The 71,526-nt window shown below is 39.5% G+C and overlaps 3 protein-coding genes, 4 long non-coding RNA genes and 1 pseudogene across 13 annotated transcripts; 3 read left to right on the top strand and 5 right to left on the bottom strand.

Annotated features, from left to right (window-relative positions):
* Positions 1–7,108: 7,108 nt before the first annotated feature.
* On the bottom strand, positions 7,109–7,380 carry LOC123470237. The gene is made up of 2 exons (XR_006643873.1): positions 7,234–7,380; positions 7,109–7,172 (listed from the first exon to the last, which is right to left on the bottom strand). It is a non-coding gene; the product is annotated as an uncharacterized LOC123470237 (long non-coding RNA).
* A 1,798-nt stretch (positions 7,381–9,178) lies between these two features.
* On the top strand, positions 9,179–9,884 carry LOC123470276 (putative nuclease HARBI1). Its single transcript, XM_045170401.1, has 3 exons — positions 9,179–9,419; positions 9,480–9,709; positions 9,768–9,884. The coding sequence occupies exons 1-3, from the start codon at positions 9,179–9,181 to the stop codon at positions 9,882–9,884; spliced, it is 588 nt and encodes a 195-aa protein (XP_045026336.1).
* Positions 9,885–10,513: 629 nt separating this feature from the next.
* LOC123469658 lies at positions 10,514–12,005 on the bottom strand (annotated as a pseudogene).
* Positions 12,006–20,265: 8,260 nt separating this feature from the next.
* LOC116919582 lies at positions 20,266–22,258 on the bottom strand. The gene is given in 5 exon segments (XM_045169642.1): positions 20,266–20,601; positions 20,603–21,123; positions 21,198–21,668; positions 21,734–21,859; positions 21,942–22,258. Coding segments are annotated over 5 exon segments (1,659 nt in total). The 5' UTR covers positions 22,147–22,258.
* A 10,988-nt stretch (positions 22,259–33,246) lies between these two features.
* LOC116917154 lies at positions 33,247–35,790 on the bottom strand. 2 transcript variants are annotated; one of them, XR_006643259.1, is made up of 8 exons: positions 35,645–35,790; positions 35,238–35,570; positions 34,969–35,171; positions 34,258–34,875; positions 34,109–34,194; positions 33,882–34,049; positions 33,708–33,815; positions 33,247–33,641 (listed from the first exon to the last, which is right to left on the bottom strand). It is a non-coding gene; the product is annotated as an uncharacterized LOC116917154 (long non-coding RNA). The 2 variants fall into 2 exon arrangements; XR_006643260.1 differs by having other exon boundaries at positions 34,109–34,191.
* On the top strand, positions 35,785–37,926 carry LOC123469970. Of its 2 annotated transcripts, XR_006643262.1 has the most exons (6): positions 35,785–35,921; positions 36,042–36,202; positions 36,264–36,448; positions 36,532–37,300; positions 37,358–37,465; positions 37,527–37,926. It is a non-coding gene; the product is annotated as an uncharacterized LOC123469970 (long non-coding RNA). The 2 variants fall into 2 exon arrangements; XR_006643261.1 differs by having other exon boundaries at positions 35,846–36,202.
* A 1,563-nt stretch (positions 37,927–39,489) lies between these two features.
* LOC116917156 lies at positions 39,490–41,893 on the bottom strand. Of its 4 annotated transcripts, none has more exons than XR_006643877.1 (4): positions 41,050–41,377; positions 40,849–40,976; positions 39,756–39,975; positions 39,490–39,688 (listed from the first exon to the last, which is right to left on the bottom strand). It is a non-coding gene; the product is annotated as an uncharacterized LOC116917156 (long non-coding RNA). The 4 variants fall into 4 exon arrangements; XR_006643876.1 differs by having other exon boundaries at positions 39,817–39,975; positions 41,050–41,376; XR_006643878.1 differs by lacking the exons at positions 39,490–39,688; positions 41,050–41,377 and adding an exon at positions 41,767–41,893 and having other exon boundaries at positions 39,730–39,975.
* Positions 41,894–42,000: 107 nt separating this feature from the next.
* LOC116917155 (death-associated protein kinase related) lies at positions 42,001–52,011 on the top strand. 2 transcript variants are annotated; one of them, XM_032922524.2, is made up of 8 exons: positions 46,658–47,699; positions 47,762–47,837; positions 48,483–48,695; positions 48,818–48,956; positions 49,026–49,152; positions 49,221–49,269; positions 49,489–49,668; positions 50,105–52,011. In XM_032922524.2, the coding sequence occupies exons 1-8, from the start codon at positions 47,576–47,578 to the stop codon at positions 51,135–51,137; spliced, it is 1,941 nt and encodes a 646-aa protein (XP_032778415.2). In that variant the 5' UTR covers positions 46,658–47,575; the 3' UTR covers positions 51,138–52,011. The 2 variants fall into 2 exon arrangements, with proteins under 2 accessions (XP_032778416.2, XP_032778415.2); XM_032922525.2 differs by lacking the exons at positions 46,658–47,699; positions 47,762–47,837 and adding an exon at positions 42,001–42,600.
* Positions 52,012–71,526: the final 19,515 nt, after the last annotated feature.

Below are 71,526 nucleotides of genomic sequence, written 5' to 3'. Positions count from 1 at the left end.
AGAGAGCCAAAAGAAAAGAAATGGGATGGGCTAGGGATATCGACGGGGAACAAACGAAATATAGCGGAAAAACGGAAGTACTTCATTTTTCAAGGGATTGGATTGGTTCATCTAATGCATGAACTCGTCGCAGCGGTGCAATTGGTACGGCTTTGGAGCCACTATTGGACAACAATTCCTATCTGGGATATCAGTCCGTCTTTGCTGCCAATCAGTTGGCGAGCATGTAATACGTTTGAAATGAGAAGAAAGTGTTTTGTGAAGTTTTGTGGCAATAAAACTTACGGTGATTTCCAGAAGAAAGTACGTTTCCACACGTGGAAAAAAGACGAAAATCTCATTAATCATTAGGTTCAAAACTTGGTTACTAAAAGTACCTTTACTGGCTTTTCAAAGGTCTCTGATATAATATAAATAAATAAATAAAGTTACATCTGTATTGACTACTTCGAGGAGAACTGTTTCTGAAACCCTGAGGAAACCCCTGTTTCTGGTTTTTCGGGAAAATCCTACTCTTCTTCTCCTTAAGTATACCAAATGATATTAAATATTACACACGCAGATGTGTAACAGCTACTTTTTATTATTCAGAATTATGCCACAAATATAGTACCTATTTGGTTCGAGAGTCATCGTAAGAGGTTAGGGCTGGTAAACAAGAGACCATGGAAGGGTAAGACACCTGAAACTCATGAGTTACATGATATCATCGATGGGCCTAATCATTGTAAGATAAGTTGTCTAGTTGTAGTAGAACCAATGTCACGTTTTAATTCTTCACATGACGTAATATTTAAACAATTTCTGTAAAATAAAGTACAGTAGCCTGCACACAAAAAACAAAAATCCGAACAACAATTTAATTTTTCAAAGCCACCTATTGGCAAAGTATTGCGTCTTCTGTTTCAAATATTAAACTCTTCCTCAGAATTTGAACACCGATCTCCAACATCACAGTCAGAACTGCTAAACATATGCCATTGGTAACGACGGACAGGGTTTTTTCTATGGCAATTCTATGCACAGGCAGCTAGAGGTAAAGCTTAATTGTTAAAAGGCCAAGTCCACGTTTCCAAAAATCGCTTTAAAAAACACAACACCCTGGGGGGTTGAAAAAATGACCTGAACTGTTACTTGTCTTGAAGCGTAGTCCCTTAAGGCATATAAAAAACAAAGTCTAGACTTACCCAACCCTGTCCTGACTTGTCCATAACCCAGCCTACGCTACCTCTTAAAAAACAAATAATAATAATTCCTTAATAATATTTCTTCGTATTATAATGTTGAATTGTAACAACTATCCAGCTGAATGTGTTGCTGCTAGATTAATAACAATACACACCTTTTCAAGAAAATGATGCCTAAATGACAATAAAACCCCATTAACGAATTTAAAATATTTTGATTTCTTGTTGATTGATATGCATTTTCCTAAAATCCTGCCAAAGCCTGCTGATTTCTGCACGTTTTTTGCACCTTCTAGCACACTAGCGCCCCTAGTGACTGGAAGTGAAGCTTAGATTTTCGCTCAACAACTACAAGGGATAGGAAAGAGTTCAAAATAAAACATTATTATTAAATAAATAAATAATGCTATTAAATAAAGAACACTGCATTTTTTGGTGCAAAATATAATAATTTCTCATAGTTCACAATATTTTATTTTCATTGGTGGAAAACGTGGTTTTAAATATGGAAGAAAAAGCTCGTGTTCTTAATCGATGAACGAGTATGCAGGGGCATGGGGTTTACTCCAAAGAAAAAGTCAAGTGTCAGTGATTTGAAGATCTATTCTTCTTCTGATCTGCAAAAATTTAAATAAAATAATATAACTAGCCATTAAATGGTTATTTGAGTTTTACTGACACATGTAGCGCCATAAGAATACACGGAAATATAGGGGTTGTGTTCTTAATCATTTGCTGGGGCCGTAGTCTGAACTTGGCTTGAGCCTCAATCCGGATTGGGATTGGGGGTCCAATCCGGATTGGGATTGGGGGTCCAATCCGGATTGGGATTGGGGGTCCAATCCGGATTGGGATTGGGGGTCCAATCCGGATTGGGATTGGGGGTCCAATCCGGATTGGGCTCCAAGCCGAAGTCTGAACACAAGAAGTCCAATCCAAAAGTTGTCTTGGAGGCCAATCTGGATTTGGATTGGGGTCCAAGCCCAATCCAGAAAAACGTTGGTTTGCAGGTCCCCAATCTGGATTGAAAGTAATGTTTTTGTACTTAAAGATGCGCTAATTTGTTTTTTTTTTGTTATTGTTGACAGTTCACTTGTCAAAATGGCAGACAGTTTCCATACCTTATTTGAAGAATTAAACGATTTACTAGGTGTGTTTAGTGATTATGAAGGTGAATCAAGTGAAAGTGATAGTGACGATGAAAAGAGTGAACGTAGAAAGCAACGTAAAATTAGAATGCAGCCATTTTATGCACATCGAAGGGATATATTTTCCATATTCGATGACGCTCAAGTAATGCGCACTTTTCGATTTGACAAATCTTCTTTAAGTTACATAGCAGGTACGTATTTTCATCTATTTCTTAACTATATAATCACTATTTGTTTTGTTAATAATAGGGTTGATTGAAGAGTTGCTACCTACTAGAACGTCAAGGGCAAAAAGGTGTTTAACTCCTCTTGATCAGCTTCTGGTAGCATTGCAGTTTTTTGCTACTAGCACATTCCAAACCGTAGTTGGAAATGTGCTAAAAGTGAGCCAACGTTCTTTCAATCAACCTCTTAATGAAAGTGTGCTACGCCAACAAGTTTTTGAACGACGCCAAAGATTGGCATATTCCCATTTCAAAAATTTAATCATCGAAAGTGTTTGTTTTTTATTTTTTTATGTTTGTATTATTTTAGTTTTGTTGGCTATTTTTGCCTACTGCACTGGCAATCTTGCTAGAAACTATCATAGAAAAATACAAGTTTTTAATTAGAAAAAATATTCATTTATTAAAAATTCTGGGTTAAATATACAAACATTGACAAGAAAACACAAACACAACACACAAACACAGGCATTAAATTACTATTTGTGGTTCCAGGGGTCGACCAGAACCTTTTTCAACTCTTCCGGAAATTCATCCGGAGTCATTGGGTTCCCCATCGCAGCGCGCAACTCCACTACCGACTGCACAAATTTGATTTTCTCGCGAAGCAACCGCTTGCGAGTGATTTCATCGCTTACTTCGCAAAGAAATCGCTTCGATGCAGCGGTAGCAGTATTGCAGTAGTAAACATGCTGCCAGAACGGAGACTATGAAGAAGAAAGTTACACAGCGGCGACAAGATAACTAATTTTAGATGCTATATTTACACGTATGTGTGTTATAGCTCAGCGGTAAGGTGTTGGGATCATAACACCAAGATCAATGGATCAATACTCTTTAAAACGCAAAATTTATTTAGTTTTTTCCTTTTTATGCGTATGTTTTGTTAAATTTTTAAGTCGCTTAGTATGTCTTAAACTTAAACTATCCTAAGTAATATTTATATGGTTACATTCCCTGAAATTGCTTTTACAAGACAATTCAATTTGTTGTCTTTTTTGAGGAAAAATCTTCATCTAATTCACGATTGCATTCTCATTTTTTTTTACATAAGTCCCCGTGTTGCTAATTCCGGACAGTATACTGCTGCACATGATGTAAAATTAAACTGCTATTCATGCTAGTCGCATTATGTCAATAACAGCGTAGTGGTAAGGTGTTGCGCTGGCATCATTAAGTTTAATTGTTCAATACTCATGCGGAAATAAAACATTTTTTCTTCAAATGTCATTGTTTTTCTAATTTTTGGAAAATTTTTTAAAGTCGCTTAATAGGTCTTAAACTTACATTATCCTAGCCAATATTGATATGGTTGGATTCCCAGAAGTGTATAAAAAAAACTATTGCATTCGGTAGTAATATTTTTGTATAAAATTCTTCAAATTCGTTATTGCATTTTAATTTTTTTACATAAGCTCCCGTGTTGCTAATTCCGGACAATAATTTTTTTTTAAAAAAAAAAAAAAAAAATTTTTTTTTTTTTTTTTTTAAAAAAAAAAATAAAATATTTTTTTTTTTTTTTTTTTTTTTTTTTTTTTTTTTTTTTTTTTTTTTTTTTTTTTTTTTCCCCTTTTTTTTTTTTTTTTTTCCCCTTTTTTTTCCGGGGCGGCAGATAACAGTGCTATTAATGGTGTCCTGGAAGAAATAAGACCACGAAATTGAAAGTCAATAGCTTTTTTTTGCAAAATTTGGTGATGATTCCTTACCTTACGAAGGATAAACTGATCCACAATTATATCAGTTTCTTTTGCAGACCATGTTTTTTTTTTTATTTTTTCCTTTAAACTCCATAATAAATAATTAAACTGACGCTTTATTATATTTGTTTATTTACTAAATGCACATGTACACTTTTTTCAATATGAAAATTTTTCGTCTGCTTTGTTGTTCTTGAAAAACGCTGTCATTGGTCGAAAATCGCTCCGCCCTTCACTTCACCCTCCATCCCCACACACAATCCAAATTGGACCAAGCCAGTCTTAGCCAACGTCCATTCTCGGTTCGGACTCTGGCTTGGCTTGAGCATTTGGATTCGGCTCCGAGTGGATTCTGCAATCCAGGGGTCGAATTTTGAACACCGTACTTTTACTTAGCCAATACTTAACTTAGAGATAAGTCGCAATTTTGAACAAAAATGAAAAAGTTAAGTAAAATACTTCAGCCAAAAAAGAGTTAAGTTAAGCAAGAAAATGGAGATAAGTCCAAGGTACCTCCGGAGGTACCTTATCTCTGTAAGTTTGTACTTTCAACGCATTTCATCACTAAATTTAGCAAAATATTTGTGGTTGAGCTATAAGAAAAATTAAAAATGCGTCTGCTAGACTATTTGTTTTGAAATTGACAGTTCAGCAAAAAAAAAGTGTTAAAAAAGTTACAAAAATGCACGAAATAGCAGATTTCTTTGCAGATTTGGCTGCTTTCGGTGACGAAAGTGATTATTTGTCGTCATCCAGCGATGAAGATAATGCGAGACACAAAAAGCAAGAGAGACATCGGCGTAAAAGCCGACTTGTCCCGTTTTACCAGACGAGGAAGGATGTCCTTACTTACTTTGAAGATGACAGAATATTCCGGACGTTTCATTTTGATCGTGAGTCGATTCAGTACATCACTGGTATGCTTTTTATATTGTCCACAACTTATTTGCACTATTACTATAGTTTACTTCATCTTTTTGTACAGAGTTGGTCACCCCGTTGCTCCCAAAAAGGAAAACCAAAGCTAAGCGTAACCTGGAACCACTGGACATGGTCCTCATTTCTCTACAGTATTATGCAACTGGAACTTTCCAAGCCGCAGTGGGAAACATTTTACGCTACAGCCAGTCATCAGTCTCATGTTCAATTGCTGCTGTTTCACTTTCACTGTCACTTGTTTCCGAGCAATTCATCAAATTCCCCCAAGATTTGAACCAAGTATTACTGTCACAAAGCTTAAAAGTATGTTGATTGATAGCTAAATATTATAATCATGCAGGTGAAACGTGACTTTGCTCAAATTGCTCGAATGCGGGGAGTTGTGGCTTATTGCCTTTATTTGTGCAATTTTTTTTTTAAAGGTAATCTGTGGTCCAGATTACAAATTTTACAGCGTTTGTGCTACAAAACCTGGGTCCTGCCACGATAGCTCCATTTTCAAAACCAGCACAATTGGGAAAAAATTTTCAGCGGGTGAATTTGGTCACGGAGTTTTGCTTGGAGACAGTGGGTATGCGAATACCACGTACCTTTTCACCCCATACAGCGAGCCAAGAAACCCAATTGAGGTAATTATTGTCGATATTTACGGTCAAGTGACTGTTCCGCTTTATATGGTTTCTATTAAATTCATGAATTTTAGGAGAGATTCAACAAATCACACAAGACAACTAGATGTATGGTGAAGAGATCTTTTGGAATATTGAAAAAAAGGTTTTCCTGCGCTTCACTATAAGATTAGGATGACTCCCACCAAAGCATCTTGGTAGGCTATATCTATTTCTACATTTCTTTGTTTTTAGTTTTCTTTATTTTAATTTCAATAGGTTCATCGTGGCATGTAGTGTGCTTCACAACATCGCCATCGATCGCAATCAACCTCTCGATAACGACTGGGGAGAAGATGATGACGAAGAAGATAATGAAGATCCTCTCCCGATTGATGGTGTTGGTCGTTCAGCTGCAGTCGAACGCCGCTTAGGAAAGGAAAAAAGGGACAGAGTAGCCAGGGAGACTTTTGGATATGAAAACTTTTGACGATGACTTTTGACATATGAAAATGTATTGACTGGAATACAATAATGGAAGGCAAACTGTGTGGTTAGAGCCAAACTTAAATTAAATAAACACAAATTATTATTTTTACAAGTTGGCCTTAGTATTGTAAAGTATTTCGAATAAATCACAGGGAATTTCTTCCTTTTGCAATGCATCACCCAACAGTAAACGAACTTCCATGATGGATTTCAATGTGTTGAGGCGTTGCTCAACCACACGACTCTTGGCAGCGGCCTCAGACGAAACGCAAACACCGTATTTTGCCTTCTTGACGGTCTGTCGCAAAGTCAAAGTTGACGTGGGAGATTTGAGCCGCTTTCCTTTGTAGGCAGCAGCCGCAGCAGTTGAAGCCGATGGAACAGCAGCAGCATCAGAAGTAGAAGGAACCACGAGCGACTCATTGATGTGCAACGGACTTGATGTGTGGCGGTAGATATCGTCGTCATCGTTTGAAAAACTAACGCGCCTGTTTTCACTATTGAAAAAATGTGTACATAATTATTTCAAGATAAAGAAAAGACAAAAAAAAAGATTGGCCTTACATGGTTGACAATTCGTAATTTTCCAGGCTGCTTGAACTGCTATTGTCGTACTCCGTGGTAGTCCTTACTTGTCTCTGCAAAATTTGAGCAACCATTTCACTGTTCGCCAAATCGCCTTGGTCCTCTGTATCAATGCTTTCCTAGGGACATAATGAGCCATGAAATGTGTAAATAAATTTCAAATACAAGGGAATAATGTTGTGTTAGTTTACGCGAATCTTTTCTCCAGCAATTGATGGATTTTTTTTGCCTAGAATGTGTTGCCAAAATTTTTCATAGAGTGGCTTCAGCGGTCCTGTAGATGGGCCTCCTCCTGTTATACAATTGGAACTAATAGTGAAATGTTTTTGAGGTTAACGTAATCAGCCATTTACCTGTTTCAGTCAACCCTGCCTTGTGGTTGGCAATAGCAGCCTTAGCAGATTGGCTGAAATTGTTCCACTTCTTCTTAATAATTTCCACGGTCCTCACCTTGGAATCTGGAAATTCCACGATCATCGACATAGTTATTTTCTTCCATGTTTCATTCTTCAATTCCTTCGTAATTAGGGTATTGAAGTCTCCTTCCATCACCTCCTGTGGAACAAATTACATGATTTATTGAGCACATCTAGTAAAAATTGCTGCTGATGACTAAGATATTAATATCGTATATATTACTTACCTTTTCTTCAATGTATAAATCCAACAGCCAATCCGGTTCGCGATCGGACCAAACATCACGTTTCACTTTCTCCTTCAATCCGTCAGTTTTCGGCCCCATTTCATCCAAATATCACCTGTGCAACAACAACACTGCAAACACATCAAAATAATTTTTAAATACTTATGTCATGCTTGTTTCGTGTAAATTCGTCTGCTTTGTTTTCAGAAAACGTTTGCAAGCTTTAACGTCATTGGCCAAAATTTGCCCCGCCTTACTTTTGAGAAGTTAAGCGAAAAAATGCTAAGCCGACATAAGTATCAACATTTTTTTTTCAAAATCACGTCTTAAGTGAAAAACGATAAGTTTCACTTATCGAGCCGAACTTGGCTTATGTCGGCTTGGCAAAAGTTGGCTTAAGTCGACTTTTGCTTAGCCAATACTTAACTTAGAGATAAGTCTGACTTATCGATAAGTCGCAATTTTGAACAAAAATGAAAAAGTTAAGTAAAACACTTCAGCTAAAAAAGAGTTAAGTTAAGCAAGAAAATGGAGATAAGTCCAAGGTACCTCCGGAGGTACCATATCTCTGTAAATTTGTACTTTCGACCCATTTCATCACTAAATTTAGCAAAATATTTGTGGTTGTGCTATAAGAAAAAATTTAAAACGCGTCTGCTAGACTATTTGTTTTAAAATTGACAGCTCAGCAAATAAATAAGTGTTAAAAAAGTTACAAAAGTGCACAAAATGGAATCTAGAAATTCCACGTCCATCGACATAGTTATCTTCTTCCATGTTTCATTCTTCAATTCCTTACTAATTAGGGTATTGAAGTCTCCTTCCATCACCTCCTGTGGAACGAATTATATGATTTATTGAGCACATCTAGTAAAAATTGCTGCTGACGACTAAGATATTAATATCGTATATATTACTTAACTTTTCTTCAATGTATAAAGCCAACAGATAATCCATCTCGCGATCGTACCAAATATCGCGTTTCACTTTCTCCTTCATTCCGTCAGTTTTCGGCCCCATTTCATCCAAATATCACCTGTGTAAAAACAACACTGCAAACACATCAAAATAATTTTTAAATACTTATGTCATGCTTGTTTCGTGTAAATTCGTCTGCTTTGTTTTCAGAAAACGTTTGCAAGCTTTAACGTCATTGGCCAAAATTTGCCCCGCCTTACTTTTGACAAGTTAAGCGAAAAAATGCTAAGCCGGCATAAGTATCAACATTTTTTTTTTCAAAATCACGTCTTAAGTGAAGAACGATAAGTTTCACTTATCGAGCCGAACTTGGCTTATGTCGGCTTGGCAAAAGTTGGCTTAAGTCGACTTTTGGCTAAGCAAAAGTACGGTGTTCAAAATTCGACCCCAGGGGTGGAATTCTATCTGTGGCTTAAAGTAGAAGTATGTACTTTAAGTGCAAAGTTTTGTACTTATTTCTGTACTTTACTTAAATATTGAATTCTAAGTCCTACTCAAAAGTTTTCAAGGAGACAAAGGACTCTTATGTTTAAGCAAAAGTAGTCAATTTTTTAAGCCAACTATTTCTTGGCTTAAACGCAATAAAGTACACTTAAAAACTAAACCCGATTAATGTTCTCCATATTAAGGTGGCGCTATTTAACATACGTTATTGTTGATTGACAGTTTCAATTAAAATGAATGACGATAGAGGTTTCAACGAAGAGCTAGAGTTCTTTTTAAACGACTTAGACGAAATGAACTACGAATTGACAAGTAGTGATGACGAAGAAGGTCGGCGTGAAAGGCGCATTGAAGTACGCAGAAGAATGGTTCCTTTCTATTCTAGACGAACCGATATGTACGACGAGTTTTTTAATGACGATCAATTAAACAAAACCTTTCGTTTTGATAGAGCTTCACTCCAATTTATTGAAGGTATACAAATTGGACCACACTAATGTTAATGAGCGTACAAAATATTTCTAATTAATACAGGATTGATAAATGATAAACTCGAACGAAAATTAAATGGTCGAAAGTTTCTTACACCGATGCAGCAAATTCTTGCTGCACTAAATTTTGATGCCACTGGATCTTTTCAAAAAGAGGTTGGACATGTTCTTAGAATGAGTCAATCATCGGTGTGTCGCAGCGTACATGACGTTTCAAGTGCATTATGCTCTATAGCACGAGAATGGATTTCTTTCCCAGAAAATTTAAATATGGTACATATGAAATAATTATATGGTTTCTCATTCTAATCTCATTGACATTAATTTATAGGTATGTCTTGAGTTCTCAGAATTTGCTGGTTTTCGTGGTATAATTGGTGCAATTGATGGAGGTCATATAAAAATAGCAAGGCCATGGGTTGACGAGAAAATCTATGTTAACCGTTAAAATTTTCATTCTATCAACGTACAGGTTAGTCCAACGCTTTTCAAAAATATGATTCGGAAACCACGTTACATTTCAAATGATTATTTAGGCTATTTGTGATGCCAATGGTAGGGCGTTAAGCGTCTATGCAAAGAAACCCGGAAGCACTAATGATGCAGCAATGTTTGTTGAAAGTATAATTGGTCAACGGTTAGCAAGAGGAGATTTTTCTCCTTTTCATTTAATCGGGGACAGTGGCTATGCATGTACACCTTATTTACTTACGCCATATGCAGTGCCGAGCAATGAACCAGAACGAAGATTTAACGTTGCTCACAAAAAGTCTAGGTGCGTAATCGAACGGTTTTTTGGTATGGTAAAGCGTAGGTTTCCGGCTCTTTTCTATGGAATACGCATGCAACCCGGTCGTGCTTGTCGCGTGATAATGGCATGCTTCATCCTTCACAATATAGCCCTATCACGAAGACAACCAGATTTCGACGACGATATAGCAGTTAATCATTTTGAGGAACAAGATTATGACAATCAACCCGATAGACAAGAAAATTTGGCTCAAGCAGCTCTACGTCTACGAAGACAAGGTTTCGAAAAGCGAAATCGAATGACATTGAATGATTTCACTCGTTAAATAAGTTGCTTTCAAGTTTGTATTGCACATATTGATTAAACAGAATCAAACGAAACTTGTAACATAGCTCTTTCAAATTAATTGAGACGGGTTGTTCATCATTTCTAAAAGGTCTACCGGAATGTCTTTTTCGGCATCAATTGGTTTTCCTATAAGCTGTCTTACTGCAATGACAGAGTGCAGCAAATCAAAGCGATCGCGCATCAACCTCTTAGAAACAGAAACGTTTGATTTTTCAGCATGTGCTCTTTTGGCGCGATTGACAATATCACGAAGAGCTAAAGGATTTTTATTTAAAGATTCTCCATTCGTCGCAGAAAATGAAGTTACTGCAACTAGTGGAGCATCTTTTTCAACCGGTGCCAAAGTTGCTTGAGAGCGTTTCGCAAACACGATATTTGCAGAACTATGATCTGTTGTTTTAGTGGACAATACCGGAGTTGATGTGCGTTTGGGGAGCAAAGCTACAACTCGGGATGTGGATGGTACACCGTCAGCAAAGTCAGCGTTACTAAATGTTTGACATAAAGATGATTGGTTTGATTGGCTATCATCAAACTCAAATGTAGATAAGTCGTCTTCCTCGTTTTCAAGAAAAGACGATTGAACCGTTTTAGCCCTGTGAATAAAAATGGGATTAGTGTATGGCTAAGAAGAAAGAAATATTATGGCTTACAAGACTGCACAACTAGAGGCATTCATTGTATGGAGAGAAGCACTAGAGGCACTATTATTAATACGTAGAGTATCATTAGCGTTTTCCATCACGTCTGTCTCTACTCCGCCCTAATTGATAAATTTCATTGAAATAATGTTATTTGTGGAATGTAGTTTAATATAATATACGGATATGCTGTTTCCCGGCAAAGCTGCGCTACTTTCTCCCCAAATCATGTTGACAATCTTCTCGTTTAAAGGTTTCATTGGGAAAGCTTTTCCTTTTCCTATTAATCACAGTATTTTCTTTTATTAGAAAAATGTTTTCAAATGGCACATAAATGAAATAGTACAATACCGGTTTGCTCTACAGAGTTCTTGTGTTCTTTTAGATTTTTTCTTGCATCTGACGACAAATTATTCCATTTTTTCTTAGTCTCTTCCCTATCACGGGGATGCTGGCTTGGAAATTGCTGATTAATTGTAGCCACAATCTCATCCCAATGCTGTTGTTTGCTTTTGTTCGTAACAGTACTTGATTGTGCACCAAATATTATATCCTTATGGAAAAAACAAATGTCATTGAGTCAAAAATATTTTCAATAGAATCATTGTAAAACACACTGAAACGAGATGTAAGTCTCGTTCGGACTATGGGACTAAACAACTATAAGAAACGGTAAAATATAAACACAACAATACCTTTCGTGCGATGAGCTCGTCAACTAAAATTTCTGTTTCACTACTACTCCATGTAGCCGATGCGTTACGTACCATTATTATCAATTAATCCGTTCAATGAAGAAAAATCGAATGGAAAACTAGAAGAAATTTCGTAATCAAAAATCATTTGTTAATTTAGTCTGCTATTTGGAACTTCTTGTGTGCTTGTAACGACGTTTTCCATTGGCTTATACAAATTTAAATAAGCTCCTCCCGACTGAAGTCTAAGTCGACTTTTGCTACCTAGTACTTAACTAAGTAAAGGCAAAAACTGTACTTAAGCACGTGTTGGAATTCGAGTTTGTCTTAAAAAAAAGTAATACTTAGTTAAGTATAAAATTTTCTTACTTTAACTTAAAACTTATACTTGACTTTAAGCCAAAGATAGAATTCCACCCCAGGATTGGAGGCCAATCTGGCTTGACGCTCAAGCCAAGTTCAGACTACGGCCCCTGGTTACTGTAGATACACTCGACCTAATAGACATAATAAAAAAATATCAATCTTTTCCAAAATTTTTGTCTGTGTACATTTTTTGTTTAAATTTTACGGAAATGGATATCAAGAGCTATCGATTTCTGCGAAAAAAAAACTTTTTCCGCAAAAAACTATTTAAAGTTTTTGGGGGATGGGGATTACCCGATTCCCCCTTCGAACCGCACCGTTCCACAAAACAAATTGTGAATCGGTTAAGAACTCAAGTAACTGTTTTTATAGAAAAATTTTTGCAAAAATATATCAAGAGCTATCCATTCCTGTTATTTCTTTAAATTTTGAACTTATAGTTTGCCGATTTTAATTAATTTAATTTAACGACCCGTCAAACCAAACCGACCAAATATATCTAATCTGATTACTATTTGAGTAGGTACTTTTCGAGCAAAAATTTTACAGAAACCGATATCCCATGATGAGGGCTAACAAATTCTGTAAAATTCGTTTATTTCAGACAAATTTTTTTACCAATAGAAGCTATTTTAATTTCATGTAATCGGATGTGGGAAATACCCGAGACACGTTAAACCGACCCGACCTACCAACCTAAAAAATGACCGAGAGATCTCCCGCGTCGCCGATGGAAACGTATCCGATAAGCTAATAAAAATTTGCTAGTTGATAGCTAGCATACTGATAAAAAGAATTTTGTGTTTCCATATGCTACCCGATTACCCGACCCGATAATGACAATAACGAGTAATGGAAAGACTCTATTTTGTATTGCAAAAATAGTTCTACTTAGCCGGGGGGTAGGGGAGTCTACCGATGAAACAGTCTACACTTTTTTCCAGACATTTAAAACCTAGGGCAAAAAAAGGTGTCGGAGTCACGACTGACATTACTCAACCCTCCTTATGATGATTTTGCGCCAAAAATCGCCCTAGCTCTCCTTAAAAAGGTGAACTATTAATATTTTCTACCCACAGATGGCTTTTTCAAAATTAATCGATGTTCAACTTTTTGTGCAGGATACTGTACGTGATACCCGGTCTCGTTCTTCTTCCCGCATTGGCAGCAACTCGTATCTTGCTCCTGTGAGCAAAACCACGAGTGCCCCCATGTCCATGTCCTTTGACTTGTGTGGGGGGAGGGGAGAGAGAGACCAGTTGTTATTACTCCCTGGTGGCTCTTGTCGGACCCCATTAGACCCCAGGTATAGCGCTGCTGAGCTACTTTCCAAAGTCCGTGGACTGGCTTGAGTGGGCTTGCAGAGACGTAATCGGCGACAATTCTTAAATTTTTTTTCCAGATACATCAATCCACATTCCCAGTCGTTTGGCAGCTTGTCGGGCAAGGATCCAAAGGTTAGACCCTGCCTCCGCGTACCTCAGTCAGTAGATCCCCCCATTCAAGCTCCCGAAAGATATTCCCCAACTGGTAACACTCCTGGATGCTCGATTCTGAACCCTCGACGGCTGGTGTCATGGAGCGGCTCTCAGCATATGTTCTTCACTATAGATACTCTAAAAGTGAGGAGCTGACCAGCCCTGACGATGGTGCAGATATCGGAATCATTAGTAAGGAAGCATGTTCCTAGGCCCCAAACCCACCTGTCCGCGTAGAAAAGGGGAGCGTAGCGTGATTGGGTAAGTTGTAGATAAGGTCTAGAAAATTCCTACACTCAGTGTCCAGTTGGGTAAGACAGTTTTTCAGGACCCGACCCGAAACGAGGTGGTGGGAAAGGGAGAGAAGAAGGTGAGTACGAAGAATTTTTGCCATGGTGTGAGGGCAGAAGTGCCAATCTTGTCAAGGTTAGGGATAAGGTCGGTGGGAGAACGGAACCGGAATTTTCCGCCGATCGATGTATCAAGATAAGTCTCTTGGTCGTCTGGTCCCAAGCAACGAATTGGTTGAGTACTAATTCGTAGCAGGGCTTCAGACGGCTTGCCTTTTCCAATGACCAAGCAAGCACACTTCCCGACGTTGAATTTCAGCCCTAAGGTGTGAGGCAGTGAGGGATAATATGTGTAAAATTTTTTGGAGCTCATCACAAGAATTTGTAACCACGGCAATATCGTCAGCATATTCCGTGGTCTTGACGAGCAAATCATGTAATACAAATCCGGGGTTGACTTTCCGGCCCTGGCAAGGGGCTCGGAAGCCAGGTTGAAAATAGGGGCGCTAAGAGCGTTACTTTGACGCACACCTGCTGTTGGGGAAATGTGGCCAGATTCTTTCCCTAAGTCAAAATCCATCCGATTCCCCAAGTAGATGTCCGCCAAGATGCGCTGGAGGTCTTCTGGTATCTGGAGAGTAGCGAACAGCTCTTCAAGAACGGTGTGATGCAAAGAACCAAACGCCGTGCTATAGACACCTACGTCTGGTCCTTGTCTCCTCGACAATGGTCTGCAAGAGCTGTGTGTGCTCCTGAATACCATGGAACCCCTGCAGGAAACCCTTTTGCTCAAGAGATAACCAGCAAAGATCTGAGGCGACCTTCGTAAGTCTCTTGCTGATCCATCCCGAGAACAGTTTGTAAATGGTAGGAAAGAAGGAAAATTGTCCTTAAGTTGGAATAATTACTAGTGCCCCATTTCTTAAAGATTGGGACAGTTCGCGATGTTTTTCAACAGTTAGGAATTCCAACCTTTAAACCCATTTTACCAACTGTGTCCAGCAGAATAAAGTCGGGGTCGAGTGCTCTAAGATGTTGGCATTCTAAGCCATCGACTCCTGGAGATGTATTTGTAGCCAGGCAAAGTTTAGATTCAAGCTCTTTTTGGCTAGGCCCACGATTGTGGAAGTCCATCTGGTCCTCTGATGGTTGCAAACAGTCGCAGTAGTCGTAGAGTTCCCTTACACTTTGGCACTGCTTCGGGGGTGGACTCGAGCGGTAGTAAATCCCCTCGAGGTATTCCTCCGTAGCTTCAACAGTGCCATCGTACGAGAATGAACGGTCTCCGAGCACCTCTCGAACGGCTCTTCTTGGTTAGATCTTGAAGAGTCACTGAATCTTCCTCGTTTCGTACGCCTTGAGCTTGATCCGTCGCAGGGCTTTCTGCATCTGCTGGATTTGGTTTCTTTTTCTACCATCAGGGTTTCCTCTGGGTTTTTCAGTGCTGGAGTCTTCTAAAATCTCTGTTTTTTGACGTTCGAGGTCGAGGCTGTCGTAATCGAGAAGAGTCTCGCAGCTCAGAAAGGCAGGTACCAAGAGACGGAGGAAATCCCCGCCCCTTTTACAACCTTCTGAGCTGTTTTGACTGCATCCTCGAACATTTTGCTGACTGGGGGAAATGAGTAGGTTCTCGTGACAGGCATGGGGCGGCAAACCTTTTGGAGTTAAGATTTGCGGATTGGGGAGTTATTGTAGAGGGAGTTCGAAAAGAAAACAAAAATTTTTTGTGCTAAAAGAAGTCTCGAACTCCCTCTCAAGGTTTAAAATTTGGTTTGGAGTAAAATTTGCTTGAGATAGGATATTACCAGGTCCCTCTTACTCGATCGTTGGCATTTCAACCACGGATAACTCCTCACGGCAATCTTCTGTGGCAGCAATCTCCTCTTGGAAAATACCTGCCACAGAAAAATTCCGAATAGAGGTATCCGTGTTAGAAATCCCTGACAATCGAATAGAGGGTGATGTATGTATGGTTGAGTGTAATCTCTGGTAATGTCTTTTTAGTGCCCGGCCATCTTCAGCAAATCCACACACTCCGCATTTCCAGTATTTTAAAAGTAGGAGTGTGTGGGCTGTCTCTAGGTGTCATTGGATACTTCCCATGGCTCTGGTGTTCTTAGCCAGGGTAGTCCATTCACACCTAGAACATTTAGTGGGTTCTCCAGGGTGTGTTAAAATAATTTTGTCCCCTGTATTCTGCAAGGGGGGAGGGAGTGGGAGAGGTTTGTTAGCGGGATTTGGAGACCCCTGCGAACCACCAATTTCAGAAGAAATGTTAAGTTCGAGGGATTGGTGGAGAATGCAGGAAGAAAGGGACTCAGTGCAGGGCCTGAGTTACCTAAAAGGATACCCCATGATGAGGGCTATCCATTTCTGTAAAATTGATTTATTTCGGACTAATGTTTTTACTGATAGAAGCTATTTGAATTTCGTTTACTGGGACAAGGGAAATACCCGATACACGTAAAACCACCCCGACCTACCAACCTGAAAAATTACCGATCGGTTTTAACTCGGATAGGTACTTATCAAGCGGTTCCCTTCAGTTCAAAATACCCAATGTAAACGATAAGGCCTAGCGTGAAAAAGTGGAAAAAGTTTGAGAAATTGAAGGGAAATCAATAAAAATAGTGAAATACAATGTAATACACAAAACAGGAGAAAACAGGGTGCAAAATAATTTAATCGGGTTGTGGAACCGGTTACACCCCATCGGTGTCAAATGACAATTAACATTATTTTAAATGAAAGCCTACCGTTAAGTCATCCGTTAAGTGAAAACAAAATTACAACGATAAAAGGCGTTGTATTGCACGAATAAAAATACAACAAAAAACAATGAATATAAGTAAACATTAATTACTAATAACATTAATAACGTAAATTTTTATTTAGAAACTACCTCTAGTTTATTTTAAAAATTAATTAAAGTACAGTTTTCTAAACAGCTAACCAGAGTGTTGGCAGAGTCATGTTGATGATATTCAAACTAACAGAAACTTGTGGTTGCTGAACCCAAGTGTTGCTGGAACCAATTTTTTTCGTTTTTTGGGGAGGGTTTTCCTACTTTTTAGCCTCAATCTCTGTAGTCTACTCGTGGTTCAGTAGACTTTGAAGTGTAAAAAAATCACTCTTACTATCCTAAACAATTCTACTGGTAACTAATATATACAACTGTATATTTTTGTGTAAAACTGTGGAGGTATAAGCTAACTGTTAAGGCAATACAGTATATTTCTCAAACTGAGTGAAAGACAAGCAATTACTTCAACAGGTTTCTGAAAGCCACCAAACCATAAGAGATGACTTGCTCTGGCTCAAAGGATGTGAGCCACATCATGAAATTTAATGGAACCAACTTTCCACTGTGGAAACTGGGGTTATTTGTCTCCTTGGAAGAACTAGAAGTCTTATCCATTGTAGATGGTACAAGCCGTATACCAGATGAGGTGTTTCGGCTCATACCACACAATAATGATCAAGAAGCAGGTGATCTAGAACTCACCAATGCTACTGAAATCAACTTATGCAAGAAGAAAGATGTGTTAGCAAGAAGAATACTTCTATCAACTATAGATCCCAACTTGCAGAATAGAGCAAACCAATGACGCGTACCCCAGCCATGGCAACGACGCGGCGGCCATCATTCACCTACTTTCACTTTTGGGACGATGTGGAGCTCTAATGGGTTTTGGGAGGGTCTCTTGGAATATAGTGTGTAGTTTCTTCCTAGTGTATCTTTGATCAAATTTATAGCAGTGATTAAATTGGTAAATGAATAGGGAATATTTTGATGTATTTTTTTTTTTTGAATTCACGTTTTTTTTAAATAAATTAATGAAACGTGTTGTTTACGTTTTCAGAGTGTTTTTGTTGTCACAGTCCCGATATGCAAGAAATAGATTTGTCTGCATATGCGTTGGGATTACCCCTGGAAGAGAAGTTATCTTATATTGAAAAGTTGCTAGGTGTTGGTCTGATACAGTGTCCTTTCAAAACCCAGCCACAATTTTGGACTAAAAAGATGGAAGACTTCAAGAGTCTTGTGAAACAGACGGATAGAAACGATCTCATTTACTTTCTCATATACAAACCAAACAGTGCAAAGAGTCCAAGTGCAACAGAAAAACCAATAGAAAGTGTCAAAAGTTTGGAATCCTACAAAAAATATATCGATGGATACTTAAGGGACACCTGTGCAATGAAGTTATCAAATGGAAAAAGTGTTGTGAAAGGAATGGTGTGTAGGCCTATTTTACCCACCCGTGTATGATGTAATATTTTATTGTTAACCGCTATTAAAATTGTTACAGGTTACCCATTCCATGGCTTTTAGTAAACCACCACTTAATTGTTGGGTGGTTTTACATAGCCATGGTGGTGTTGCTTGTGGACATTGTGACTGTATTGGTGGGTATGTTTAAAAATTTTAAGGTACTACACAACATTCAGTAATATTTAATTGAAATGTAGATTGGGAGGGACATATTCCCACGTTGGAGTTCTCTTGTGGGGAGTTGTTAATATTTCAGAAGAAACGTGCACCAGCACAATCCAAAGGTGGCATAACAAAAGTGCTACCAAACATCCAGTTAGTGTTGCTTTTACCTTTTACACAATGAAGCATGTAAAACATGATCTAAATTCTATATATTTTCAGGAGCTTCCAACACCAATTTCCCAGTTGAAAACTTCACAGAAAACTAAACGAAGAGACGATGAATACTAGTTGTGTACAAAAGACACATTTGTGAAAATTCTTAGTAATCTGGATAACGAGAAGAATACTCCAGTTTGTTTACACCTCATAATTGATCCTTTCAGTGACAAATATGTTCCCGTACAAGTGAGGACTCCATTACCGAAAAGACTGACTTCAATTTTCGACAAAACATTGGTTAATCTCCCGATAGAAGAAATTCAAGGTAAATGCCTGGATTATTTGGGTGTCTATTCAATCACCAAAGAACAAGCATTGGCACTTGAGATTGTTACAAAACAACAAACCCATTGCAAACAGTGGAACCATGGTCGTGAGGGTAGAGTAACTGCAAGTAAGATTTATCAAGTCACGCGTACCAGCTTAACAGCACCTTCAAAATCTTTGGTGCAACAAATCGTGTACCCTATGGATTGTTCATTCACATCAGAAGCTACAGAGTACTACCAATTAAATTACAATTTAATTGTTAATTTAATTGTTAATTTAGCATGCTAAACACTTTGTTAATTTCTTTAGTTGGGGAATTAAGCATGAGCAGATCGCTTTAAACACTTTGAAAGCTCACATGAAAGAAGGAAATAATCATTCTGCCTTCGAAATGGAAAACGCTGGATTGCATGTTTCAACCTCACATGGATATATTGCAGCCTCACCTGACGAAATCTTTAAATTTCCTTGTCATGGATCATCGGTTGTTGAAATTAAATGTCCATTTTCACATCGGAACAAAATGTTATTTGATGCTGCCAAAGAAGATTTTGGGTTTTGTCTCAGTGTTGGTGAGAACGGTGTTTTGTATTTGAAAAAAATCACGCTTACTACTACCAAGTATGTTTATTCATAGTTATATTCAATAATGAAATTTCTAAAGTGTTTCTTTATATAGGTTCAGCAGCAAATGTTTGCTTGCGAATTGAAGAAAGCCTATTTCTGTGTTTACACGACAAAACATTTTGCGTGTATCGAAGTACCTTATGATGAAACATTGGTAACTGAGCAAATGGTACCGAAAGCAAAGTTATGTGTGTTACAAGTGGCATTGCCTGAATTACTAACTCGATATTGGACAGCAGTAAGATACGAAAAAAAAACCCTGCTGAAGAAAGTGGAACGAATGTTCAAGATGGTTGTCAAACGCAAACAAGTATAAATTAACCACTCTGTCATTGCAACGGACTAGTCAATATTCCAAATGATAATTCGTCTATTGTTGAATGCGCAAATCTGTCTTGCCTTGTGAAACGTTATCATAAATTTTGCTTGGAGTCTTTAGGAAAGAAACGGTTCTCTTCAAAATGGGAATGCGATGACTGTAAATATGTTTAAGAAGTTCAGAACAAAGAAAACAAACGTCCAAAAACTACCAACAATCTTACAAGCATTTCGAAAACATCTAAGTCAAATCAAAATTCGTAAAAAGAAAAAATGTGATAAACATGTAATATTTCCAAATGTTATAAAATTACAAAATGTTATAACCCCAAAAACAAATACAACCTCAGTATAAGCAAATAAATGTTACATACATTGATTCAATTCAGTCAAGGGGAACCACACTTGGTAAGAAGTTAGTAAGAATACAACATACTTTTACTATTTTGCCGACAAAACTCATTGACTCATTAACTAAATTCAGAAAATTCCTGTCAATAGGACCTTTCAACATTTTAAATCTACCTCTCGTTACACCAATGACTCTTTCTACATGAATCCTATCTTTCATGAACGCAGGAACCATGAATTTTGCGCCCCGTGATGCAACTACTTCTTCTAAAGGAAAACCCTTGTCTGCCAAAATTAGGTCACCGTGTTTTAAGTTATTTAAAATGCCACTATCAATTTCAACTTGTTTATCACTCACTCTCCAACAAAAATCCATCTGAAACAAAATTAACAGAACCTTGAGGAGTGACAGATATTAAATACTTCGCAGTTGTCCTTTGTTTGTACGAGGAAAAAGAAGCCACTTGGTCAGTAGGAGTATGAGGAGTATCTATTTGTATCTCGAAACAGTCCCATATTGCAGTTGTGTTTAAAAAATCCATCCTAAAGCACATTGGCATAGTTTTTTTCAATGATTCTGAAGATGGCCAAAAAACCGCTCTAGAGAAAAAACGATCGTGGTGTAGTCCTACCCATTTATGAAAGTAGTTCGATACAGTTTGTCGACAAACGTTAAGCCGAACAGACAAGTCAAGGAAACCAAAGTTATGTGCTAGTTTTGTCAATGTTAAGAAAAACTGACTACGGTAATCTAAAGTTGAGTTGTTGTTATGTTTTAGAGGCATTACTCCTTGAAAAATTGATTCAAATGCTGTGGGAGTAAAGCGGGTATAGTAAACCATTAACTCTTCGTCTTCAATGCAATGGCTGTATAAATCTTTCTGTTTTTCGACTTCCCATTCGCAATTTCAAGTTTTAGTTGTGATGATTCTACCTTTGAGGACTGCAGTTCAGATTGTAGTTCACCTATGTTAGCATTCAGTATTTTCACTTTACTAACAAGTTCCGAATTTCTGTTCTGTAACTCCATGATAACTTTCTTTAATTCAACAAAGTCCAGTTGTTGTAAGTTTGACTCTTCAAAATGATGTGATGAGATTTCTACAGCAAAGATAAAGTAAGAAATTAAACTCAATTTGAATAATTTGAAAAATACTCTACCTAGGTTTGGAACAAGTCTAATGTTATCATGAATTTCATAAACACCTTCTGATTGAGATGTAATGTTACATTCACTGTTGTTTTCACCAGGAAAAGTAACAAGTTCTACTAAAGTAGTATTTGTTTCTGAACAATTCATGTCTTTTTCATTGGTTGACATATTTGGATTCATGCTATTGTCACCACCATCAGCTACCATGTCTTCTACATTTGGCTCTTCGACAACATCTTTATTTTCAATAGTTGACATAGTCTGATTTCTCCTTCTTCCTTTAACTGGTGTAAAAATTTGATTTTGTTAAAAGAATTTCTTTTGGCATAAAATTTAACAGAAATATTACATGTGGGTACAAATTTTACTCTTCTTCTAGTCCTATCACAAGCAGAATTGGTTACGTATGTGTTCTCCAGAAGCAAACAAGGTGCCCAATCAGGGCTGTTTACATCACGTTCATAGCTTGGGCGACCTTATGAAAGAGCCAGAATAAACAAACATTGTTACACATTTGTTAACTTATCTTTACTTTACGAAGAAATAAAATATGTTACCCAAGACAAAGTGTTTGTCACAAACAAGGAAATTTTTATTAAATTCAGCATCCGGAATATAAACTCTTTTTCGCCAACGAAAAAGTCTGGACTCAGTTAACTCTTGTTCTTCCTGTCTTACTTTTGGAAATCGAAAAAAACTTGCTTCTTTGTTCTTCCGTTCGTTCCTACCACAGCCTTTTACACAGCACTTTCGATATGGCATTTTTGACAACAAAAACACTCTGAAAACGTAACAACACGTTTCATCAATTTATTTAAAAAAAACGTGAATTCAAAAAAAAAATACATCAAAATATTCCCTATTCATTTACCAATTTAATCACAGCTATAGATTTGTTCAAAGATACACTAGGAAGAAACTACACACTATATTCCAAGACACCCTCCCAAAACCCATTAGAGCTCCACATCGTCCCAAAAGTCAAAGTAGGTGAATGATGGCCGCCGCGACGTTCCCATGGCTTGGGTACGCGTCATTGGTTTGCTCTATACTTTGATCGGCTGCAAAACTGCAAATGAAATATGGGTTATACTGACATCCCAACATTTGAAGAACACTGCTGAGAACAAATATGTAGTCATGCAACGTTTTTACCCCTACAAGTTTCAAGCAGGCCATGATGCTATGAGTCACATATATGCAATTGAAAATCTCGCTGAACAACTCAGTAACATGTGTAATACATCCTCATGTGGGGAAGAGTATTACAAAGATTGAAATGTGTATCTGAGAGTTGGAAATAGACTGAATTCGGCGGCGAATTACCCACAATGATTGGTGTGTATTTACTTGACTAAGGCCATAAGGATTACACGGGAAAGGACATACAACAGGACAAGATATGGGATTACGAGCCATATCATAATGAAAAACATATAAGGGAAGTTGGAAGCTTACCGATGTAGCGCGAGCGTTACGGGAGCGCACGGCAGTAAAAACGATAAGACGCGGCTCGTGGGAGCGAGAGTGAAACACGAGTGCACAGACAGTTCAAGAAGGGAGAAAAGCACGAAAAGTGCTCACAAAATGCAAAGTTCGAGAACAAAAGAAAAGACAAGTGTACGAACAAACTCACGGTTTTAACACTCAACAATTCGACTTCTAAACGTTTTGGGAACTACAGGAAAACTCTAGCGAATTCAAGAATTGCACTGTTAGAGTTGTGCATCGAAACGTTGTGGAAGCTGCGGAACGACTCTGTTTGTCAGAAATGTGGGTTCACCACGAAACCTCGCATTTCGGGAGTGGTCACAGACGCTGATTGCATGTTGCAACTCGGCGCGGGAAACCAATCAAAAGATGTTTTGTTAAGAGATTGATTGTGACGTGTATGCAACCAATCAACCAGTGGTTTAATTATTGGTCGATATGTGCATCGCCCATACATAAAGAATCGGGTCCTATCAAGAACTTCCCAACTCACTCCCTATGATTACTGGAACGAAAGGAAACCCGACATGACTCATATCAGGATATTTGGATCAAGAGCTTTTGTCAGAAACCCAACCGTCTCATCAAAACTGGAACCCCATAGTCAAGAAGGTTTCTTGGTCGGACGATGCTCAACTCAAAACGCATCTAGAATCTATATTCCCACAACAGGAAAAATCGTCGTAAGCAAAGACGTCAAAATCGACGAAACCGTTCTTCACCGTGACCATATAACAAAGGACCTGCTACCATCGAAGGAGCAATTACAGCTCGCTGAAAGCAACGAAGAAGCATCAATGGACACAAGAGAAACTCACGTTCCAATCACCCAAAAAACTCCTAAAGAAGACGAAGCTTGCCCAGTAGCTGCAATCGAAGACGAAATTCCCCTCGTCACAGACGAAACACTTCGCGAAGGATCAAACCTTCCAACTGACCCCCTGATTCACAACGAAGTTACTCAAGAAACCGAATTGATCATAGATCAAGATGCCCACGATGCTACTCCACTTGCAGCAGAAGTTCTTCAAGTCAACAGCATCGATCAACCACGCCGGTCAACGCGCATTAGAGCAAGACAGATCCAGTCAGTTGCCAAACAAGCCGTTCTTTCTAATGACCCAGCCAATCAAGATTCAACACTCAATCCAACGGAGCCTGAAACCTATCGTGAGGCAATTAACTGTCCCGAGGCTGAATTTTGGATTGAAGTGATAAATGAAGAATACAACTCTCTAATTCAGAACAACACCTGGACACTATGCCAACTGCCATGCGACCGAAAAGCAATCGAAGGCAAATGGGTCTTAAAGTACAAGCCCGGTTTCAAGACGACTTCCCCAAGATACAAGGCAAGGTTCGTGATCAAAGGATTCTCTCAAATTAACGGCCTCGACTACACTGAGACTTATGCACCAGTTGCCAAGACCTTCTCCTTCCGAATGATTATGTCCATTGCAGCAGAAAACGATCTTGAAATGATCCAACTAGACATAAAAACCACATTTCTCTATGGAACACTGGAAGAAGAAATTTATATGAAACATCCCGAAGGCTTCATAATTCCTGGAAAAGAAGAAGAGGTGTGTCGTCTTGTCAAAAGTCTCTATGGCTTAAAGCAGGCCTCCCGCGTTTGGAACGTAAAATTTAATGAATTCATTGTAGCTTTCGGCCTTGAAAGATCTAAATGTGATCCTTGCATTTACTACCGCTACCTCCGTCCGGGGGAGCCAGATGAGGAAATAACCTTCTTCATCCTGTACGTAGATGACGGCCTGATCGTGAAGTGTTCAGTTACAAAACTCAACAAGTCTTAATACCAGAAACACAAACAGTACCAATTGCCCGTGACATTATATTTGACGAGTACGATGAGGAGGATAAAAACGAGCAAATTGTAGTGCCGATTGCTGAATCCCTAACATCCCTCTCTAATTCAGAAACACCTGGACACTATGCCAACTGCCATGCGACCGAAAAGCAATCGAAGGCAAATGGGTCTTAAAGTACAAGCCCGGTTTCAAGACGACTTCCCCACGATACAAGGCAAGGTTCGTGATCAAAGGATTCTCTCAAATTCATGGCCTCGACTACACTGAGACTTATGCACCAGTTGCCAAGACCTTCTCCTTCCGAATGATTATGGCCATTGCAGCAGAAAAAGATCTTGAAATGATCCAACTAGACATAAAAACCACATTTCTCTATGGAACACTGGAAGAAGAAATTTATATGAAACAACCCGAAGGCTTCATAATTCCTGGAAAAGAAGAAGAGGTGTGTCGTCTTGTCAAAAGTCTCTATGGCTTAAAGCAGGCCTCCCGCGTTTGGAACGTAAAATTTAATGAATTCATTGTAGGTTTCGGCCTTGAAAGTTCTAAATGTGATCCTTGCATTTACTACCGCTACCTCCGTCCGGGGGATCCAGATGAGGAAATAACCTTCTTCATCCTGTACGTAGATGACGGCCTGATCGTGAAATGTTCAGTTACAAAACTCAACAAGTCTTAATACCAGAAACACAAACAGTACCAATTGCCCGTGACATCATATTTGACGAGTACGATGAGGAGGATAAAAACGAGCAAATTGTAGTGCCGATTGCTGAATCCCTAACACCTATTCACTTGCCAACTCAGCCACAAGATCATGGTATTCAAATTTATGACGTGACAGCAGAGCCTGTAATTGGTGGAGACAGTGAACCATTGATTTATCTTAACAATGCCGATGGAATTGAACAAGCCAGTTGTTCAACAAGAACAAACAGCATGTTGTTCCAACATGTGTTAACCGGCCCTATCCATTACGAATTCACGCACCAAAACAGTGGATCAGTATGAAAGCTACTGAAATTATTGACTTTTTTTAACCAAAAACATTCAAAATGGCGGTGCAGTCGGATGACTGGAGACCAGCAATCCTTGAAGAATATCAATCACTCATGGAAAATGACACCTGGGAGGTGGTGCCACTTCCTCTGAATCGGAAAGCAATCAAATGCATATGGATTTTCTCAATAAAAACCCGGATACAAAGAAACTCCACTACGCAGGAAAGCCCGTTTGGTGGCAAAAGGATACTCCCAACAACCAGGGATAGATTATGAAGAGACGTATGCCCCTGTAGTCAAGTATGACTCTCTGCGGATCTTATTATCCACTGTCGCTGCACTTAATCTCAACATGATCCAGCTGGATGTGAAAACAGCCTTTTTGTATGGAGTAGTAAAAGAAAAGCTCTATCTTGAGCAACCGGAAGGGTTTGTGCTAGCTGGGAGAGAAGGAGAGGTCTGTAGGCTGAAGAAATGCATTTATGGCCTTAAACAGGCACCTCGAGTATGGAACAATAAGTTTAATAAATTCTTGTTGAAGTTTGGACTCAATCGGAGCATTGCTGACCCCTGCATATGTTGAGAATTGTCAAACATGTCATAACCTAACGGCCGCCAAACGGCGCTGGTTGGAAGAACTCAGTGGGCTTTCTCCATTACTTTTCCTCTATTGCTGTTTAGAAACACCCTCTCTCTCTTCTACTGTCAGTCACGCTGAGTCGACGTCCTTTGACAGCCGTCAAGTATTTCTGTATTTCGCTTACTCACATTCATTCTATTCTGTTATCAGGCTATTGTCTTTCATCAACTTGTGTGCTTTGGTAATTATATAATGTGTCAAGTTATGTTAATGCCAAGTATATTCCACAAGTTGGAACTATCTCATATCCTGTATTAAAGAATACAGAAGCCTCGCTCATACCTTTCCTTGTATATTTTAACAGCATATACTTCCGTCGCCAAGAGGAGGAATTTACCATCATGGCCATTTGGGTTGATGATGGACTGGTATGCAGTACAAGCAACGATGTTATCTCTGACGTCCCAAATTTTTTGAAAACTTCTTTGCCATGCGATCACTTCCTGCTGAATGTTTTGTTGGGATGGAAATCAAAAGAGATCGGCCCAGACGGCAACTATATGTCAATCAAGCTACATTTATTGACTCCATCCTAAATCAGTTCAACATGGACTCTGCTCACCCAAGACTTACACCAGCGGATCTATGCTCCCGTCTTACCATCTCTATGTCACCAACAACGGAAGCTGGAACTCTTTCCATGGGAAGAATCCCATACTGAGAAGCGGTAGGGTGCTTAATGTACCTTATGATTGTATCCAGACCTGATATTGCCTTCGCAGTTGGCCAAGTATCTCGCTATTGTGAAAAACCTGGACCAGCACACTGGGAAGCTGTAAAGCGGATACTTGCATATCTATCTGGAACACGCAATCATGGACTCTTTTTCAGTGGGAGTTCCCAACTACTAAATGCATACAGTGACGCAGACTTTGCTGGGGACCTAGATCGTAGCCGCTCAACAACCGGATATGTTTTCCTCCATAGTGGGGGGCCAGTGGCCTGGTGTAGTAGACGCCAATTGTGCACCACACTGTCAACAACTGAAGCAGAATGTCTCACTGCCAGCGAGACATAAAGAGAAGCTGTGTGGCTTCAGCATAACGGCATGTCGGAACAAAGTTACAACTTGCAGACATCTTTACAAAACCACTAGCCACAAATCGGTTCCAATCATTACATGATCAACTTGGAATCATCCCAGCCCCAATCTAAAAGTCTTTATAGTTTGAGTGGGAGTGTTGATGATATTCAAACTAATAGAAACTTGTGGTTGCTGAACCCAAGGGTTGCTGGAACCAATTTTTTTCGTTTTTGTTTTTTGTTTTCCTATTGTTTAGCCTCCATCTCTGTAGAACTCGTGGTTGAGTAGACTTTGAAGTGTAAAAAAATCACTCTGACTATCCTCAACAATTCTACTGGTAACTAATATATAAAACTGTATATTTTTGTGTAAAACTGTGGAGGTATAAGCTAACTGTTAAGGCAATACAGTATATTTCTCAAAATGAGTGAAAGATAAGCATTTACTTGAACAAGTCATGGTAGTCAAAGGTAAAAAATGTCAGCAAATCAGATGTTTCAAATAACCCAGTGCCAAGTTCGGACATTTTCACTAAGCTACTATCATGAATCTCCCAAAACTCATCAAAATAAATGTAAACAACTGGTCAGCTGATTGGAAAACTGTACTTTAATTAATTATAGTAAATCAAGTAGAGATTATTTCCAAAAGAAAATTTTTGAACTAAATTTGTATTACTATGGGGCATATTTTTGTTGAAGATTTCGTTTTTTTACTTGCTACAAGTATATATAATAATTAAAAAACCACTTCTCTTCCGTAGTAGCGTAGGTAGCGCTCGGCTTTACGCCAATGTGGGAGTTTTTTAGTCGATCCGGTGCGGGAATAATCTTAATCGGGAAAGAGATTTCGGTGCTCGGGGCGCTGACATCGGTGATCGGTGCCTTCCCCGATTATCAATGAATAGTGATCTAAATTGGCAGTTGCCCTACGGCCAACAAGAAAAAAATGTGACCCTAGTCACGTGATTCTCGTTGGCCTATCAGAACTCAAGGTCACTAGTAAGACTAAACCCCTATGTCTGTAGCGGTGCTATCGGTGCAGCACCGATTATAGCACCGTTCCGCACCGAAAAAAGAAATCCCCGCACTGAACTTCCCCGATTCATTTTAATCGGGGAAGCTTACCGGTGTCCCCGATTAGAATGTGATCGGGGCCGAGCCCTACCTATAGGGCTGTTCGACATCTTTTTTCGCATTTGATTTTATCGCGCAACGCAGCATTCGATGGCCGATTCTGTCTGCTATAACTAACTCATTGCTTGTTTTCTTTCTACAATTTCCCGATAGGGATTCTATCAAAAGTGAGGTCCTATAGGGACACATTTTTCTGAGATTTTTGGCACTAGATGGATGACGTTTTCTGAGATTTTTGCCACTAGATGGATTTTTCTCGACTTGAGCCGCTTTTTCAAGATTCATTTATTTCCTTCCACATTATAGTATTTATATATATTTTTTTAATTGAATTGCGTATTTGGGCTCCCTTCTTTTCTTTGGCCCCGTTTCCCCTTGACTTGTGATAAGCCTGTAGGGGGTCATGCCCCTACTGTGATCAGCAGCAAAGGTTGTGAGTGCGCTGTCCGGAAAGGGGACGTGGGGGTCCTCAAGTTCTATGATATCATTGGAGGGCGAAGAGGCTACCCACAAATCTGAATTAACGGTTAATCGCTCACGTAAAAACTTGTCCGAAACCTTCCGTCCTTTTCCGGCTTCTCTTAGCCACACCCCGGGTAATCTCCCCGGGGGTTTGGTTCAATTAAGGCAGGGTTTACCCCAACCTTGGTTTACCTTAAGGGTTATATAATATATACCAATACAAAATGCTGAAAAATTTTTTTTCAAAAAGGTTGTCCTTTTTTCTGATATTTTGATAAGTATTTCGTATTTTGGTTAGTACTTTTACCTATTTCAATAAACTTGTCTTACCATTATTTATCTGGACTATATTCCTCATTTTATTGAAATTCTGTTTAAGTGCGTAGTTTTACAAGTTTACCCTTCACAGACAAAGTCAATTGCGATTTACTTTCATTTAAATCTCAACTTTCTGTTGAGTATTGACTAGGCTTATTCATATGTACACTGTTTGAAAGTGCTGTATTGACGTACGATTATAACTGAATAATTTATATAATGTTTCAACTAGAATCTGTAAGGAATCGAACCTTTACTTTACAGCATACCTTGCCGATGCTCAACCACAGAGCCGCGAGTTACAATCATAAGCTTACTGTTTCACTTATTCATTTGAGGTATGTGTACATTTAGGTGTAAATATACACAGGCTATATACACTTAGAATTATATTGTTAAATGGAAACTTCCAAGGTAACTGGATGAAATATTGTTCCCTTTGCAGACTGTTTCAGTAGCGTGTGAAGAGCTGCCATTTTACTAAACTAAACATCACATGTAAATGGTATATATCAACCAAAAGCAAGAACAAACAGTGGAATCAAATTTATCTACTGCGACTCAACTACTAATCTTACTTTATTCAATTAATCACCCCTAATCTTAAATTCAAGGATACACAGGTTTGCAATTTGTTGTTTCATAATGCTTGTATTAATTTTATTTTCACAGACTACAAATACAACTAGATGCTGTCAAACATGGCATGGCCGCCATTGGCAGCCACAAGACAACTATGATATAACTACAAGAGCCTAATGAAGAGTTTTTGCAAGGAAAAGGTTCGGAAAATTTTACAAGTGCAATCTCTTTCATGCAGATTACATCTGGGAAACATGTAGTAAGATTTGAAAACAAAACTATGATCAATCACAAGAGAACTTCATGTGTTTAGTAGACATGTACCTGTCCAGTAAAGTCTCTTTCCATTTGAGAAAAGGATCTTGGTTTCTCGTAAAGCAACACAAAGTTTTGTTTCACTACCAACATTTTGAAACATAAGTCAATAAAGGGGGCCGCGGTATATCGTGTACGCGTACCCTGTACCGTGTACTGGTATATCGTGGAAAACCATCGTGGAATGGCTTGCTCCGCCCTGAAAGGGGAGGGGCCTAACCAACGTGTTCCACGAAGTACGCCTAGCAGACGACTGTCGTTGGATGGTATATCGTGTACTGGCAGCAGGTACTTATATATAGTATTTGTATAAAGTACTATATATACAAAACACAACGTTAATACAACGTTAATATGCTTTTATTGTACAATGTGTTATTGTTAATACATAAACCTTATTGAAGTGAATTTGTTTTTTAATCATGGAAAATATATAATAAAAATCAACGGGCTTCTTTATTGCTGATTAATACATGCCACGTTTATCCCTAGACAACAAGTGAATTATCCAGAGGCATATTGAAGTACAGCAAGAGGTCCCTAGGGACCACCGGGCGTGGGAAGGTTTCCTTGCTCTGGTAAATCGTGTACTGGCAGCGTGTACTTATATACAGTATTTGTATATAGTAATAATTTAATATGCTTTTATTGTACAATGTGTTATTGTTAATACATAAACATTATGGAAGTGAATTTGTTTTGATTTACTGCTGATTAATACATGCCACGTTAATCCCTTACTGACAAATTATCCGCCTAATGCATTTGCTATTGTCTTTTTTTTTATTTAAGTTTTATATAGTACTACACTATATACAGTACGTATATATAGTACTACATAGTATTGTATATACTTTTCAACTAGATGATACTTATGGACCATATGGAAGGCTTAATGCATGTACATGTATTTTCCCACCATTATGCCAGCAATTAAGTAAATATACGGGTTCTAACTTCTAAGATACACAAAAATAATCCACTTATTAAAAATATATAGCTAATAAAATTTTCTATGAAATGCTAGCAAACGAGCATCATTTATGTTGATCTTAGACCAAAATATTTCAAAAATTCTAAATTTTGCCAATAGAGGGACACCTACACACTTTTTAAAAAACTTTTTTGAAAATTAATTTTTACACACAAAAACTTAACAAAAACAAATAAATTTTAGTGCAAAACGATCGCGTTGACTAGAGCTTTCTAAATATTTATAAATTTATACAAAAAAATAATATTCAGAAAAATAAAAAAAATTTATACTGGCTTTTCTAGAAAGAAATTGTCCGCTAAGTCTATACCGGGCATAAGCGACTTTCTTTGAAAAACAAATTCGGTCAAAAAGAAATTTTTGTGTACACATTACACATTAATTTATATATATTTCCAAAGTTCTAGTCCACGCGAGTCTTTAGCATTAAAACTCATTAGTTTTTGTTAAGATTTTAGATGTAAAAAAAAACATTTTAGGTATTTTTGGTGTTATGGAAAATTTACTAAATTTAATAAATACATTTTAGGCCTTATGTTCGGCTACTTGGGTTTGTAAGAAATCATAAATTTTATGGTACGTTTATGCTGAACCATGGAGCCAGGTTTTGGAATATAGGTCGTAATTTATTTGGAACAATTACATCTAAAACCTTCGAAAAACAAAAATTGCCATAGCACGCCGGCACCCATCATTTCGGCAATTATTCTGTTTTCTTGTAGTAGCCGTCGGCTACTTGATCAAGAGGCATAGTCAATAGGCATCATCTAGTTGGAAAGCAATAAGTAAAAGTACAGGTGCAGCTTTACTATAAGTGGCATCTAGATGTGCGCGGCCATGTTAATATTTTATATCTATATAAATAAATATTGATATGTATTATTTTAGTTCTATATAGTACTACTATATAGTAGTTCTATATAGTAGTTCTATATATTAAGTCTATATAGTAGTTCTATATAGTAGTTCTATGTAGTAGTTCCATATAGTACTTATATATAGTAATTCTATATAGTATTATAATTATATGTTATACTTTTTTCTCAGAAATTCTCCTATAAAGTACACGCATCAACACCGCATTTCATTGTACATTTTTTTAAATTATTATTATTTAGTTTACCCAGTGGCCTTAATATATTATATTATGTATACAATATAAAATGAAAACGAAACCATTGGAGAACACAATTTCTTTGTATTATGCAGACCATAATAAATGCACAGTTTTCAAGGATTTTGGGTATTTTGCATCTTCCAGTAGTGGCGCAATTTACGCTTGTCTGCTGCCGTTGGACGCACCTGATTAAATTTCTGAGAAATAGCCAACTCCAGTTTCGGTGGCAAACGATGTCTAGTTAGTTTCACCTTCAGCATGGAGCAAATGGCATCTAAGCAGATAAATATGATTAAAATATAAATCTTAAATAATATTTTAAAAACTCTTACCTTGTATTTGAACGTACTGCTCACGCGGAATAGGAATTTTCAAGTCGTCCCCATGCGTAGCTTTCGTACTACTTTTTTTGTGGAGACGGAGGTATTGCCGTGAATACAGCGTCCCAATAAGATTCAGGACAAACTTTCGCTCATTCACGGTACTCAATTTGGTAAGGTTTTCCTTTTTTATTGGAAACGCGTCCTACAACGATTTTTTTCTTGGTTACAATAGAAAAATAATAGGACTGCTGCGAACTTACCTTTAGAGCATGAAAAGCGTCCTCGTCCTCCTCCTCATCCTCGTCTTCCTCTTCCTCGTTGCCACTTTCTTCAGCCGATGAATTATTAGTTTGTTCGTCGACATGGCGGGAGCTCGTCGATGGAGCTGGAGACGATCGGGAAGCCGCTTGCGTACCCGCTTCCGTACCCGCGTGCGTACCTAAACTACTACATACAAGTACTATGTAATACTATATACTATATATAGTAGTTATATATAGTAGTGCTATACAGTAGTGCTATATAGTAGTGCTATATAGTAGTTCTATATCGTAGTGCTATATAGTAGTGCTATACAGTAGTGCTATACAGTAGCTCTATATAGTAGTTCTATATAGTTGTGTTATACAGTAGTGGTATACTATATAGTAGTTCTATATAGTATTTCTATATAGTAGCGCTATACAGTAGTACTATACAGCAGTACTATTCAATGAATAAATAAATTTTTGTAAATTAATATTGTATAAATACTATATACAAGTACTATATAATACTATTTACCGTGCTTTATATAGTATTGTACAAATGTAGGTACTATATAGTACCTGTGTTTAGTTCTTCTAAACAATACCTCTTTATAGGTATTATATAAGGATACTATATATAGGTATTATATATAACTATAATACATAGAATAACTGTATAGTTAAGAACTGACAGTTATTCTATAAGTTCTTTATATACACATGTACACAATTTAATGTCACAATTTTTAGCTCCAACTCCAAGGAAGTAACTTTCTGGAAATGGAGATATTTTTTAAAAATACAAAATAGAGCTATTAAATTAATAAGTGTTTAACTTACCTCGTCAGAGGCTGCCTTTTGCGCCACTAAGGCTTCTTCCAGCAGCTTAACCTTGCCCTTTAGGGTACAGTTCTCCTCTGCAAGGTTCTCCGCAGTCATTTTCCATTCCTAAATAGGGGTTAACAAATTTTAAAAATTTATGTATTAAACAAATGAAAAAGAATACACAATTACCTGAGTCGTGCCAGCAGCAATTATTTATTCATCAGTGGCTGCTCGGACAGCAACATTTGTCTCACCCACTTCAGCCTGCGACTCATCTATGATGAGAGGCTGGGGGGACATAGACTGATCCTCTTCCATGAAAGCTGACAAAGGGTCATTGCTTACCGGATCCATAGCCTAATACAAATACAATTAATTAATTAATTTTATATGACTTATGATTAGGATTAACTAACCTTTGAACTTGTACACACTGTTGACAGAGGCGGATTAGTGGCTTTACATTTTCTCTTTGGCCTGGAAGACATTGTACTTAAAACTACTAAATTAAGATATGTTAGAAAAATAATATGGAAATAACTTATATACACATCTATCAAATTACCTTGTATATGAAGTCACTAAACAATTCACCACACGTGTCAAGTTTGAATTTTGATTCTTTGGGCCTGTTGTCTGCTGTGTATATATACGTATAGTGGTACACGATCGCTTTCCACGATATACCGTGGAAATCGACCCATTCCACGATAATAGGCTCCTCCCCTTCTGGGCGGGGCTATCCATTCCACGATGGTTTTCCACGATATACCGGTACACGGTACACGGTACGCGTACACGATATACCGCGGCCCCAATAAAGGCAAGACCAGCAGAATGAGGATTCAGAAAATCAGAATAATAAAACATTTGACTTGTACCTTGTCATATCGGTAGCAGAAACATTTATTTTGCTTTCTTACTGCCATTTAAATTATAAAAACCCATTTCTTTTAAATAATAATCCCTTACGTGCTTACGTCAACGTGACTTCTAAAGCAGATTAACTATTTCTCTCTTCTCAAGCAGACAAACTGTTTGTCCTTCACTGTCACCGCCATCTAGCAGAAATTCTGTTAATCAGCTTCCATGAAAGGTTCTTCGTGCGCTAATGATTCGAATTAACAAACGGCACGAAGAAGCCATATGCGAAGTGGACTCAATTAATTCCGGCCTCAAAGTACTATTAAAGTATTAATATTTTCTTATATGATGACAGACAATAAAGTCTAAAACAAGCACAAAAAAAGAAAAAAAAGAAAGAGGAGGTTAATACCTTGTCAGAGAAGTAGATTATCCGAAGGGAGATTTAAATAATTAGCCGTTCTATCTGCCACTTAGACAAACGTATCGCACACAACAACAAAGTTCGGCGACATTGCATGTGAATAATAAAGGTGGAGAACAAACAATTTCCAACGATCTCAGGGGTTGATGTATTTATGAAGCACATTGTAAGGCTGCTGATAGAGGGCGTACCTGGAGATGAAAACATTGTATGACAGAAAATTGAACTGAAAGAAATAACATGCAAACATATTATACCATTGTCCCACTAAGGATAAGAACAGTTTGAACTGTGCTTTGAGCTGGATGTTTCTTTCAAACGGTGTCTTCTGAACCACGATGTAACAAGAACTCTTGTTAAATTGTGTTTTTCAAGCATATGATCGCAAGTAACAAGAAACAACCCAAACCCTATCGGGAACTTTCCGAACACAGTGAGGACCCCTGTTTCAAGTTCAGTTGTCAATCAGCAAGATCATGCGATTTTGGTTGATAGATAGCACCCTACAATTTCGAGTTCAGTTGTCAATCAGCAAGAACTTGCGATTTTTGGTTGATAGATGGCACCGTCGGCCCGCCCAATTCCCCCTCCTACCAAAATTAAAATCGCAATATCTTCTTAAATGATTCGTTTTATAAAGAAAAAAATAGATGGTTACAATAACCTTTTAATGCTGCATTTAACGACGTTTTTTTTATTTTTTTCATGAAAATAGCCCACCCGACACCCTTTAACAAGGCGAGATAGGGAAAGAGTCCCGTCCTTAACAATAAAGTAGTCCATGAACTAGATAATCCAACTTGGTCTCCGTCACCTAGGCCAACCCTTTGGCTCTGAGAATTAGGTAAAAGGGTTGGCCTAGGACAACCCTTTTACAAGCCTGCTTTTACATGGGATCACGGAATACAACCGTCTTTTGATTTCTCGTAGAGACTTTTAAGGTGCACTTTCGTCGTCTGATTTGACAGATTCATTTTTTAGCAGTTGATTTCCCTAGCTTATTGTTCACATTTCTGAATCAAAATCTGATCAAAATTCATTATGGAATTTAAAAAGAGTAGGAAAAAAACGATTGTGTGGAAGGAGGAGGAATCGGCTCCCAAAAGATCTAGGAAGAAAGCTCCGGAAAGTGTAATGTCTGAATCAACAAAAACTAGGGTGATAAAGACAACTTATATTGATGGAAATAAGTCAAAACCCTCCTTAAAAAGCAACAAGTCAGGTTAGTATGGATTCTATACATCAAATTTATCTCAATTAAAACCATCTGCTACACATATTAGGTAACTTGGCTGAAGCTGTTAATAACCTAAGCGACCAAAGCATCTCAAATTATCTTGAGCCCGTTGCTGGACTTTCATTGTCTGCTGAAGACAAAATGGTCGCGCACGACTAAACGATGCGTATTCAATAGCTGTGGCGTCACTTTTTACCCTACGAAGAACGGTACTTATCGTCTATTCGATAGGTAAGTAGATTGCATTACGTATCGATTAGCATTTGAAATCATTTCACAATTTTGAAACATAATTTGCTATCAAAATGGAAAAGTTGCATGGTGGAAAAGTGAGTGAAAAAGCAACGACGAAAATAGTGGAAAGAAAGTCGCAAAGTGCCAGTTCACTTCTAAAGTCTAGAGCCCATCGAGATAGAGGAAACGAGTTTAAAAAATTTAAAAGGTTGAAGCAACCTTTTACTGGGACAGGGATGGTTAAACTGGGCCGTTAAAAATCTCAGACCAACCCAAAAGGTGTTAAGGCCCAGACAAAAACCAAAGCATTGAGCACTGCTCTTCAAGAAGATTGCAATTTTGGGAATGTAAGCAACAGTGAAATAGTTGAAGAACTCTGTGCTAGCACCTTAGTTGAAGAAACCAGCGTTGAAGTCTTGACTGGTTCAAGAGACATTCACCAGGAAAGAAGAAATGTCCTAGAGAATGAGGTGCTGACGATGGAATTCTTAAGCAAAGCAGCTGAAACATCCTGCCTGTATAGTTCACAACATAGAAGAGCACGAAAAAGCTGGAAGCTCAGAATGTTGGAACGAGCTGGGGATTGGGAAAATTCAAGGCAAATTTTTTTTAAGCTTTTGTTGCATCTAAAGCATATGTCACCAATATTTGCTCTAAATGCTTCATGAAGTTGACATTCTACACCAAATGCAAAAGTTGTTACAACATATACTGCAATGTCTGTGATCAAGAAGAACATTTTGACTCTCCGTTCCATCAACGTTCCCTCTTCTCTGAAAACACTTCACAAATCCTGCTGCCTACTCAGTTTGTTAACTCTGATGGAAGAGTTATAACTTATAAGTCAAGGTAAACAAAATATTTTATGTTGATTATGGACCTTTTAATTTATCTTTTTGACTTTAGATGTATGTATGCCTTGTGTGGCACCAACTACGTGCCCTTCATGTTTAAAAACTGGGACTTGTCATGTTCAGCCTGGCTTGAAAAAGATAGCCGTAATTACTACAGAAGGTAAGATTCAAGATTTTCTGAAAGTATGGGAAAGAAAATTTTTAACTCTCATTTGAAACAGGGCGTTTTGATTTAAATTGGGCTGAATTTAAATGTTCCGACTGTAAGGAGATCAGAACAGTAACGAATGCAGATTTTGTTGCTTCCGGATGGTGGCCTGGTTCCCCCACAACTAAATCGTATCTATTTTCAATGGATAATATTTGATGATTTGCAAATTTAACTACTCAAATTATTAATAAACGAATTAAAAATCAAATAAAAGCTGAAATTAACAAGTGATTTACCTGCGTCGGTCCATGGACCCATTGCCATCCGGAACGGAAGACTGAAATGTCGGGCACGACGCCCAACCATCCACTCCTCACAGCGGAACATGGTCTCTGCTTCCATATCGCCAAATCACACTTTCAAATTGCGTGTCAGATTTTCGCCCATGAATTCCAGCATGGTCACATCGCCTCCACCATTTAACTAAAAATCATATACAAATAAATGATGAATACAAATTTCTATTTCGTAAGATGACGTAGCCTCGATTTGTTTCATCTAAACTAATAATAAAATGAAAGATAGACAGAAAATTAGGCGTTCCGCATTATGGGCCGTCATCCCGTGTTGATTGCAGTGGTTGGCTGGCCAACGGCGCACCGGTCAGCGTTTCGTTTACTTTTCAATGGGAAAAGACGAAATTTAAACTGGCGCCTAAAAATGAGGGCCGCCGTCGTGCTCTTTCACGATTGGTTCATCCATATTTGCTTATTTTCTATTATGAAAAAATATTGAAATGGAAGAAAATTCCAAATGAAACAAATTTTTTGCGTTTAATCGATCAAGCGCAATATTGGACCTAAGCGACAAAACGCAAAAAATTTCTTTCAAATGGAATTTTCTTCCATTTCAATATTTTTTCATGAAATTCACCAAATAGATAGCTCTTTTAAATACCTATCGATTGACGTAAAATTTATGTAAATCCGCTGAAAACTTAGAACGTAATTAGTTATTTTATTTTATGACATTTTAGCGGGGGGGGGGGAAGGGCCAAAAACAGAATTTTTTGGGTACGTTGTTTGGTTACTAATATACACCAAAATAAACATAAAACTTATTTTTGATATTCTTTATTATCTCTAGCACGTTTTAATATGATATTTTACTTCGATTTTTATAGTTTAAGAACCGCAAATTACAATAAAATGTACCCCCCTTGGCCCCTTCCCGGCATCCATTGCGGCGGCCATTTTGATAACGCGCGTAATTCAAATTTGAATTCTAACTTTTACTTATTATTATTCCAACGTTTTAAATTACCAAGAATGTATGTGAACCCAAGTACATAAAAAAAAACTCAATGTATTTTAAAGAGTAAGCAGTAAGTGTTTTATTCATAAACAACATAAAGCAAATACAATGAGTGAAGAGTGACATGAACAAATTGTTTTGATTGTTTCATTATTTAATTACATTTGAATATTGAAAAATACATAATTAGCTTTAATGGTATAGTCTTAGTTATTGATGGTAGGCTAAGAAGGTTGCTTTCTAATTGACTATTCAATTGTTGGTTGTTGCCCCGGTCAACCTAGTGGGATTCCGATACCTGGAAAAGGGAAAATAAAAGAGTGATGTCAGGGCTATAACATTAAAATTTTGTGAAATAAGTTACCTGTTTGATAAGTGTGTTAATTTTTTTACAATGCAACAATAGATTACCTTCTTAATCAAAAAGTGTGCTTCCCAACGTGGATGGAAAACGCAGCCAACACACTGAATGCAAATTTAAAGCTTTGGCTGAGTAACACTGTAAAAATTTTATACATTTCACTAATCCTAAATAAAATTCGTTAATTGGTAAGAAATTCATTAATATTACCTATCAAATAATAATATATTCTTACTTCTGTTCTAATGTCAAATTTGTTTCGTAGTTCTAAAAGAAATAAAATACAGCAAATTTTGTTTTCACTAAAAAGTTTATTCTTTTTAAACATATATATAGATTTTAAAAATACAAACACAAATACAACTCACTTTAAAACCAAATAAAAAAAAAAAAAAAACAATAAACATAAATTTTTGACAGCTGTAAGCGTCCATTCTGTCAGCTGACGATAGGCGTCGTCTGGACGATAAGTGTCTCTCCCTATTGGCCAAAAGTGACGGCGCAGCTTTGCCATAGGCTTCGTCTAGGCGTGCGCGACCAACCTGATCCATGAACTCCTAAAGAATTAAAATAGTATTAGCGAGTTTCCATAAGGCGCTGAAAAGCTATGGCGTATATTCAGACTTTCAGAGACAAAACACAGCAGTTACGGCTTTCGCAGTGGCTTGAAATAGAAAACTACTACCATTGAGTAACAGTTTCATCACAGTATTTCCACCCGTTTCAGTCGCTGATTCTCCGCTTTAAGTGCCGTACGAACATGAAGCACTTTCTCTCGGTACAAATTCCTGCCGTCTAGTAGCCTATGGAGACATTTCACTGCCAGTTGAGAATTGCGGCGTCTCTAAAATTACAAGAACAGCAAAAGCATTACAAGTTACAACATGATACTATGAAATGCAACTGCCACTATACTACCCGGAATATTACATTGTTTGCTTAAAAACTGTACGTTAAAAAAATAAACATCCACATATATTAAAAAGAAATAAACATAGTTTTTTGTTGTTGTTGTTATTGTTTGTTTTGTTTGTTTTTTTTGTTTTTTTTTTTTGTACTTCACATCGATGGAGTAGTGAGCTGTTTGAGTACCGTACGAATTTTATTGATTTAGTTCAAATAGGTAGTCCGGTGCAGTAAAACTTTAAAATTAGTTTATAACTAGGTAGGCCATTATCAACGACCTATGAATACATCCTACACCAACTAAGATGATTCTAATTCCAAATGATTATCCAAGTCTTTCAAAATCTCTCAGGCTAACGTTCAAAACACTAAAAATTTTCGAAGTGTGGCGTTTCACGTTAATCTAGAATAGAAAACTGGCTGGATTAAGCAACAATTTCATCATGGTGTTTCCACATTTCGGTCACTGATTCCATGCTTTAAGTACCGTATCAGCATGGACATGACTTTCTCTGTACACACAGTATCTTTATCCGTATATACTCCCTATTGCCATCCTCATAAATGTCGAATTTTCATTGCCAGACAAATAAAGTGTTCCTTTATTAAGAATTTTGCAAAATCATAAAGGTAGCCTATCAGTATCACATCAGGCGACATCAGTATAACGCGGTACATACAGTACAGTAGGGCTAACTACGTATATGTTTGTTGAAATAGCTACTATTTACAGTAGACCTATGTTTTCTGCTTAATACGATACAGCCGCTGAATAGACTAAAAGCCAGAGAAGTTTTTTTGTAATAATTACCTGCCAAATACCGACTGAAGTGGGTTCAGGAGATTTTCTTTTGCTTCAGACGAAGCAGGCAATCTTGAACTCGGCTGGATGGGACTTCAGTTTTAACCGTAGACGATAACGGACACTTACTCTGGAACCTAGGATGTAAAGCAACATGCTTTGTTAGGCCAAATAAAGTAAGCTAGGCCTAGTTCATTTTCCCAACGAAACCTGACTTTTCTTCGATATCTAAAGAGCGTTAAACACATGCGCCCGAAATTGGACCTAGCTACGTTGGACTTCTCATCGCGCGCCTATATGAATTCACAGCCTCGTTCAGTTTGCTCGTTTCTAACATTAATTCGTTAGAGACAGTCAGGGCATTCCGACCGTGCGTCTAGGCTATTTCGACGCTGCCCATGCGTGTCATACGCAGATCCGGGCAGATCCCGAATGCTGCAACCTGAAAGCTATACTTTTTGTGATTCTTCAAGGCCGCAGATTGGCTGTTATCTCAAGAGTAGCTTGTGCCCCTTGCAGTTCGACTTTGAAGTGCGTCAGCAATGAATAACTCGAGTCCCTTTTAAGGCAAAGAGAACCGCGAGGACCATATGTAAAGTCACAGACCTGCGGCCATGCAGAGGCAACTTGCTACGTTCTCAGAAGCTAACAAAAAAACAAGCTCATCCACCAATGATCATCTTTGTCGTGAAACTTTTAATTTCTTTATATCGCTTAATGTTGTAATGTTTTAAATTACGAATTTTAATCCTTTATTGTACTGTTGTAACCGACTTGGCAACACTTTGTTGGTGTGTCGTTTGTGCCATTACGAGCATATACATACGTAACACAGTTCTCTTAAGATTATCAGGTCTACAAGTTCAGCAAACTGCACCGGAAGTATAAATAATTTAATTGTCAACGTCGATGACGATGCGAACCTACTTCAATATAATTTCTTCAGAAATTTCGGTTTTGCGTTACGATTTTTGGAAAGTTTCTTGTCTGTGCTGAAACGCTCTTAAAGGAAATAGGTTGGCCGTCTTCAAAACTGATTTGTAAATTTCGATCGATACACTCGATATTAGTCGATACTTATATCGATACAGCTATCTTTACGGCTTGTTTCAGAGGGCTGGCTTTCCTTGGGCAGGGCTAAGTAAATGACGACGCACACCAGCAGACCACTCTCAAGTTGCAGTCTGGACGGAATTTGGTGAAATTAGTCGGTTTTCTGAAATAGTTTGTGCCTTTCGTTCCGTCCCCGATCATACAGGCATAAGGCAATTCCAAGAAGTGTACATTTGACAACTCCATGTTGTTTTCAGTATGTGTTGACGGTTGGTGTAGCATGGCCACTTGATCCCGAACGCAACCTTCGATCGCTGACATTTGGTGCTCAAACATTTTTTTTTCTACAGCCACTGCAAAGAGTAAGGGGCTCTTACGCAAAGCATAACCGAATCTGGGTATTTGAACGATTTATCAGTGTTGAAGTTGTAGAAGCAGTTTCCTTGAGTTTCCACTTTTCATTGAAAACAACAGCGAAGCAACTTGTCCTGAAAATTGAAAAAATTAAAATAAAGCAAAGAAAATGGTGGGTGGCAGTGGAATTGATGGTGAATCCGTCGCAGGAATGGGATTAGAAGAGTCGGTGGCATCTTTAACGGTTAGCTCTATACCTGGATTGTTGACATTATGTCCATCTAGGGCAGAAGTGTTGGTAGCTCGAGAACCACTTCATCAATTGTACACAGTAGAAAACCAGCCATTTGCAAGGTATACCACTTTTAATTCCTCAAGACAAGATTTTTCTCAACTTAGCTCAATTTTACCCTAAAAATTAAACCATAGTATTTTAGCCTGAGATGAGCTTTAAAATGTTGCTGGTATAATTAATGAAGTTCCAGTGAGAAAGAAAATTCCAGTGAAAAGTGTATTGCATAGCCACATAGATTTCAAGTAATTTGCAGACATGGTTCTTATCTTCCAAGTAACATAAACCGGATGCCATTACTTTGAAATACTTCTTTTATTTATATTATATTTGTTTGTTTTGTAAAGAACTGAGGGATTTAAAAACGTATTAGGACTCAAACGCTGTGTAGCCTAAAAGGCAATGTTCGTTCTTCTCTGTAGGAAGTTTTTTTTGCGAAGCTGTTCTCTAGTGTTGGTTACAGCGACTTTCACCTTGTCCATCCAAATTTGGCTCTTCTAGTCTTAATCGGCTGTCTGGGGCCCCTTTGTGTATCTCTCTATTTCACTACCTCTCGTATTTAATGAATTTTACTTCGCTTTTTATCTCTTTTTTTCTTAATTCTTTCATAGTTTGGATGAAGCGGCTAGCGCTGCCAAATGAGCGCGAACCAAATTTGTCCAAAGTCTATTTTGATTACGACTCTGTAGTTGTATGTCTGCTTCACTACTCGTATCGTGATTGTGAAATAGTCTTCATAATCAGACGTCTGTTTTGATTTCTGCTGATAAAAAGTTCCTTGTTGGACTGCCCCCCCCCTCCCCAGTTTAATCTACTTACCCTTTCAACTTCCGCTACATTGACCAGTCACAGATCGCCAGATTATGTTTGTTGGCATTCGACAATATATAATACTGGTGTATTCCTTCATTTATTTTACGGTGCTTTTACTGACGTGGTGTTGTGCAATAAAATGAACTGATTCTTGAAGAACCAAACTGTTGCCTTCAAGCTTATGTGAAGCTTTGCTAAGACACATCCCACAGTAAAGCAATAGCTGCCCTCCGTTCCAATTCTCTTGTTCAGCTGTTCTACTACGACGATTTGACGTAATATTTTAAGGAAAGAGAAAACGACTGCCATATGTCATCGTGGTAAGAGGGTCATGGTCAAAGTATGAGCTACAAATTTCATGATTTCTATAAGCCATAACGAAAGGGAAACAAGTGTAGTAGGATCTTGTATCTACATACGAGATGAGGAAGTTTGACAACGACGAAGGTCGTTTCTGTTGCTGTCAAATCAAAATGGTTATCTCTTACATTCTGTTCCTTTGTGCACGTCAAGTTTGCAATTTTCTCCTTCATCGCATGTTTTGGTTTTCTCTTTTATAGCTCTTCCGACAGCTCTTTAGAAAACATTATCCCGAATATTCATTTCTTAGTTCGGTCTGCGTCCCATCAATTATAACTGGGTTTTGCTTGAGCCAACATCTATGTCATGCGAGCCCTTTTTCGAATCTTTTTTCGTTTATTTTTTATTCCTTGAGGGCAGAGGGTGCGCCGCCTTCGCTCAAACGGCCGCCTAGCCGAATGCTGACCAAGTGGCATTCCTTGTTCTCTGCCGTTCCTACCTCTCCGGGGCTGGCTCATTTACATTCTAAACCGAAAGAATCTTGATGGATTTGCCAGTTGCTTAGCAAGAAGGCGAAACAAAAAAAAAAAAAAAAAATCATCTGGTCCATATTTCCACGTGCACCGAATTTCGATTTCTTTACAAATCCGACATTTCTTATATGCAGTTACGTGACAAATTAATTATTTTATATTTTCCTTCCCGTGAGGGTGTCTAATCAAATTATGTATTGCCACAATTAAAACATTTCCCTTCAACTGTGTTTGTAAATAGTGTGATATAGATAAGACAGAAAAATGATTTTCGGCGGCTAAGGCTTTTTGTCCATTTTAGAACTAAGGATAGATTTTTTTTTTTTTTTTTTTTACATGGGCAAAAACTTGATGCTATCAGCTCATTTTTTAAAAAATGATAGTGAATTAAGCACCCAGCCGTTAAGTCCTATCGCAGTAATTCCTTTAGTATGGTATAATCGTCCGAGATTCGTATAAAGAGCACCACAAAGTCTGTACATTTCAGATGCTCGGGTAACCGCTATCGTTTCCTTGTATAGTTTACCTTAACGATTGATTCCTGCCTTTAGTCCACTTTGATTTGAAACTTGTCCGTCATTGCTATGCCACTGTCTGACGCTTAACTGCATGATACCTGACAGTGAAAAACTTGGATTGTTGTTACATTAGCGTCGTATTCGAGCGTTGGCCATTTTATTCTTTAGTGTGATTATTTTTATGTTCAAAGCGACCGAAAGCGACTAATTCGAAACTAGTTAGAGGAACAAGGGATTAACTATTGCATTGTTCCTTGCATATAATACCTTCCATTTTCAAAAAGGGATTAAGCTAGAACCGGATTATGTATGTTTCTTGCTTGCTTTCGAGTAATCGAAACTAGTGTATAGTATCAACACTTGAACTGTCCAATGCAAAATTTAGCGGGGCAATTTTTCCGTTTCTGATACTGGTTTTTTCTTCGTGAACTTGAGAGATAAAATAAAAACCATTAATAACCGGTACAGCTTGTCATTTGTAAGTATGTGGACAGCCAGTTTTCACTTGTAGTCGTCAGCAAACGGGGAAGCTATAATGCCCTTAGTTGTATGTGTGTTAAGAGTAGCAAAATTGGCTATCTATAGCAGTAGGAGTATTCCCCAAATGATCACATGCATGAAAGACGTCTGCAAATCAAACGTCTTTCTAGATTTTTCCTCTGGGTATTTTTAGCGAAGAGGAAGCAAAGGTCTCTGAAGATGTGAGAGAAGGCAATGAGTGTCTCATTGCCAGTATTTCAAGCTGTGATTGTTACGGAAACAAGCGAAGCCACACGTCATCCGTATTCGATTTGCATCGTCAGTACGAATAGTCTGCGTGCCGGCCTCGACCATTTTCCGGAAACATTTTTGTTTGGTTTCTCTTGCCAAATTGTTTTCTTGGACACCTCATAGAGCAGTTAACAGTCTGTCGAACGGTGATCAAGCAACACAAATATTGACAAGGATAACTGGGCTTGACAGTGAGTTGGGAAAAGGCTAAGGGAAAGCCAGTTGCAACGACAAATCTTGATTTTACAGCATGCATTCGAATTTGTTCGATAATGGAGGAAAGAATCACGAGGTGCAAAGTATGATAACGGACACAACAAAAATTCGTTTCCTAGCGTAAAGGCCTAGCCAGCCTATCCTAGTATCGGGCAAGATTTACCAGCGACATTACCCAAAGGCAAACATATGGCAGTATGCTGTTTTCAATTATGGACGGTTTGCTTTGTAGTTGCTGCAATTTACAGTTTCCCTTATATTGCGTAGAATGCCCTTTTACAATTTCCTCGTTGCATATCTCTTATCCACATCTTTTGCTAGCATGTTTATTAGAAAACCTTGCTCACGAAACGAGAGGATTTTCACGATTTTGCTCATTTTCACGATGCCTCATGAATTGGTTCAAATTGGAAAATGTTGAAAAAGTTACAAAACAAATGTGTCTAGACGCATGCCTGCCGTTTTATTAGGGTCAGTTACGTGTCGCTCAGATGTCCTCGTTTCAACCAGCGTTATCAAATATAGTTTTGACAGATCCTGGTTTTACCATTATTACAAATCGGACGGACGTTTGACAACCGCACTTTCGACTGCAATTTCTCGGAGTTAGCCAACAGAAAAAAGAAAGAGCGTACACACTGCTTGCCTAGCAAGCAGTCATCCCTTAATGGGAAATAGGGTGGCCAAGTAGTTTTTTGTGCTTATCGTTGAGCGTAAAATCAATTTTTTCATAGAAATCTAAGATATTTGCTCGCAATGATCAGGTGCAGCATTATGCACTTTACTGGGCAACTTGGACCACAACACCAGTCACAAAAACATACAGTAGTTGTAAATTTTTGTTTGTTTTTTTTTTTTTTCTCTTTTCTTTTTGCTTTTTTCTTTTCTTTCGTCTGTCCAGTCCATTCCCCCTCCCGTTCCTTTCGTCTCTCGATTCATGGTTGTTCTCCTTTTACGGTCACTGGCGCTGGATTCATAGCAGTCGACCTTGCTTGTCCTTAAATGGTGAACTACCAAACGTGGCAGCATCAGCCCTGACTTTTATCTCATTAACATTGGCGGAGACTCCATGGAGTCGTCATCCGCCTTTGGAAAATGGGCGCCAAAGAGTTGAAAATGTTTTTGCTTTTTGCGTTTCGGTTAGTTTATGCGAAGGCCTCCCGTTTGCCCTTACTAAGTCTTTACCTTTCTCTGTTCCCTAAGAGAAAGAGAGAAAAGGGAATAAGTCAAGATTTCATCAAAAACAAAACAAAACAAAACAAAAATAATCAAACAAAACAAAAACAAAAAAATCAAACAAAACAAAACAAAACAAAAAAAAAACAAATTTCCAAATTTTGGGCGTTTAGCCAATAAAATTGGATTTTACACATCACATGAATCCAGATTGATTAAATCGAAAAAAGTAACCAATTCAACGCAAGGTAAAAACGATCGAGGATAGCATTTGGAGTAAGAATTCTCGCGAGGTACAAAACACAAATATTATTTGCAACATAATCCTCACGAGTCATGAGTGTGAGTCATATGAAGGTCTAGTTTTGACAAGTTTAGGACACCCTCCTGTAGACCTGGTTATTTGGTTACTTTTCGCACGAAAGTTTTTGAAAGCTTTTGAAGCCTGTCTGCATCATGTTCCTATGTTTTCATTTAACCGCCACCGATGGCCTGGCGAAGGCCAGTTCTTATAAATGTTGTTTCATTGGAAAACGGCGTCTCTGAACGCAGATGAGAGAAATAGTGTTAGAACCTTTAGTGATTAAAAGTATGCGGCGCCATAGCGTTGACTGCTTAGGGGTTAGCATTCTGCCTATCTCGGCAACACACTTATCTGTTGTCCGACAGGAAATGGATAAAATAAGCATTCTTTTGCTTTGGTTCAATTCATGCTGTATCATTCAGCCAAAGAAATGGCGTCGTCAGATTTTCATGACATACGACAAAACCTTTTAAGCATCCTGTCTCGCCTGGAAGTTCAAGCTGTTTCTGTACCATCTTTTCATTCGCTTTGTCAGTAAGCATAGAAAATAAAGTTGAGCAAACAATGTTGAGCAAGCATAGCCATGTTATAGATACAACTTCATTGCCAAAGTGTCCACATCTGGCAGTTCATGGTGTTTTCAGTCGGAGCTATTTCGGCCTTCAAAGGTTAGGAATACAAAATTGAATAAAACAAATTTTAATAATTTAATAACTTTAGGTAGTTGAAATTTGAAATCCTGAAATTAACCAGGAGGGCTGTAAATTGTATGAGATACTCACTGCCGTTGGCGAACAATCCGGAATAATCATTCTCTTAGCTTAGCAATTTAAGTTTTAATTTATTATTTTATTTTTTATTTTATTTTTTTTTTACAATTTGAAAGTACAGCCCTTAAAAAAGTCGTACTAGTTCGCCTATACGCGTTTTACAAGTTCTTCCTCGTCATTGATTTTTATTAAATACTGAGATGTGTACTGTTTGCGACTTGACCAACACACTTGAACGTCAAGAAATCGAGATAAGTTGTGGGATGAAAATAACACTAGCTGATTAATGCTCGCTGCCGGTGGTTCTCTATACCAGATATTTAACCACTTTTCGAACAGGAAGATACTTATTACATTAATCATCGAAGCTCTGTTGTCTTTGTAACTCTGTAATTTCGTGTACAATGTTAATCCACAGATGTTAAAATAATCTTTGAATGTCACCAGTATTTTCTCTAATTAGATAAGAGCTATTGGTATTACGTAATCCACAGTCAGCCCCTGAAGAAAACTAAAATTTACTTTTTAATCACATGTTATCAGGGGTAAGTTTGCTGCTGTGAAGCGATGCCGGAATATCTTAACCGGAGAACAATTTGCTGCCAAGGTCATACGAAAAAGACGTCGAGGTGGTGGACTGACACCTGAGTCCTTGCATGAAGCAGCAACCTTGGACTTGTGCCGCTCGTGTCCACACATTGTTCGGCTAGAACAAGTGTATGACACACCCGGAGAGACTGTCCTCATTTTACAATTGCAAGTGAAATTTGTTATTGTTCTTTTTTATGTTCGTCCTAGTGGCGCATCAAAATGAAACGAATGAAACGAGAGGGAAACAATTACGGACCCCAACTGATGTTTATTGTTCTCCCTATTAGAGCAACGGGAGGAGAACTGCAAAGTGTGCTAGATCGCGACGAAATACCGGAGGAAAAAGATGTTATCCGATTCCTTCGTCAAGTTTTGAGTGGACTATTATTTCTTCATCAATACGATATAGCACATTTGGATTTGAAGGTATGATGTTTAATCCATTGATGGGGATAGGTATCCGCTATGCACACTGAACACAATGTTTTAATATAGCCACAAAATTTACTATTAACCGGACCATTCCCTGAATGTGATATAAAACTGTGTGACTTTGGCATCGCGAGGCATATCGCCCGTGGAGCGGATGTTCGCGAAATTCTAGGAACTCCTGACTATGTTGGTAAGCATCGTAGTTTATCAGCTTACCGCTTACAATATATCATGCTGAATCGTTTTCCTCTACCACAGCTCCGGAAATATTGAACTATGAACCCATCAGCTTGGCAACAGATATGTGGTAAGTCTCATTCGGTCAAGTGAACGGAATAAAAATCCCTATCTGTTTTTTAGCGGGAATTTCACAGCTTGGTATTCGGACTGGAAAAGTAGTTTTGGTGTGGCACACGCATTTGTGCTAGTCAACTGACGTCTCCGCTAAAGGACATGAAATAGACGTTAAACTACGCATTTGCGAAGGCTAACCGGAAATAAATTCGTCATTTTTCCATACGAACAGGTCAGTTGGCGTTCTGGCGTACGTATTGCTCACCGGTTGCACGCCATTTGGCGGCGAAACCAAGCAGGAAACTTTCTGTAATATCACGCGATGCCAACTGGAATTTCCTAGTGATCTTTTCGATGATGTTTCTGCAACAGCCATTGATTTCATTTCCAGTCTTCTCACCCAGGACCCCAGGTAAATATCCAAAATTGTTCCTCGTCCTGAATCAAGGCAACATCTGCGAATCTAGGAACCAGTCCAGACATTTAAGACTAGTACAGAAACAATGCACGGATGCTTCGGGTGTCCTTACCTTTTCCCTTATTTCCAAGCTTTTCCAACTGGCTTTTTCATGCACAACCAGATGACACAAAAGGAAAACCTTGAAAATAAGCGAAATATCGTGAAACAACTTGGCTTTTTACCTTAAGTCTTCTCTTTTTAAGACTTACTTTAAGTTATTACGTCATACGAATGGCATAGTTTTGCAATTATTAATTTTTTATATGCAAAATATTTTTGTTGGAGCAAATCTAATTGGAATCTAACATGTTTTATTGGTGAAAAGCTTGTCATTTATGCAGTTTACTAAATGGATCTTTGTGATCCAAATTGATTTTTTTTTTCATAGTATGCGGCTGACTGCTCAACGATGCCTTGATCATCCTTGGTTATGTGTCGGCTCTTCCATCGATAAAATCCCGTCATTCCTGCAGTTTTGCGAAGATTCTTCCACGCTGTCGTGTAACAGCACGATCGTACCCGATGATGAGGATCTCGGAGACGATCAAACGGATGCGGGTAGCGTGTTTCAAGACACGTTGGACGAAACGGTTGTGGATGGCCAATCGGATCCCCAAGCTGGAGTTGGTTCTCCCGCTAATGCAGTGCCTTTGGCTACGGCCTCTACAAAGCTAGTCGCTCTTCCCACGCGTACTGATATAAATAAGCCGCAACTTTGCGCAGTGTCCGAGGACTCGTGTTTCACTAGTTTCCCCATTAGTCGACGAGGGAATTCGTTGCCATTTCGTTTGCGGGCGCCAACGAACCGTAGAGAAACGTCGTGCGATCGGACTAGCGATTTAGGTTACGGCAGTGACGGGGTCAGCGAAATCTCTTCGGCTGATTCCTCAAGTGACCGTTCCAGCATCATATCGTTGGATGACACACCATCGGAGTGGACTCAACCTGCATTGCGTCGATATTCCGATACTTCACATGCAGCTCAACGTCTATGGCGTCGCACGTGGGAACGTTTCCTTCCCGCCACGGCTGGAACATGTGCTGGTCTTCCTCGGCATCTCTTTAGTCAAGACTGTGAACATCACGCTGCGTCGAACGATCAAGAAGCCGCCAATTATCGACCGTGGGAGAGAGTGTGTACGGGAAGCCGCGCCCGTGCTTTGGAGCGTTTTAATACTTCACCTCCAAGTAGCACAGTGGATCTTTCAAAATCATTACATTCGCTGTCATCTTCGCTGTCTGTCCGACCGGCAATAAAGGTGCCCGAAGTCCGAACCCGGTTGCTGAAAGGCCCCACCTGTACTGTCAAATCCTCGCCTTTGCCGACTAAAGCCTCTCTTGTTCTTTTAGACAAAGCAGAGACTGTCAGATCTCGCGTGGTCAAGTTTCAGTCGGTTACCAACAGTCCTACCACGTCTTAGAACGTTAGCGTAACTGTTTGCCATGGCAATCAAGAATTTCCTTCCGTTTTCCATATCCGTGCTCCCTGCCCTTGTCGTCATAACTAAGTCGGCCAGAACTCACCTAGCTTTAAAAGATCTAAGCAAGAAAGAAGTTCACATCTATTCCATTATTTTTTCCCTCTTTGCTTTATTTAATTCCAAACTTCGTCAACAATGTCAAAGGTAACTCCCTCACCGAAAAAGAAAAAAAAAATGTGTAACTAGTCACTCTTGCACTAGAGGCATTCATACATTGTCGCACACACGTCCTGCTATTGTTGAACAGAACGCTTCTCCGTTCCCGTTTTGTATTATCCGCCTGCCGTCTAGGCCGTAGACATATTTCTTAATATAATAACTAACGACAGTGCCTGTAAACAAATTGATTTTGCTTTGTGTGTCAAGGAAGATGAAAATGCCATGGTGAGAACCAAGTCGCAAGTTGACGTTGGAAAAGGTGTTCATTTCCACATCCTGAATTGCCGTGTTTCAAGTTATTTCTGCGTCACTTTCGGCGATTTGTACAAGAGCCCGAGTCACCCAGTATCATTCCGACTTGTAGATAACTTCAAAAGCTTTGCCTTTTAAAGGTCTTAAATCTAAATAACGTTTTGTTTACCTAAACGGAAAGTACCCGATTGCCCAGCATTTTGCTCAGCCATAAATATAGTTTCCCTGGATATCTAATTTTCAATCTGAAAAGTTGCCGCTTTCGGCCGCGTAACTTAATTTTGGAAACGCAGCATAAGCAAAGTGAGGTAAACGTTAATCAGCAATGCTGGAAAGGCCCAGTAACTGTGTGGTTTTGTTGGTTGAAATGAAGTCGAGCAATACATTGTAATTCGCACCCGGATAGAGGACCATGTTTTAATTTATTTGATTAACCAGTAAAAATGGTAATTGTAGGATTAGCAAACGCGAAATTTTGAAAAAAAAAAAAAAAATCAACGAGAAATTCTTGAATCTTGTTCATTTAATTTGTGAATCGCAACAGGTGATCGCAGAATTTTTTTTTTAAATTCCTAACACCTCGTTTTGGAGTTGCCAACATTTGGGTGTTGACCAACGTCAGTCGAAAAACAACATAGCCAAAGTACAGTATAGGGCAAAAATATGTGGCAGTTTTCCCTATATGCTTTGTTTGACATACCAGGCCATACCTCACACATTTTTCTGCAACCTCCTGTACGTATGTTGACGATTAAACCAACCGACTAATGCGTCATTCTTGCAAAAGTCATCCCGCATTCCAATTGTCCCATTTCAGGAAAGTCTGACACATAAGTGCACGCTTGCTGAAATGCATGAATATTTTGACCCCTCTTAAAATGCACGTACCGCTATAATTTAGTGTGGCGTCACCTGCTATTGGAGCTCAACATTTTTGAACTCGTTTCGTTAAGGCTCTACTATAGAAAATGGAATTTGCGTTTTATTGTAGCAAATACGTGATCCAAACGCAAAATTGCAGCGACGCATTATTTTTAGGGCTTCCGACATTTATGTGGTCTAGTTGACCCAATATACTATTTTCCTGTCACGCTGACACAATTTTTCGAAGAGAACCTTTTTGTTTTTGTTTTTTTTCGTTTTTTGTTTTTTTTTGTCTTTTATTTCTTACAATAAACAAACTGTCAACGTTACACAGTTTTTGAACATTGAGCAAAGAAGAACTTCAAACATTGGAGAAAAAAAACTATTATGGTGACTATGGGGTTTCTTGGTAACGCACTAAGTAATCTGGGAGTACGAGCAGACTTGCCGCGATCGCGATCCCGATCAAGATAAAAAAATTTATCGCCGATCCGATCATTTGAGCACGATATAATAGGAAAAGTACACTCTCGGCTATGCCCAAGACCGGCGGGTGTTCAGTAAAGGGTCCCAAGATTCCCCGCCAGGTTCGCTAGTATAGGAGCCCCCTCGCCTCTCGGGGGTATAGTAAAAATTGGGGTTTTTCGTTCGTTATCTATAAAATTACCAATCAATGTGTCCAGAAATTGATTTCATTTAAGCTTAATTTAATTCCCTATCCTTAAATACCTAATTCATCTAGATTAGGCAATTATTTATATCTTAAATTTGTGATTGAAATTCACAATTTTTTGAAATTTGCGCCTTTCGCAACATTGCCTATTTCATTTATTTGAATGTCTTGTGCTAGAGATCTAGGGCTCGGCCCCGGTTCTCGAAAACCCGGTTTACCCGTGGTTCGTCGCCAAAAAAAGCCGCCCATGAGCGATCCGGGTAGTCTATTTGCCAAAGTGGGTAGGCTGGGCGGATTTGATGGGCAAACCGGGTATACCCACCGCCATCTTGGAAAATGGCGGCTTGCAAAGCCCCAAGTTAAATTAAAAGGGAGGGTAGCAAAAAAAAATTTTTTGTGGTGGGAAATTCAAAGGGTGTCACTTGATTTCAGGGAAAAACTCGGGTAATCGGGTAGGAAATCGGGGATAACCGGGTTTTGAACCCGGGTAATGGAAACGGTTTTCGAAATTGTGCCGGGTAGGTAGTGGGCACAAAGTCTTAGGAACCGTTACCCACCGGATCCAATTTTTTTGCCGAGAAGACCTACCCATTCGCCCAAATACCTACCCATTGGACACGGGGCCGAGCCCTATAGAGATCTAGATCTAGATTTCTCCGCTTATCGGCTACACTACAGCAGAGATTTGAAGCTTCAAATTCATTTTTAATTATCTTAAAATAGAATAAACAAAAAAAGTAATTAAAAACACATTTTATTTATTTTTTTTTCAACATCAGATAATAAAGTAAAAAGTCGCAAATCCTTTCACACTTCCTTTTCTGCTTGCTGTGCTTTGGTTAATTTGGGAGTTTTTTTCCTTGCACTTATTCGCAGGACAGGAACCATTTCAATTACATTAGACTTTGCCTTTACATGAAGTGGAATATTTTTTATGATTTTTGGAGAGATTTCTTTTTTCTTTCGATCCTTTTCATGAACAATTTTTGCATCATTCTTTTTCTTTCTCAAATCCGATTTAGCAACGACTTCTGAAGATTTTTTATCCTGTTGCGATATCTTCGACAGTTTTCTTTGCGTATGACGGACAGAGTCTGCCTTTGCAGCCTCTTCTTGTTTTTTCCATATTCCTTGGAAGTTCATGAAAAGGATCTATGGGTATTTTCGATAGCGCTCGGCTCCGGTTCTCGAAACGCGGATTACCCGCAGATCGTCACCAAAGACAGTCACCCATGGTCGATCCGGGTAGCCGATTTGCCAAGACGGGTAGGCTGGGCTGGTTTTGATGGGTAATACGGGTATTTGGATGGCGCCAGCCTTACAAAAAAGGGAGGGTAGCAAAAAAGTTTGTTTCCTGATGAATGAATAGCATCTTGTGGCGGAAATTGAAAGCACATGGCTAAATTCCGGGGAAAAACCCGTGTAATCGGGGGAAAACAGGTAATCGGGTAGAAAAACGGGGCTAGCCAGGTTTTTAAAACGGTAATGGAACCGGTGTCAAAATTGTGTTACCCACTTAAAACCCGGGTAGGTAGTGGGCATAAAGTCTCATGAACCATTACCCATCGGATTCAATTTTTTTGCCGAGAAGACCTACCCATTCGCCCAAATACCTACCCATTGGACGCGGGGCCCAGCCCCACTTTTCGACATCTTTTTGTTACCCTTTGCAGATCGTGCTGTTCCGGTAACAACCGGTTACCTAATTTGGCAGCTAAGCCAACTTTAAATCACGCTTCGCTATTGTTCCCCTCTCTACTTTTGTCTTCGTGTCTGTTCCCTAAGTTAGTCATAACGAGTCTACATTACACAAAATACCACACAGTCACGCTGTTCGAGTTTTCTACTGTTTTCAGTACGCCATTTTCATACGAAAACGATACCGGTTCCAAACGTGGGAACATTTGATCTTTCGACCTAGAGTAGAAAAGTGAATTTCTAAGTTTCATTCTTAGCCGCCGAGGCTAGATATCTGGCAATTGTTTTAATAGTAATTCACCAGCAGGCTCTCCTGCACCAGTTTCTCCGTTTATCTCCCAGACAAGCCCTTCGACGGAGACGCCCCTGGCTATCAGCATGGCAGAGGCAGCAGGATCGTTAGTGGACGGCGAAATCGCAAGAGATGTAGGTTGCAACTTCATCCCGAAGGAGATCGACATCGAAACGTGGAAGAGACAGCGGAAAGTGACGTGTACGCAAGTAATTACAACCTGTTGTCCAATCAATTTGCTGATTACTTCGCACGGATCACGAGGGGCCATCATTGGACTGATCAACCACCTAAGAAGGCTGTCCTCCACGGCGACTCGTCTACACACACAGCTGCTGAACGCGGAGGCCGATCAAATGGAGAATGACAGACAAGCCGCGATCCACCTACGCTACGTTCAGCAAATAGGTGAAGTTAGGGAATCAGCCCGAGAAAATTTAGAATCAAGAGCCAACGAACCACCTTCAGAAAATCGGGTACTCGGGAAGCTTCTTTAGCAGTTAGCCCCGCCATCAGTCGTCGATCAACCTGAGGTAGCGAGAGCAGCAGAACTCGCAATTGCTCATCAGAGAGTCGATGAAGCCAGAATTCAAGCAGACGCCACCCGTATTGCGGCGGAAGAAGCAGAATGAGATCTGCAGCAATTGAGCATCGACGACCAAGAACCTTTCAGCTCCACCCACAACTACAAACCGATCGCGGCCCAAAACGTCGCAGACTGGCTCTTCCGACCTCGAAGAATGTTCGAGCAGTCTCGAGTAAATAGTCTAGAGGCACCCGACGACTGGATAGATTAGTACTGTTCCGGCACTTTATCACCGAACGCCGGTCAATGAAAGTTTCACTCGACAGTATCAGTAGACTTAGACCTTTTCCATGGGAAATCCCTTGAATGGTTCTCATGGATCGACTTATTCCTTACTCTGGTGCACGACACTGTGAATTTGCCAGGTGAGAAGTTGGCACTGCTGAAACGGTACCTGCGGGGTAATTGTCTGGATGTGATCTACGGTGGGTGGCGGGGAACCAGCTTATATGGAAGCTCTTATACGTTTGAAGCAAACTTGCGGTAGCCAAGAAGTCATGCGGGCCCCTCATCTTCAAGCCCTGGACCAGTTAGAGATCAAGCAAGATCCGGCAACCCTCAAGCAATTCACAGAAAAGGTCCAAATCCACTTTTTCGACCTTAGTAGGATTGGCGAGACGTCAACGGCTGACTTGATAGAAGGAGTTTGCCTGAGATAGTTAGACTGAGTAGTCTACACGATCGTCTCGCCTGGAACGAGGGGAGACGAGAACAACTAGAACATCGAAGCCTGAATGATTTTGGTTTCTGGCTCCGCAATCGTACATCCGCCTATCGAAATGCTTACACTCCAGCTGCTAAACAACATGTTACTTCGAATTTGAATGGCCGCTTCCGTAAAACAGGAACTCACCAAACCTCGTCACGTCCGGTGGAGGAGGAGCTACCCAAGAGGACAAGATGGGCCTAATGCTTCAAATGTGGAAAGGAGCATAGATTGGCAGACTGTGAAGACTTTAAGGCATTGGCAGTTGAGGAGCGTGTGACTTTCTGTATATGTTTCAGCCCTTTCGGAACGAAACATTCCGTGGGCAACTGTACTACCAAGAGGGCCTGCAGGCATGAAGATTGGCGTATTCACACCATCCATTGCTACACGACTCTACCAGGATTTAGACGAATAGGGCACGCTCTACCACCGCGCGGATGAGCCGACAACGGGTGGCCTTAGGCATGATGTGGTTGGAGATCCAGGCGGCAAAAGGAAATTGACAAGAAGCTAAAGTCTTCGTTGATGTAGGCAGTGATTCCACGCTCATGAGGAGTCCCTTTGCCACTTTCTTAAACATTCAGGGCACCCCTCAAATTCTAGAAATCGATGGAGCCGGAGGCGTAGTAAAACATAGTTCCAGACGCGTCCAGTTACAACTACGCTCAGAGTCAGACGAAATCGTCACCTTACAGAGTTCTACGAGGAATGTAGTGGCCAGCCCTACGCCAGTTACGGATTGGAATCGGATGAAGAGAGAATGGGCCCATCTTAGAGACTTACCGACCGGCGAAGTAGGTGGAAGGGTAGACCTTTCATTCGGTACAGAACACATTCACCTTTTAGGAGTTAAAGAGACTAGAGAAGACAAGGACTACGAACCGATTGTTCTCGGACAAGGCTTGGGTGGATCATCCGAGGAGTCACCAACAAGCACACAACCGTTACAGCAGATCGCGCGTGTACTATTTCCGGTTGCATTTCCCTAGAAGATGTCGTGGTTGAGATGCGTCACTTTTGCGATACGGAAATCTTTGGCACGGAATTTCAAACGGAATTTCAAGCGGGATGCCTCTCCTCAGATTAAAACAAAGCTTTGTCAGTCATGAAAGAAAGAACTCAGAAGCTGGACACTGGCTATGAAGTACCGATCATCTGGAGAGAAGAAGAACCGAATCTATTCAACAATCGTCTGTTAGCCGAAAGCTGGCTTAAGGGTTTGCTGAGAAGGTTCGACCGAAACCCTAAATTCGAAGAAGACTACAGGAGGGCGATGCAAAAGACATTCGACCAAGGATACGCCTCCCGTCTTCTGGACCCGGCCTCTGCCAAATACTTTCTTGTACATCACGGGGTGTACAAAGGATCGAAACTACGACTCGTATTCGACGCTGCCGCTCCCTTTAGAGGGAAATCCCTGAATGACGCTATCATAAGTGGACCAGCCCTGCAGCCAGCACTGGCAGCAGTGATCAGCCGATTTCGGCAGGAAGAAATCACATGGGCTTCCGACATTGAAGCCAGGTACAGTGGGTTCCGCTTAGCAAGCGAGGACGCTGACTACTTCTGTTTCCTCTGGCGAGGCAAGGAAGCAGACGAACCGAAATTTTGTACGATGGACCGATTACCCTTCGGAGCGAGTTGTTTGCCGTTTGACGCCATCTACATGGTTTGCCAAATCGTCCAGGATGCCGGGGTAGCGGAACATATTGCCACCGTCATCCGAGAACAGATGTACATAGACGACTACTTGAGCTCAGACCCATCCTTCGTGGAAGCCTCGAGTGAAGCCACTGCTGCCAAGGCAGCATTAGCCAACGCCGACCTCAACTTGCAACGGTGGATATCTAACTCACGTGAATTAATGTTAGGAATAACAACCAAAGTTCCTATGGACCAACCGTCATCGCACCCGTTGGCGGGAGGAGCAGACGAAAAGGTGCCCGGCATCGTTTGGAGTACTCTGTTGGATACACTCGGGTTTAAGGTCGTGGATTTCCCCGACATCGAGTTTACTCGAATGGCTTTAGTCAGCAACATAGTGTAACGAAGGCTTACAAATACATTTACTTATGATACCCATATTTTTATTATATTATGATTACTATCCCTTGGCATATGTCATCATCATATTATGTCTACATTTTACTCTCTTTCATTTACTCTTCTTTTGCTTATTATTGGAATATTGTAATCCGCATAGCAACCATTAGTCATCGACATTTTAACGTTGTCCCAATTGAACACCTACTGTCTGACTCACACGTGGGACGCACATCACGCCATTAAACAAACATCCATGATTGGTCACACGTGCGACGCATATCTCGCCATTAAATAAATATCCGTTTGATTGGTCGCACGCGTGATGCCAATCAAGCCATTAAACAAACACCTTCTGATTGGCTGCACGCACGACATTGCAACGCGTCAGCAGCACCACGCTACTTTGACAAGATGCGAGGTTTCATGGTGAACCCACAAATCTGGGAAAAATCAGACATCTAGCAGCTCGCTAAACGTTCAGTTGCCTTCAGCAGAACTAGTTCGACTCCTAACTTGCCTCGGTGTTTTTCTCTTACAAGTGTTTCACCGCCTACCTGCTTTCCGTAAGTGCCTATCTAAGTTGTATTTCCAATCGTATCTTTCCGTCTTTAATTTCGCCCGTATCGCTTGCGCTACTACGGTAAGATCAAATAACGTTTTCTCCATTTACACTTTTGTTTCCCTTTATTTCCTCATATTCTTATACATGTAGCCTCCTTTTATTTTATGGCCTAGTCTAGTAATGCACTGTCGTCATTGTGGTAAACGCCTGCGAGTTCCGTGTTAATAAACATTTGTCCTAATCCGTAAAGTCATTCACCCGAGAGAGAGGTTGCTTTACACTAGCCAGCGTTTTCAGCCCTTTGGGAACCGCATCTCCACTCATTGTGAAAGCTAAAATCCACCTACGAGGACTGGGCCTAAAGAGTCTGGGTTGGATGAATGTTGTAGCCGGCGACGATCAGACATGGTGGAACATGTGGTTCGTCACCCTTAAACTGAATTCAGTAGAAATGCCATACTGTTTTTTCCCGATGGAACCAATATAGTGTCGTCTGAACTTCACCTTTTCTGTGACGTGTCGGAGGAAGCCTACGCTGCCGTAATCTACATTTGCAACTTCTACTCCGACGTTAGAATAATCATCCGTCAGGCAAGGGCAACCAACAAGCTTGTACCGAAGAAGGTTATTTGTGTGCCGAAACTGGAGTTTAACGCAGCACTGTTAGGATCCAGACTGGCCGTGGCGGTCCAATCTGCTTTAACAATCAAAATTAAGGTTCGGAGGTTTTGGACGGACAGAAACACCGTCGGAAAGTAGATTTTAGCCATAGCCGCTAATTATAAATTTTCGTCGGTAACTGCGCCGGCGAAATGCAGACTATCAAGGAATAAGAGGAATGGTGATTCATCCCATGCATTATCAATCCTGCCGACGCCGCCACCCGTTCTACTCTAGACGGGAAGACATTTCCTACCGTATGGACAGCCGTACCGAACTTTCCAGTCCTTCCGGAAGAAGAATGGCTGGTAGATCTACCCTGGATGGTCAGCACGGAGGAAATTAGAGCGAGTCGGGTCTGTCTCGCCGCAGGTAAAAATGTCGTGTTTGACTGGATGAACATCGAAGTGAAACCTGGCAACGTCACCGCTCTTACCAAGTTGGATGCGAGATTTGTCAACCTCGTCAAACGTTGCCAAAATAAGGTCTACTTCGAAGACTTGCAGGGTGTAAAGAAGGGAAAGCCGCTTCAGACCACCTCCAGTTTTCTGGCGTTAGCTCCAGTACTCGATTCCGACGGGATCTTGATTCTTTGGGGTTGATCAGGCTGAGCGAAGCTGCCTTACAACCAGCTTCACCCTCCTCTTCTTCCAGGACCCGCTTAAAGACCATCGTTGCCTTCCACGAACACCTGAAGCATGAAGGAACAAATTTCTTGATCGCCTACATACGACAACATTTCTGTATCACCAGCGGAAGAGAGGCGGTGAAAAAGGCCCAACTTGCTTGTGTGACCTGCCGCAATAATTAAGCCAAGCCTGGAGAGCAATACATGGCTGATCTACCGGAGTCGCGTCTTGATTCCGGATCACTTCCCTTTACCAGAACTGCAATCGATCTATTCGGTCCATTCGATGTGGGTCTCTATCGAAATCGAAAAGCCAAGCGTTGGGGAGTTTTGTACACCGGCATGGTGACCCGGGTGATATTTTTCGAATTGGTGCCGTCCCTTTCTACCTCAAATTTCCTGCTTTCCATGCGAAAATTCATCGCAATGTATCGAAAGCCTGCCGTTATTCAATCATACAACGGGACAATAGCGCGCTGGAGCAAGAAGGCAGTATTCTTCGTTACCCCTCAGAAGACTTGCTCCTTACCCTACTATACAAAGTCGCAGGATTACTCCACACTCGCCCTCTTACCTATGTGAGCTCTGATCCAGCGGATTTCCACCCATTAACTCCGAACGATTTCTTAAATCGTTCCCACACCGCTTATCCCCCAGCTGGATCCTTTGACGATGCTCCGCCGCGAGATCACTACCGCTATATGCAACGGGTCCTCAACTTTTTCCGAGATCTTTGGAAAACGGTCTACCTACAATCGCTGGCCGCCAGAAAGAAATGGAAGATGAAGCAACCGAATTTCGAAATCAGGGTTGTCGTCCTCGAGATCAAAATTTTTTTCATTAGAACTTGTGTTGTTATGACAACGCCACACGGGAGGCACCTAAAAAAAAACAACCAAAAACAATAACCATCATCACTTTTGTTTAGTTTTTTGGTTTGTTTAGTGGACTAGTCGATTTTTCAAACTGAGCAATGTATAGTAAAAATATTTGAGTTATTTTCATTCTCTGCAACCATACGGCTTCTACCCTCCTTTGGTAAACTGAATAATTTTACATTTTCAATTTTTATTCCTGCAGTTTGACACTTTCTACGTTCTTTGATAACCTTTTACTCTTTTACTATTCATTGTTCAGCTTGAAATATCGATTAGTCCATTAAACAAATAAAAATGAGAGCAAAACCACAAGTTCTAATGGAAAAAATAATTGGTCGTAGCAGACGAAATATTCCATCAATTGCTGCATTGCACGATCTGGAAAGGTTAACAAAAAGATGTCGAAAAGCGCTATAGTCTGATCTCCACCAGTCAAAAGAACGGATGATCTTGTGGCGAAGATCGGATCTATGTTCGAGCTACTATGGCTTTGTTGTGGGGAGAACTTTTGAACGGACATATGTCCTTTCACGAAAATTCCAAAATGTTTGATGCGTGTTATTGCAATCGGCTACCGCCTTTTTTTTTTAATTTTGTGTTTATTTTTATCATTTACTTTAATTGTTTGAAGAATGACGTAGTGTCAGAAGAAATCACGTTGAAAAAGTCTAAGTTCTGATATTTGTTGTCTAGTTTTCCGACTAATTTCCATTAGAAGAAAAAATTTAGAAGAAAACAATTATACAAAATAGCTTATTCATCCCTTAATGCGTATTAATTTTTTAGTGGAACTTTTAGCAATATTTCCCATCCGTTTACCTATTCACGTAAGATACCCTAACGTCATAAGATCCCGTGTTGAAAAGCCCTAATAACTAGATGTTGTTCGATATGTTTACTATATTGTTCAATACACCCTATACAACGGTTTTCTCCCGCCTGACTGTCTGGAGTGACGGGCTTAATGCAAACTTATTTCTTGCCGTTAGGTGTATAGATGTGAGCCGATATTGTGATATATTTGATCGGCCGTGGGCTTTATACCCGTACCGAGTGGTGACCGATGGTAAGCTTGGGTTTGGCGATGTCCAAATCCTAGCTCAATGAAACATCCCCGTCGCTAGCTTGCAGATATTAAAGTTTCGATATGAATGAGTTAGCTTGAGTTTTGAGGGTACAGCAGGCTGCGGATCGAAATTAAAATTGCCCGAGCTATGAAACCGCAGGCTTTCTATTTACTTGAAAAAAGCCAGCCATAAAAAATTACCTCTAGCTAGAAAATAATGGAGTTTAAAAAATGTACAATGGGCATCACTCACTTTGAACACTTTTCAATTTCTCCATGTTTGTAAGAGCCTATGTTTGGACATGGACGAATAAAATCCCCTTAATGTTTACGAAAATTTAAGATATTTATTTAATAAGAGAACTTTTGATGAAGGAAAAAATTATCTATTAGGTGGTGTAGGGGAGACCGGGGCTGCTTGGACTTAGGGGTTGAATGGTTTTTTATGTTATTCAAAAACCAGTTGTTAAAAAAAATTTTTTTTACACTTGCTTATTGCAAATGCCAAAAAACTTGGGGGATGAATTTTCGTTAGTTAAAACGCCTTTGTTGTTTAGTAAGAACAAAATTTAAAAACAGGTATCTGAAATTGTTAAATTTTTCATTTTTATTTTGAATATAGTTTTTTAGTAAGTAAGATAAAAAATAAAAAATATTAACACTTGAAAAAAAATTTTATTCTACATTTTTCTACACTAATCTTAATTCTACTGAGTGTCCTATTTCTCTAGAAGCTTTAAGTTTATTTGTAAAAAAATTCGGGGTAAGTTGGCCCTGACACCTACGGGGTTGATTGTCAGTGTTCGCTCAACTGAAGGGGAGGAGTTGTGGGAGGAGCTGAATAGACGTTAGGTGGAAAATAAAATGTATTAGTTGATGAGCGAAGGGTTAAAAAAAAATTTCAACAATTGGAAATCCTTTTTTCACGAAGGCCATGTTCAGAATGCAGATTGCTCCTGGGTTTCTTTAAAAATGAGAGGTTCTTCGAAATCAATCTGTTTTTTTGAAGTGATCGATAATTAATAGAACCATCCTCCATCAACCAATCAGCCCCATTACGATAATTTAACAAGAAAGCAGATTTATTTAACTTTTTACACATAAAGTGATATTTTTATTTAGAATTTAGTACTAAAATACAAAACATGATTTTTATAAATTATATATTAAAAGAATGAAAGATAACTTTATTCAAAACAAACGAGGGTCCATTCAACCCCACTATTTTTTGGTTTTCCAACAATGGGGGTTTGCACTAAAAAATTTGTATCTCTGCCAATTTTAAACAAATAAAATTCAGACGATAGAAAAATAGTTTTATATCGCTGACAACAGAAATATTTTAGATATCGTTAGTAAAAGCCGAGATATGACGATTAAAAAAAAAGTACTAATCAACCACGGTCTCCCCTACAGTATCCTGCACAAATATTCAAACGCCAATTTAATTTTTTAAAGCCACCTCTTGGCGGGGTAACGGATTTTTGTTTGTTTTTCTTTAAGGGAGACGGCGTGAAGGACACGACAGGGCAGGGTTGGGTAAGTCTAGACCTTTTTCTTTAATGCCTTAAGCTATTACGCTTCAAGGCAAGTAACAGGTCGGATCATTTTTGCAACCCCCAGGGTGGTGTAATTTTTAAACTGTACGTAATGAGAATTTTTGGTTACTGGCTTCCATGTGAAATTAAAACCCATATATCTTTGAACATTTCGTTGTTTATGTGATAGCTTATGGAGTAAAGGCATTTTCATATTGGTAATATTGCCAAACGGGTTGTATTTACACAAGCACAAATGAATACAACAAGTGGTAACTTAAATCTAATCAATGGTTTTACTTCAACAAAAAGGGGGATAACCATTACCAAAAGTTGGAGAAGCGTCTGAAAAACTCTAGGGAAACCAGGGAACTCCTCTAACGGAGCCCAGCTCCGGGAGCTCACCCGACGGAGACTCATCTAACGCAGATTCGGGGCAGCGTTTTTTTACCGTCGCGCAAATTACTCCCCTTCCGGAGTGTGTATCTGCGTATCTTTCATAGAGCAGACTTCTCCCGATAATTTCTTCACCACGATCGCAACGTTGTCCTAGGAGCGGATGACTCATCTCTGCGAAGAGATAACCAATCTCCCTTCTCACCCGCGACAATATTATAAAACGACTCGGCTAATTGGCGTGCACTTTGTCTCCAGTGACGTGGGTTTCATTATTTTACACCTTCAAAAAATTCCTTCACATCAGCTAATTTTCAGGATTTTATACAATTTTGCCGTGATGCATTCCTAATTTTATTCAAAACGGTCAATTCTGAAACTTTTGTTCAGCCTAGCGCCAGAATATTCCGCTTTCCACAAGCAAAATTTTTAAAAAGCTGGTTTTCGATTTTTAAAACGTGTACTAGAGGCTTATATATTTAGATTTCTCGCCTTAGGTGAAAAAGACAGAAAAGAGCTAGCCGTACAGGAAGCAGGCGAATTCAAAATTGTGTATAATATTAATCATTAAAACATGTTCGAAACAATCATAGTAATAATAGAATTTCAATTCCAAATAATAATAACTAAAACTAAATAACTAAAAAATAATAGACAACACTAAAGTTAAAAAATAAAAAAAAACTTTTAGTACAACTTGTTCAATGAAAATTTATCGACTTCTGGTTTAATCAAAATTTTTTATTTTTATTTTTAAATAATTCCGTTAAAAGATTTTTTGTCGGCAAAAACCGAAGTTTTTACAAAAATTATATTCCACGGTTGGATAATCATAATTAAAATATTTGGAAATTGGTGGTTGTTCTAGTAGAATAACATCCGCCTGTGCTGCAGGAAACCCGAGTTTGATTCCAACCACAATCTTTATTTTTCCCGATTACCAAAAGTAAGCTGGCAACGTGTGGTCCTAGATTAGCTTGACTATCAATAACTTAAGATTGGAATCGCCCACACAGCACACTGATGTCTTTTAAAGAATATTTATTCATCCTAACGGCACTACTAGGATTTCTTTATTCTGTACTGAAATCCTACAATGACGACTTAAAGACGATTTTAGCAGGTGTTGATGACCGGCAAAAACTGCTCTAATACACGGATTTTTATTGTCACTCTCATTTTGGCGTTCACTGGGACGACTTGCGCTATCTCTTTTTGCTCTATTAAAAAAAAACTAAAAATAATTTTCTGCCGTCGGATTCGAACACGGGTTTCCCGCGTGGTAGTCGAGTAGTCTACCATACGAGGACTTCTGCTAGACTTCATGGAGAGCAGGCGTGTTTTTAAAGGGCTCCGGATTTTTATTGATGAAGTGTTTTAGCTCCTTGTATTATTCTCACATTTTATCCATTGTCATCCAAAAAACCCTTAAAAAATTCTTATGCTGTAACCAAAACAAATATTTAATTTAAATCCATATATTTCTTTAATTTCAATACTCCATATAATTTATTTATTTATTCCTTTTATCCTTGAAATTATTTTATTCCACACTTTCTTCGGTTTTTAAATTTTTTTTTATTCTTCACTAAATTATTTTATTTTTAACTTTTAGTGCTTAAAACATCAATTTTGGTTTTTTTACTTTTTTGTTCTTAAATTTTTTAAAATCCTGTATTTCTATATTTATTTAGAATTTTCTCTTCAGATTTTTAATGGTTTTTTCACATTTTTCTAACTATATTTTACCAATTTTTTTTACTTGTTTGTGTTTAGTCAATAAGAATTACTGTTTTATTCCTTTATATGTAAGTGGGCCTAGGGTAGCAATGGCAGAGGAAGGAGCATCGAGTAGAATTGCTACTTGAGTAAGACTCCATGGGACAATCATTAAAATCCCAGTTCCTCTGCCAAACATTTTAAAATGTGGGTAGAAAACTTGTCAAGGTGAGCGGGGTAGGGGTTCCTGGTCTGGGGATCGCAAGAGACAATTGGCGGAGACAAAAATAAAAGAAAGACATTCTAGGAGAGGGGTTCAGTACACCACCCAGTATGTCTGCCTTGGCTGTAAAAAGGAATTAAATTAATTTATTTCAGCCGACAGACATGCAAGACCTTGTACTGAGTCCCTTTCCTCCAGTATTCTCCGCCAATCCCTCAAACTAACCATTGCATCTGCAATGGATGGTTCACAGGGGTCTCCTAATCCCGCTCACTCTTCTCTCCCCACATTATCCCCTTCCAGAATCGAAGGGGACAAAATAATTTTAAAATACCCTTAGAAACCCACGAAGTGTCCTAGGTGTGAGTGGACTACCTTGGCAACTAACACCAGAGCCATGGGTAGTATCCACAGACACCTAGAGACAGCCCACACACTCCGACTAGTTAAATATTTGGAATGCGGAGGGTGTGGATTTGCTGGAGATGGCCCTACACTAAAAGGACATTACCAAAGGTTACATTCCAATCACAACCCATTACCCTCTATCCGATTTGCTGGGATATCCAGTATGGATGGCTCCAACCGTGACTCTTCTGTTGTAGCAATCTCTCTAGTGGAGGTTGCTGCAACAGAAGACGAGCGTGATGAGCTATCCGTGGTGGAAATCCCAGTGATCGAGGAATCCCCTGGTAATGTCTTTTCTCCAGAAAATTTTACCGCTAGCCCTATTTTAGATCTTGGGAGGGAATTTGCCTCCTCTTTTAATACACAAAATTTTAGTTAGCTGTATGAACTCGTCCCCTCACAAGAAAAGCACAGAAGAGCAAAGCCAAAGAGACGACGATTTTGTCAGTCTCTGGGTTCCTGCGTTCTTGAGCTGCGAGACTCTACATGACCTAGACGACGTCCTGGAACGTTGCACATCTGAATCGCTCCCTTAAGCACAAATTTTACAAAAACCTAGCCCTGAACAACCCCGAGGAAACCCTTACAAAATAAAAACAAACAAAAACCGGCAAATGCAGGAGGCCCGGCGACATATCAAGCAAAAGGCGTACGAGGCGAGATAGATTCAGCGGCTCTTCAACATTTACCCAAGAAAAGCCGTTCGAGAGGTGCTCGAAGACCGTTCACCCTCCTACGATGGTACTGTACAAGCTGCGGAGGAATATCTCAAGAGGACTTACAACCGATTGAGACCATCTCCGCAGCAGTGCCAAAGTGCGAGGGAACTCTACGACACCTGCGACTGGTCCCAACCTTAAGAGGACCAGATGAACTTCCTTAATCGTGCGCCACCCCAACAAGAGCTTGAAGCTAAGCTTCGCCGGGCTATCAACACATCACCAGGGGTTGATGGCCTAGAATACCGTCATCTTAGAGCCATCGACCCCAACTGCATTCTGCTGGAAACAGTTTGTAAAATGGTTTGGAAGCTAGGGATTCCTAATTGTTGGAAGACGTCGCGAACTGTCCCCATTTTCAAGAAAGGGGACACTAGCGAATATTCCAACTTTAGATCAATATCCCTTCCTCCTACCATATACAAACTGTTCTCTGGAGTGATCAGCCAGAGAATAACGGAAGTCGCTTCAGACCATGGCTGGTTATCTTTCGAGCAAAAGGGTTTTCTCCCGGGGGTCCATGGTATTCAGGAACATACACAGCTCTTACAGACGGTTATCGAGGAGACAAAGACCAAACGAAAGGACATGTCTATAGCATGGCTGGACATGTGCAACGCGTTTGGATCTGTGCCTCACGCCGTTCTGAATGAACTGTTGACATCACTTCCAATACCAGAGGACCTCCGGCACATTCTGGTGGACATCTATTTTGGAAATCGGATGGCTTTTGCCGTTGGGGAAGAATCCATCCGCATTTTCCCGACAGCAGGTGTTCGCCAGGGTGACGCTCTTAGTTCCCCTATTTTTAACCTGGCTTCCGAGCCCCTCGTCAGTGCCAGAAAGTCCAATATTAACCCCAGATTTTTATTATTTGGCTCGCTCGTGAAAACCACGGCCTATGCTGACGACATTGCCGTGGTTTCAAATTCTCCCTCCGAGCTCCAAAATATTTTAAACGTTTTTACCCTCACCGCAAACACCTTGCGGCTTGAATTTAATGCCGGAAAGTGTGCTTGCCTGGTCTTCGACAAAGGCAAGCCGTCTGACGCCCAGTGCCGAATTGGCGATCAATTTATTCGGTGCTTCTGTCCAGACGACCAAGAGACATATCTTGGTACACCGATCGGTGGAAAATTGCGGTTCCAACCACCAACTGACCTTATCCCTAACCTCGAAAAGATTGCCGCCTTCCACCTCGCAACATGGCATAAACTTGAAATTTTTCGTAGCCACCTTCTTCCCTCCCTTTCCCATCACCTCGCTTCGGGTCGGGTCCTGAAAGACTGCCTTACCCAACTGGACACTGAGTATAGGAAGTTCCTAGGCCTTATTTGCAACCTTCCCAATCACGCAACGGCCCCGTTTTTCTACGTGGACCGGTGGGTTGGGGGCCTAGGAACATGCCGCCTCACTGATGATGCCGATATCTGGACCATCACCAGGGCTGCTCAGCTCCTCACTTTTAGAGACCCTACAGTGAGGAAAATATGCCGAGAGCAGCTCCATGACACCATCCGGCGAGGGTTCAGAAACGAGCATCCAACAGTGTTGCCAGTTGGGGAATACCTTTCGGGATCCGTGGATGGGGGGCTCTACAGACTGAGGTACGCGGAGGCAGGGTCCAATCTTTGGACGCTTGCCCGCCAAGCTGCCAAACAACTGGGAGTGCGGCTTGATGTATTCGGCGACGAAAATCTAAGAATTGTCGCCGATGACGTCTCTGTAAGCCCAGTCAAGGCAGTACGCGGACTTCGCGCCGATGCGGAAAGGAAAACGAGATAAGGTTTCATGTGCTTATCCAATGTGAAGAAGGTCTCCAGCTCGCCACCAAGAGGCACAACACCATTCAAAATCTCTTGGAGTCGCGGATAGTCAAGCAGAGACACGACGTCACGATCAACAATGCCATCCCCAGACAAAGTTTAAAACCGGATGTTGAATTTCAACTATCCGGTTCCCGGGTGATGGTTGACGTCGTGGTTTGCTATGACCAACCATGGAGTATGGAGGATGCCTACCAGCGGAAATATGATAAATATTCTTCGCAGGGTAGGATTCTTTCCCTGGTTGTCGGGTCTCTTGGATCATGCTACCCCCGAAACGACGAAATCTGCTTGATTCTTGGAATCAACGGAAGATCCTGGGGTGCTTTTCGATTCAAGGCCCGATTTGCAGCAATCGAAAGATCAATGGAGATGGTGTGTGCCCATTACCATCATGGTGCTACAAACCTCGAAGCTGAAGAAATCCCCCCTGCCCCCGTTGAAACTCCTTACCCTGTAGATTAGTAGACTCATGCCTATTTATTTTATTTCTGTCATTTTAGTAATATTTTTAAATGCACCTATCCCATACATGTTTATTTCCCTTCCGGAAACCCCTCCATAAAAACTACCATACACGCATCACTAATTCTTGTTATAGGTATCTTTAGACTGACAAATTATACAGTGAAATAGTTTTGAATTCCATTATTAAGAAATGAATTTTTTAATGAAATTTAGCATTTAATAAATCGACACTTTTGTTCTTTGACCAAAACACCAGAAGAGAAACATAATTGTTATGAGTTTCGATCATTGGACTCCCGCATCATAGACGTATTGAAAAAAGCAATTCTAGATTATTTTTTGATGTGGTGTACGTAATTCTTACAAAGTTGAAACCCAACGCTACACTGTTAATTGTGGCAAAGTGGCTTATAAAGAAATGGATCGTCTTCTGAGGGACATGATTTATTTTTAAAAAGTACCGTGGCTTAAGCACGTCCTTATAACTTCCTTTGGCGATCCAGTACTGCACGTCTTAGTAAGACAGATTTAGGATGAGCATTAAATTGCTATGTGGGCGTTAGCTACGGAGTATTTGGAGTGGTAGCAATCCAAGCTAACCCAAGACTTGTGCAAGCTTTACGTTTCTTACGAGCACCGCGATTGTCACAATTTCAATCAAATCGGCCCATTATCTGTTTGCTCCCCTTCGTCCCCATTTACCACGAGACCTGGTTGGACTAGGTCCCTTATTGGCAGTTGCTTCCCTTGTTCAATTCATCAATACATTTCCTTTTTCATTATTGCTTCATAATCGGAAGATATTTCTTCGCTAAGGCAAATATACCTTGTGCATTACAAACCACGGAAACGGTTTCATTTTATTTAGGCGTGGCGACCATCTCGTCCATCTTTGATACCTTATTGACCAGCTAGAGCATTGGCATTGACAGAACTAGTAGTAGTAAGACAAAAAGTTGTTCTTACAGGGAGTCGTTGAGTCCGGCGAAAATCTCAAAATTTTTTGCTTAACGATTATTGTTTATTTAGTGAAAAATCCGTTGTAACGATTGGCAAACTGTTGATTTATATCACAGTAAAGGTTTTTAAAGTTATGTATTAGTGAATAGAATAACTTTATCAATTGCTCTATGTCAGTGCTCCAACACAGGAATAACAACAATAGCAGAAATACGAGATCAAGGAGAGTGGAAGAGGTGGACAGAAGGAAGGGGCAACAAGGTTGCCTAATTACAACATCAGTACTTACACGATTGAATATTAATCTTTTGAGTAGAGAATTATCAACCTTCTAACTCAGTAACACAAGAACGAATGTCCTAAAAATGTGGTACCTAGCAGAAACATAATGCAATAGAAACAACGACGTTCTAGGACGTAGCAGTCGACGCTTAAACGTTGACGTCTAGTTTGCTAGTTGACTGTTACTTATCAGAGTGTCTGTTCCTAGGAAAATAGTCCTAACACAAACTGGACACGTTGATCGGGTGGATGTTATCGAATGTTGTTGATTTACTGAATAACCATTTGCGCTCTACCAATGTATCTCTGGTAATATGTATTAGCAAGACACAAATGCGGTGCACATATGGGAAACTCGATTACGGCAAGGCATGTGAGAATCGCTAGCGAAACCCAAAACCAATAATAGCGGCGATAAATTCAAATGTAGCGCCAAAAAATTGCCGCTCTATTATCAATTAGACAATCGGGAACACTAGCACTCGATATCACCGCTAGTTTTTTCGATAGCGAAAGAAGCAAAACACTATTCCCGTTTCAGCGTAAAACTTGTCAAAATGTCGAGGGTTTATACTTGCCCAACACTTTTCAAGTATCAAATTGCAGAATAAGATAACACAGTTTATGCAAGGTTTAACGTCAACGGCAAAGCAGATTTCACCTGGCGATTCAAAAGATTTCTATTCTTCTTTGAAAAATGCTGACAACTGTGGCAGA

Source organism: Daphnia magna, linkage group LG2 (genome assembly GCF_020631705.1).
Source record: "Daphnia magna isolate NIES linkage group LG2, ASM2063170v1.1, whole genome shotgun sequence".
NCBI lineage: Eukaryota > Metazoa > Arthropoda > Branchiopoda > Diplostraca > Daphniidae > Daphnia > Daphnia magna.
This window is presented reverse-complemented; position numbering and strand designations above follow the sequence as displayed.

Excerpts from the sequence above, each read along its gene's own strand:
- LOC116917155 (XM_032922524.2), top strand. The coding sequence starts at position 47,576 with ATGCTGTATCATTCAGCCAAAGAAATGGCGTCGTCAGATTTTCATGAC. Across the intron at positions 47,700-47,761 it reads ACCATCTTTTCATTCGCTTT|ATACAACTTCATTGCCAAAG; the intron begins GTCAGTAAGCAT and ends GCCATGTTATAG. Across the intron at positions 47,838-48,482 it reads AGCTATTTCGGCCTTCAAAG|GGGTAAGTTTGCTGCTGTGA; the intron begins GTTAGGAATACA and ends ACATGTTATCAG.
- LOC123470276 (XM_045170401.1), top strand. The coding sequence starts at position 9,179 with ATGAATGACGATAGAGGTTTCAACGAAGAGCTAGAGTTCTTTTTAAAC. Across the intron at positions 9,420-9,479 it reads TTCACTCCAATTTATTGAAG|GATTGATAAATGATAAACTC; the intron begins GTATACAAATTG and ends TAATTAATACAG. Across the intron at positions 9,710-9,767 it reads TCCCAGAAAATTTAAATATG|GTATGTCTTGAGTTCTCAGA; the intron begins GTACATATGAAA and ends ATTAATTTATAG.